Source organism: Oreochromis aureus, linkage group 3 (genome assembly GCF_013358895.1).
Source record: "Oreochromis aureus strain Israel breed Guangdong linkage group 3, ZZ_aureus, whole genome shotgun sequence".
NCBI lineage: Eukaryota > Metazoa > Chordata > Actinopteri > Cichliformes > Cichlidae > Oreochromis > Oreochromis aureus.
The window spans coordinates 46,700,149-46,772,237 of NC_052944.1; the positions used below are offsets into that span (position 1 = coordinate 46,700,149).

The 72,089-nt window shown below is 41.3% G+C and overlaps 1 protein-coding gene across 1 annotated transcript; it reads right to left on the minus strand.

Annotated features, from left to right (window-relative positions):
* Window positions 1-7,853: 7,853 nt before the first annotated feature.
* LOC120433835 (protein NLRC3-like) lies at window positions 7,854-51,763 on the minus strand (the record flags this gene model as incomplete). The annotated part of the gene is made up of 7 exons (XM_039600783.1): window positions 7,854-8,498; window positions 8,674-8,720; window positions 20,162-20,335; window positions 35,600-35,773; window positions 39,616-39,789; window positions 49,510-49,784; window positions 50,267-51,763. Coding segments are annotated over 7 exons (2,868 nt in total), but the record flags the coding sequence as incomplete, so codon positions are not given.
* Between the last annotated feature and the right edge of the window lie 20,326 nt (window positions 51,764-72,089).

Below are 72,089 nucleotides of genomic sequence, written 5' to 3' on the forward strand. Positions count from 1 at the left end.
ATTTTTCTAAGGTTTTATGGACTGATGAAATGAGAGTGAGTCTTGATGGGCCAGATGGATGGGCCCGTGGCTGGATTGGTAAGGGCAGAGAGCTCCAGTCCGACTCAGACGCCAGCAAGGTGGAGGTGGAGTACTGGTTTGGGCTGGTATCATCAAAGATGAGCTTGTGGGGCCTTTTTCGGGTTGAGGATGGAGTCAAGCTCAACTCCCAGTCCTACTGCCAGTTTCTGGAAGACACCTTCTTCAAGCAGTGGTACAGGAAGAAGTCTGCATCCTTCAAGAAAAACATGATTTTCATGCAGGACAATGCTCCATCACACGCTGCCCAAGTACTCCACAGCGTGGCTGGCAAGAAAGGGTATAAAAGAAGAAAAACTAATGACATGGCCTCCTTGTTCACCTGATCTGAACCCCATTGAGAACCTGTGGTCCATCATCAAATGTGAGATTTACAAGGAGGAAAACAGTACACCTCTCTGAACAGTGTCTGGGAGGCTGTGGTTGCTGCTGCACGCAATGTTGATGGTGAACAGATCAAAACACTGACAGAATCCATGGATGGCAGGCTTTTGAGTGTCCTTGCAAAGAAAGGTGGCTATATTGGTCGCTGATTTGTTTTTGTTTTGTTTTGAATGTCAGAAATGTATATTTGTGAATGTGGAGATGTTATATTGGTTTCACTGGTAAAATAAATAATTGAAATGGGTATATATTTGTTTTTGTTAAGTTGCCTAATAATTATGCACAGTAATAGTCACCTGCACACACAGATATCCCCCTAAAATAGCTAAAACTAAGAACAAACTAAAACTACTTCCAAAAACATTCAGCTTTGATATTAATGAGTTTTTTGGGTTCATTGAGAAGATGGTTGTTGTTCAATAATAAAATTAATCCTCAAAAATACAACTTGCCTAATAATTCTGCACTCCCTGTAAGTTACAATAACCACAGTTCTTTTGTTGACGACCCTTAACACACATTTTCACCGCCTCCACGTCGGGTGCTTCCTGTTAATCTTCTTCTTCTCGCTTATCTCTGGAACATCAGAAGCACATTCTGCAGAAAAAACTGTTGCTTATGCAGGCACAAAATGCAGTTACAAGCAAAATATGTCTTAACTTTAACCTAGAAATGAGTCTATATAATGTCTGTGTGTGCAAGCGAGCATGCCTTGGCCTCACCGCACTCTGTCTCACCTTTCACCTCGCCAGATAAAGCTTGTAACCTCTTAGCAGACAGAATGCCAACTCTTTTATGAGCACATTTTGCAATATGTGTAATAACCTGATTAAAACTGTATGTTTAATAAATTGAATAAATGTTTTAATCAAATGCCACTACTCAAAGCTTAATAAAAAAGATATAGAAGAATAAACATGATATAAAAATGATATAATTCCCACAGTTTGTTTCTACATGAGCTTTGATTTGATAAGTATCTGAGGCTGAGACCACGGGACTGTGAAATCATGATTATTGGGCTTCATTTCTGTACTGAACAGTCATTTTAAGATTAGCTAGTAAATAACAATTACCTAATGTTGTTCATGAGACTAAAGTCATCTCACTTTGGTAATGTAAATATAATATGGCCAATATTAAAGTTATTATTTCAATCAGTTTTAGTTATTACAGCAGTGAATGAACTCTGTTTCAAATACTGAGCTTCAGTAAAGATTCAAGCTGCATTTATTTATATTTCCTGTCCCCTTAAATCTTCACTCAAAGACAGGTTCCTTTGACACTGTATATAAAAATTTTTTCGGCAAAATTATCCACACCCACTGCCGCACTATGCATTCTGGGATATGTTGGGCCATGAAGTCTACGCCGCCACATCCTTAAAATACAGGGAAATGAAGGACATATTTGAGGGCCGCATTTCGAGCAGCCTTTGAATTGGGACAGCCTTCGTCGCATCGATGTGATGTAATTGGCCTTAAAATGCGGCCTTTAAGGCTGCAGACCCTGAAATGGTATACAGCCCCTGGCTCCAAAAATGCAAGATGGCAGCCTCCACAAGCGGGATATTTTGGCTTCATTTTTGCACAATGGGAAGAGGTGCTGTTGCATCGTCCATGTTTTCTACAGTCATTGGTGGGGACGCTGGTCTTTGGGTTGTGGCCTCAAAAACAAAGAGCTAGTGGGACACGCACACCTGAAGGGGAAAACAGAACTGTGGTCCTTTGCCTTCCAGCCATCCTTTGAATGTCTTTGAGTTGAACAGAACCAAAATGCCAGATAGTTGCTTTGCTATCGGATGCACTAATCAGCATTTATTTAGCACTGTCAGAAGGGCGTAGAGTATGACTGCCACACGCGAGCACACCTCTCCTAACCCTCCTGTTTCTGGCATGATGCTATCTCAGATTGATTGAAGTCGGTGTTATTAATGATTCTTGTTGCTCTTTGTTGGAATATATATATATTGGTTGGAAATGCCCATGCCCCACCTGTTCTCGGGGCATGGGCCGTGGTGACCCCCCGAGGGGCGTGTGTGTTATGATGATGATGATGATGGTGATGATAGCGCAGGGGGTCGTAGTGACCCCCCGGAGGCATATGTGTTATGCCGATGATAGGGTGGGGGTCGTAGTGACCCCCCCGAGGGGCATATGTGTTATGATGATAGGGTGGGGGTCGCTAGTGTTGTCACGGTTCCCGCTTCTCTTCCTCCTCTCATCCCCCAGTCACGCACGCACACAACACACACTACGTACCACTGAACGGCACCAGTCTCTCGTCGACGGTGACCTCCAGTCCCGGTCGGTACATGGTGGGCAACCTTGCGCACCACTCGTCCCACACGGCTCTGATGGGGGCAAGTTTGTCGTAGCCTCCGCCGTGGCCGCCCTCGCCTCGCCTGGCTCGTCTGGTCTCTCTGTCGTCGAACCGCAGCGCGCTCGAGTAGGCTCGAAAAGTCTTGAGCGGCATCACGGCTCTGAACACGGACCTGCCGCTCTCAGCGTCCCACAGGCTCTCGCAGGCCTCTCCCCGGAACCTGTACACGCCGGCGAGCACCAGCAGCCCCACGTAGGCCCGGAACTCGACGCAGCCCATGGGCTTCCATCCGTCGATGGTGGGCCTGCGCCTGTCCGCTTCCAGGTTGGTCATGGCGATCACCGAGTCCTCTGTCTCTGGCGGGAAGTACGCCATGAACGAGGAGGCCTTGTCTCGCGCCGCCGCCACGGCTTCTTCGGTGGGGCCTTGTCCTTGCAGTTCGAGGTCGTCGTTGTCGTCGTCGTCTTCTTCTTCTTCTTCGTAGTCTTTGTCTTCGTAGTCTTTGTCTTCATCTTCATCGCGCCCAAGATCATGAATGCCACCTGCAGCACGGCCGGCGTCCTCTCGCCAAAGCTTCTAAGTCCCCCGCCCCGGTTCAGCGCCTGCTTCTTCCTCTTCCTCTCGCTCGTTCGACTCGCCTTGTGAGCCGCCATCCTGGCAAAGTTGCAACGGCATTTTGTAGCCTTGATCCTCTGCGGCCACATACCCATGGTCCGCCACCTCGTCGTTTTCGTCCTCCTGATCCTCCGAGTAGCGCTCCTCGTCTGCGAGCGTTCGGGCTGTCGCGTCGTTATCCCCCTTGGCCTCTTGCTGCTCTTCCGGGGTCTCCTCCTCCTCCTCCGAGTTCTCCTGTTGTTGTTGTTGCTGCTGCTGCTGCTCTTGGTCTTGGTCTTGGACTTCCTCCACCCCTAGCCCTCCGTAGTGAAACGTGGCCGGTCGCAAGAATGGAGCGACCGGAGCCGACCCCGCGTACGCCAAACGCGCTGGCGATGGCGATGAGCAGGAGAAGGACGATGACGATGACACCGCCGGCGAAAGCGGTCCACCTGCACCGACCTTAGTGCTCTTTGGCTCCCACGGTCTAGTGCGTGACATTGTCTTTGTCTTCTTCTGTCTCGTTGGCACCTTGTCGTCGTAGTACGGCGCGCGCCCGGACACCGCCTCTGTAGTCAAACCCCGACATACTGCGCGGGGTTAGTACCCGCCAACCGCGCTCTTATCATCTCGTCGCACGACATACTGTGCTTTCGCCGGGGTGTTTCTCGACCCCCCCCTCCTGTCCCTCGGGGATTTCGCGACCCCCCCTCCTAACCCCCCCTCTTCCCTGCAATCTCTCCCCGCTCCCTCCCCTCGGGGGCCCCTCGCGACCCCAGCCGCCTTCCTCCCTCCGCGGGGGCCCCGCGTCCCCCGACCCTGCCGCTCCCCCTGGCGGGAGCATCAGGGTTAAAGACTGCACCTGTCACTGGTTTAATAGCATGTAATTCCTCGCTGTGACCACCTGAGGGCAGTAAGCTGTCATCTGTCAGTATCTCTCTGCTGACAGCGTCAGTGTTTCTATCAGTTTAATAATATCTGTGGTCAGATATAGAGTGTCATTATCACACTGATGAACATTAGTGCTGAAACGCTGCAGTGAATGTGTCCTAATGTTAGTATTATTTTATGTGGAAAGTTGTGTACTGACAGAAGCCTGTCCGTGAAGCAGGACTTGGAGCTCAGTGTGGTTACTTTCTGCTTCTAGGCAGGGGAGGCACCAGGATTCCCATATATAGAGACTTTAACATTCATATGGTTAACAGTGATTATCCTCTTACCTGTTGTCCATCTTGCCTTGAAAGCTTTGGTTTTAAACAACATATAAACTTTTCTACTCACACTAAGGGCCATAATCTGGACTTACTCCTTTCAGCTGCAAAGCTACTGAATTGCTAATTTCTGATCATTTGCTTCTCTCTTTCAACGTCAAAATGACCTTTTCTATAAGCATAAATCCTCATACTTTTCTTTTTGGAATATAAAGAAAATTAATTTTGATACCCTTTCTTTTGCTTCCTCCAGTTGTTTGCATTTTAATAACCTGTTCACCCAAGAGGACTTGGTTTCCTATTATAACTATAGTCTGAAAAGTATTTTAAACTCTGTTGCTCCATTAAAAAACAAATCTGTATCATTCTCTCAGTCAGCACCCTGGTTTACATCTGAACTCAGGCGTCTGACAGCAAAAGGTCAACAGCTTGAACGTCTTTATAAGAAAACTGGTCTTACTATCCACAAGGAAATGTTTAATAATCATGTTTTGCATTATAAGGAGTGTATTAATCAAACAAAATCTGCTTATTACTTCAACATTATTTGTTCAAATGAACTCTTCTTTCAGGTAACCAGATTCCCTACCTGTCCACCTTTACTCATCTTCCTTCTGCGATTCTCTAATGTTATTTTTCACTGAGAAAATTCACAAAATACACCAAGACCGGGCTCCAGATGTTCCATGTAGCTCTTCCTTTGTAATACCACTCCCATCACACTGTTTTTCTGCTTTCCATCTTCCCTCTGTCACTGATATTTCAGATCTCATTTGTAAGTCAAAACCTTCTACTTGTCAGCGAGACCCCATTCCTACAGTTTTGGTCAAGGCATGTCTACACTTTTTGCTTCCTCTCATATCAGCTATCATCTACTCTTCACTTACCACTGTAACTGTCCCTGCTTCTTTCAAAGTTGCTGCCATCACCCCAATATTGAAAAAAACTGGTCTAGATCCCAGTAATTTTGATAATTTCGTCCTATTTCCAATGTGCCATTCCTCTCAAAAATTCTTGAAAGGATAGTTGCTACACAAATCCACTCATACTTAACTAGTTCCAGTTCCAGTAGGTTTTCGCCTCTTCCATAGCACTGAAACCACACTTATAAAAATAACCAATGATCTTCTCATGGCAGCCGACTCCAGTTTACTTTCCATTCTTATTCTCCTCGATCTGAGCGTTGCTTTTGATACTATTTCTCACTCCATTCTCCTTAGTAGGTTAGTCTCCATCTGTCTCTCCCATACTCCACTAACCTGGTTTAAATCATACTTATCTGATCGCACTCAGTTTATTTCTACTTAAATCCTTTTCTTTTTAGCCTTTTCCTCTGGCCACTGGCGTGCCCCGGGGATCTGTCCTGGGGCCCCTTCTTTTCATTATCTACCTTCTTCCGCTTGGACACATTTTTTGTAAATACAATATTCCGTTTCACTGTTATGCTGATGACACCCAGCTTTATCTGTCCACTAAACCTGATTCTGCTCTCCCCCATCCTTCCTTACCCTCTGCTTAGCCAAACTGATTTTATGGTTCTCTTCCAATTTTCTCAAACTCAATAGTAACAAATCAGAGCTTCTCCTGGTAGCCACTAAACCAACACTATCCAGAACTAATAGCTTTTCTATTACTATCAATAACTCACCAGTCTCCGTTTCCCCATGTGTGAAAAGGTTGGGTGTCATCCTTGACAGTACTCTATATTTTAATTCACACATCAATAATGTCACTTGGTCTGCATATTTCCAATTGCGCCACTTTAATCGCCTCCATCCTTTTCTCACTCCACATGCCACTGCCATTCTTGTTCACAGCCTTGCTACTTCCTGGATTGATTATTGCAATTCACTTCTTTTTGGTCTTACTCAAAAATACATCCACAAGCTCCAACGTGTCCAGAACTCTGCTGCCCATATTATTACCAGGACCCCCTCTATATATCACATCACCCCTGTCCTGCAGAAGCTTCATTGGCTTCCGGTCAAATATCGCACCAATTTCAAAATACTTTTGTATACATTCAAGGCTATTCATCTTCTCTCCCCTCCATACCTCTCTGATTTGGTTCAGATAGGTATATCAGATCCTCTTCCTCTCTTTCTCTTTCCGTCCCTTCGCCCCGTCTAGCCATCATGGGGAACAGGGCTTTCTGCTGCTCTGTTCCTTGACTTTGGAATTCCCTACCTCCTAATATAACACATATCACTTCCTTCTCTCTTTTTAAGTCTAGACTCAAAACTCACCTGTTCAAAATAGCTTATTCCACATAACATTTTCCAGTCTGCTATTTTTAATCTGCTCTATGTTTTATGATTTTGTAAATGCCTGCTGCTATGATTGTTTTTTTTTTTATTATTCTGCTGTGTACACTGTCCTTGAGTGTTCTGAAAGGCGCTTTTTAAATCAAGTGTATTATTATTATTATTATGATTATTATTATTATTATTTTTTCATTATTTATCAACTAGAGTCATCTGGACTGGGCCTTGGAATCACTAAATGAAAGGACTTCTATTTATTCCAAGCACAAACATGTTTAAAAGAAAACAATACCACTTCATTATTATTGTATCTATGGACTGTGAAGACCAATCATTATTGAGCAGCTGAAATAGTTGACAGTTTTCTGACTGTTACCAACATACTAAACCAAATTCTTGTTCACAATGTGCCTGAAAAAAACCAAGAAGAGTTTCAAATGGTTAATGCAGCAGTTGTTATTTATTGTATATCAACACCCATTATGGTAACTCAATACAATCATTTTATGGTTATAAAGGCATTAGCAATATTGACCCAATACTTCAGCTTATATGGCTGAAACATTTTCAAAAATGAGTGAAACAGTAAGAGCATGTGGAGAGTTTCGAAAAATCACATTAAGAAAGAGAAATCAAACATTTGGATTAATTTTAATGAGCTCAGACTTGTTGAAAATGCAGAGGAGCTGGTTGTGAACTGAGCTTCAGAGAAACACAACATACTGATTTTTACTGTGAAGCTTTGAGTAGAAAAAGACAGAAAAACAACATGTGGATCCTGGAATAATGGGAGCTTCCATATTTAAAGGACTGAAGAGGAAGAAAAGTCTTGATGCATGCTCAATCATCCAGGTAAGTAAATCTCCAAAAGTTTATGCTGTTCATCTGGGCATAGCGTTTTGTGGGAGAAACGTTTCGTCACTCATCCAAGTGACTTCTTCAGTCTGAAGAGGAAGAAGTTTACAAGGAATCATTTAGAACAGTTTAAAACATCAACTGATTGAATCCATGAATCTGAAAACGTGTTTCTGAGTGAAAGAGACAGACATGTACAGATTGAACTATCTGTTCAACAGTCAGAGTGTTTCTCTAACAGGAGGACACTCTTTACACTCAACTCAGCACAGGGAGACTGAGGAACCTGGACTGAATCCAAACCCAGGATAAAGAGTTTCAGTGAATGTGGTGTTGAAGGTGTGGAGGTGGATCAGAGTGTCAGAGGAGACTCTGTAGAAGGACAGAGTGCCAGCAGGACAGTCCACATACACTGCTACTCTATTAGAGACAGAGGAGGAGGAGGAGATGGATGTTTGTGTCTTATTGTGCCAGACACAACGACGACCAACATCAGAGCAGTATAGACTCCAGGACTGATCATTCCATGCAAACAAACAGTCATAACTGTCTCCTTTCTTTCTGATTCTTCTGTAACTCACTGATATATAAATGTCTCCTCTCCACTCGATCTCCCAGTAACAGCGACCAGTCAGACCATTTCTACATAACAGTTGTTCCCAGTAATCAAATCTGTCTGGATGATCAGGATATGACTGAACCTCCTCCACATGTGTCACCTTCCTGTTGTTGTCAGACAGTTTGAGGTTTGTGTGTACTGTGTTTGTGTCGATTGTGAGTTGACAGGAATCTGGTGGAGAGAACAAACACAATCCAGCTGCAGTTATTGATCCATCATCTGTTCATTGATTGACACTTTGATGATGACCCCTGACATCAGAGATGTGAATGAGTGATGTAGCAGTTTGAAGATGGTTGAATGTGTGCTGCTTTGTTTTCATGAATCACATTAAAAACACACTTACACTTCCTCAGACCTGGTCTCAACCATCGAACTCCAGCAGGCTCCACCCTGAAAGGAGGAGGGGGGTCAGACCAGCACAGTCTCTTTCAGCATGCACACATGGACATGTGTGTCCACATGGACAGGCTCTCATACACATACTGTTAGACACTGATAAAAGAACAATCCAACAATTTCACAAATACACCTCAATCAACACGTGGATCAAACTGCTGATGATTTGGACTGATCCTGGATCTGTCAGTACACCACTGTATTGAATGAAATATGACTGATTCAAACTGTCGCCTTAATTATCTTTATAGTCCTCTTCTGTTTAGCTGGAAAGGACACCTCCCTGCCTTTGCTGCCAGCTGTTTTTCTCCTCTTGGTGTCAGTGTGGTTACTGTACAAAGTACAAATACATTGTTACTATGCTTGAGTAGAATTTTCAGGTATGTGTACTTTTACTCGCTACATATTTAAACAAATATCTGTACTTTCTACTCCTCACATGTTCAGAACAGGCTTGTTACTTTTGGTTTAACACATTTGTGGGGAGTTATTTCAAGCCTTCACACATCAAACCGATTTGAGGCGAGACATATTGTGAAACATGCTGAAAACAAACTAAACTAGACTAACTGCATTATTTAAAGGTTGTGTAATATTCTGCAACATGTTTAACATGTTGATCCTGAATGCAGCTCATTGCTATAAGTCAGTGTTGGAGTAGGATTGGTCCCTTCAGTTGGTGACATCATCCCAGTGCATTATGGGATATGTCTCACAGGAAGCTAGACGCTGCTGAAGTGCTTGCTGTCATGACTACCAAAGTTGTTAATAACAGTTAAACTTCAAACACGAAATAAAGTAAGTAAGTAAGTAAGTAAGTAAAATTTATTTATATAGCACATTTCACAGATAAAAATCACAAAGTGCTTCACAATAAAATCAGAAATACAAATAAAATTATATAAAACAGTGAGAAAAATTAATTAAAAGCTCGTTTGTATAAAAACGTCTTCGGCTGCTTTTTAAAGGAATCAATGGAGTCTAGACAGCGTAAAGACAATGGCAGGGAGTTCCACAGCCTTGGTGCCAGTACTTGAAAAGCCCGATCCCCACGTGTTTTAAACCTAGTATGTGGGACCACCAGTAACCTCTGAACTGACGACCTAAGTGCTCGGGATGAAGCATGAGGTTTAAACAGGTCAGACATATACTGGGGAGCTTCATCGTGCAGAGCTTTAAAAGTTACAACTAAAATTTTAAAGTGAACCGTAAAATTTGCTGGCAACCAATGAAGAGAATCCAAAACTGGAGTAATGTGTGACCTCTTGTATGTGCCAGTTAAAAGTCTTGCCGCTGCTTTTTGTACAGTCTGAAGGCGATCCACAGCTGATTTGTTGAGAAGACTAAAAAGACCATTACAATAATCCAAAAGAGAAGAGATAAAAGCATGAATAATCATCTCAAGTTCTGCCTGTGACACCAGTAGTCTGAGTTTAGAAATGTTTCTTAAATGATAAAAACAGTTCCGGACAAGTTGTTCAGAGTGTTTCTCAAGAGACATTGAACTGTCAAATATAACACCTAGGTTTCTGAGACTCGATTGAAATGAAGGGTCTAAAAAACTGATATGCTGCTTAATTTCTGAGAGCATGTGATCAGGTGCAATAATCAAGGTTTCTGTTTTATCTGCATTTAACTGGAGGAAATTGTCATTTAACCATTGTTTGATTTCTGACAGACAATTATTTAAACATGACAATTTATAAAACTCAGAAGTTTTGAAAGAACAGTATAACTGAATGTCATCAGCATAGAGATGATAAGAAATATTAGTGTAACGTCTGATAATTTGGCGTAGAGGGAGTATATACAGCAGAAAGAGAATCAGACCTAAAACAGATCCTTGAGGTACCCCAGAAGGCAGAACTGATGTTTCAGACAACACTTGATTCATACAGATAGATACGACATAAACCATTTTAAAACAACACCAGTAATCCTGAACAAGTCCTTCGGCCTATTTATCATAATGCTGTGATCAACAGTATCAAAAGTAGAGGTGAGATCCAACATAACAAGAATGGTGTACTCTCCTGACTCTGTTGCCATCAGAATGTCACTAGACACTTTAAGTAAAGCGGTTTCAGTGGAGTGCAATTTGCTGAAACCAGACTGGAAAATGTCCAGAACATTGTTCTTCTCCAAAAAGTTGTTAAGTTGTTCTGCAACTGTTTTTCCAAGATCTTTGACACCAATGGTTTTGATATTGGCCTGTAACTGCTTGGAAGAGATGGGTCCAAATTTAGTTTCTTTAATATTGGTTCAACAATAGCTTGTTTAAAATAGCTGGGAACTGAGCCAGTATATAGAGAAGTATTAATTATTTCCAGAATACAGGGGCCAATAGAGTCAAACACACTAATGAAAAATGATGGAGGAAGTACATCAAGGTGGCTTGAAGTCAGTTTCATATGACCAAGCAGAGCACTGATGTCCTGTAAGGTAACAGGAGTAAAAGAGGACCAGGAATAAGAGGTAAGCAAAGTGTCAGTGTGATACTGAGAGGATGATAGAGAAATATTTGACCTGACGGCAGCGACCTTATTAACAAAATAATTTATAAAGTCATTACTATCAGATTTAGTATAGACTGGTACATGAGGAATATCAGGAGAGACAATGTTCTTAATTGTATCAAACAATACTCTGGGATCGTTCTTTTTTGAAGCTATTAGATTAGCAAAATATTCAATTCTGGCATTTTTTATCATGTTGTTAAGTGAGAAAATTGATTCCTTGAGATGTACCCTATGAACCTCGAGCTTGGAAGCCTTCCATAAACGTTCTAATTTGCAACAATACCTCCTAAAATGTCTAATATTTTCATTTATCCAGGGACAGAAATTTGAAGAATGGAGAATATTTTGTTTCAGAGGTGCCACCATATGTAAAATAGATTTATATTGATTGTTAAAAGACAAAATAAGTGAATCCATGTCATTTTGAGCCATGCAAGGGCCAAACATGGCAGAGAACCTTCTAGCAGCATCCTGGTTTATAATCCGCCTTTGGATCATCAGTTTAGAAGGTGAAGGATCCAAGTAAAATGACAAATTAAAGAATATGCAACTATGGTCACTCACATGGACATTCTCCACACATACATCATGTATATTTAAACCCAGGGAGGTGTCCGAGGTCATCAGTCTGCATGGGAGTCTGTCCTGGTAAACAGCAGCAAGGCCTCCACTGCGTCCCAAAAGACGCGGCATTCCAATGACAGAGTAGCCAGCCGCGCAGATTTCATTCAAGTGGACATAATCCTTATTTTGCTGCCACATCTCAGTCAGACACATAAAATCTAGAGACTCTTTAATAAAAAGATCATTTAGAATAAATGATTTGTTCGTTATAGAGCGAACGTTAAGCAGGGCGAACCGAATTGATGACGGTTTATCTACAGCTGACTGCAGCACCACTTGAATTAAACACCTGTGCACACCTGTGGACCTGCCGGGCAAGGTGGCGACTCCAGAGCTGGGAAAAACCTTGATCGATGAGCAGACATAGCTGTCATCAGCAAAATGGAGAATGGATGACGGACACAGAGTGAGCAAAGTGCTTTCGAGCCATGGGGCTCGGGTCCCAGGCGGTGGCGTAACATCCCCAGCAAACGACAGGAGAGGAACTGGTAGCATGCACTCAGGTGAGGAACACACCAGAGGAGGAGGAAAAGTTTTTCTGTAGCTGTCCCAGCTGTCACAGTAGCTCTCCATTGAGTGTTTGATGTTTAACAGTGTATCCCGATCATAAATTAAAGCAGCAGAAGCAAAATCAGAATACAAAAGAGCAAAAATTATATTGCAAATGACAACACACTGTGGCCTCCAGCGAGCTGTAGCAGCAGCAAAGCCAAACACAGGAGCCATCTTGCCCACAGCACGTGAACACATGAACTTAACCCCTCAATTTCATGCAGCCTGTCTTATGAAAGACAGGCTGCATGAAAACCCTCTGCAGGTTAGTGCAGGATAAACAGGTTAGTTTGCTGCACTGTGATGGATTTAAAGTAAAGAACAGTGTGTGACTGGTGCACAGTGGCTGTGGTTTCATGGTCACAGTTAGCTTACGTCAAGTGTAGCAGAGATTCATATGAATTTTAGCTGTTGATGCTGAGATTCATTGACTGAATTCCACCTTCATACCAACTTTATACCATTTAGAAAACAGACAGTATAAACAGTGTACTGTCAGTGTAGAGGATGGAAATCAGCCAGGACAACTCATGAAACATCTGCTCACATCTGGTTGAATTCAGCTGTGTACATCCACAGAGAGCAGCAGGTCAGCTTATCACAGCCTGTACACTAAGAACATCTACTCTAGCTCTCAATAGAAATTATTGTGAGTTATGATTCTTTTCCCCACAATGAGACATTACAGCTGATTTTAGGGTTCCCTCACCTGCTGAATCCACTTTAACCTCTGACTGACTTTTCCTGTTTAGAGGCAAAGTCACCCTCTACAATGGAGGCAACAGGAAAGAGAGATATTTTTATTTTCCTTATTTTTCTTCGGGTTCAAGCTGAGTACAATTGTGTTAAATCAGGACATGCCCCCCCCCCCCCCAAAAAAACCCAAAATCATCCATGAGTGACTGAGACAGGACTCATTACCACATTCTCATATTATCTTGATCCTTCTGGCTTCACTACAGGCCCAGGATCCTCCAGCAGCCACCAGGCCCAGGATCCTCCAGCAGCCACCAGGCCCAGGATCCTCCAGCAGCCACTAGGCCCAGGACCCTCCAGCAGCCACCAGGCCCAGGATCCTCCAGCAGCCACCAGGCCCCAGGATCCTGCAGCAGCCACTAGGCCCAGGATCCTCCAACAGCCTCTAGGCCCAGGCTCCTCCAGCAAGGCACCAACAAGTAAACCGACACTGATTTCAACGGGCCATCACAAGGTAACACCAATCTCAACATTTTCAAAATGCTGCCTAAAAAGGCAAACACAGGAGTTGAAGAGGAGTTGGAGGAGATTAGGAAATCCCTTAATTTCATGTCTGATGAACTGAGCAAAGTGGCTAAACAACAAGGTATGCTACATGACCTAATGGATGAGATAAAACAACAACAAAACTTGATAAAGGAGAAGGACAAGAAAATAGACAACTTGGAACGGCGAATCGAGGACCTTGAACAATACACAAGAATGGATGACTTAGTGATAAGTGAACTGGAGACGCAACACCGAACCTATGCCAGAGTAACAGCTGGCGGAGGTAAAGACGGTGAAGATACCCCGGTAGAGGAGCTGCAAACGCTTGAACAGCAAGTGATAAAATTGCTTCAAACGAAGAATGTAAGTATTCAGAGCCATCATATCGCCGCATGCCACACGCTCCCCAGAAAAGACAGTAAAACAAAGCCAGCAATTATTCTTCGGTTTGTGAGTCGCAAAACAAAGATTGAGTTACTGAAACAGGGAAAGAAGCTAAAAGGGACCGGTGTGTATTTAAATGAACATTTAACGAAAAAGACTGCTGAAATTGCAAGACAGGCACGCAGCCTGAGAAAACAAAATAAGATACAAGCGACATGGACGAGGAACTGCAAAGTAGTGATAAGACTAAATGGCACTCCCAAAGAAGCGAAAGTTGTGATGATAAGAGAACTCAAAGACTTAGAGCAATATAAATAATCAGGAATCTGCTATGGAATCTATTGGAAAAGTGATGATTGGATAATGAACAATTGGTATGGAAAGTGTTTCTGGCCTTATGGCTAAAAAAAACAATGGAAAAAACAACAACAAAAACAACAACAACAAAAAACACATACATGACAAGTTTGAACACAGATTATAGGTTTCCATTCAAAGATATTGAAGAGGAAGACTTTGATTATGAAAAGGACTGTCAAGGTGGTTATTTTGCCACACACGCTGAGAAAATGAACTTCAAAATGTTTAACTATGCAGAGCATAACATACATGACCCTGAAAGTAACATTGACCCAGATAACCACTTCTACAATAACAACAATAATACTTGTGAGTACTATACAGATGACCAATTCAATATGAATATTAAAATGGCAAATGCATTGTCGGTCATACATTTCAATAGTAGAAGCCTGTATAAAAAATTTTTCAAAAATTACAGAATGTTTAAGGAAGTTAAAAAAGTTTAATATAATTGCAATATCAGAAACATGGCTCGATAATGAAAAAGCTAGTGAAATGGAAGTGGAAGGATACAAAGTATTTACAATGAACAGGGTGAATAAAAAAGGAGGCGGTGTTGGTTTATATGTAGATAAAGTTTTGAAATGTAGTCTGATTGAATGTATGTCAAGCACCATAGATGACGTATTGGAATGTGTTACTATTGAAATCCATGTTGAAAAAGCTAGCAATATAATTATAAGTTGCATCTATAGGACACCAGGATCATGCCTTGACACATTCAATGAAAAACTTGCTACTATGTTTAGCAACCTAAATGATAAAAAAGTGCAAATAATTTGTGGGGATTTTAATATAGATTTGCTAAACCCAAATGGACATCAGAAAACAACAGATTTCATCAATACAATGTATAGTAACTCCCTTTTCGCTGTAATTATAAAACCAAGTAGAATAACAATTGATACAGCTACATTGATAGATAATATATTCACAAATAAAATTGACCATGAAATAGTAGGTGGACTTCTTATAACTGATATAAGCGATCATCTTCCTGTTTTTGCAATTTTTCAAAATTATTTTGGGATCAAAACTAAACAAAAGAATCAAATATTTGACATGATACGACATAGAACAATAAGATCCACCGCTCCCCTCCAGGTGGACTTAAAGGAACAAAATTGGAATGAGGTTTTTGCAAATGAAGATTCAAATAGTACATATGATGCATTCCTATCAACTGTAATTTCACTATATGAAAAACATTGTCCTTTAATGAAAATCCCTAGAAAGCATCACATATCAAATAAGCCATGGATCACAAAAGGGATAGAAATGCATGTAAAAAGAAAAATAATCTATATAAGAGATTCATAAAACAGAGGACAAAAGATGCTGAAATAAAGTACAAGTTATATAAAAATAGATTAGTAAATATTATAAGAACAAGTAAGAAAGAATACTACCACATTATTGGAGCAAAGAAGTAACACACAAGAAACATGGAGGTTATTAAATAGTATAATCAAAAAGGGCTCAAAAAATAAGAATTATCCAGAGTATTTTAAAAAAAAAGATACAGATATTGTGCTTGATAAAACTGAAGACGTAAATGAATTTAATGATTTCTTTGTAAATGTTGGCTTTAATTTAGCAAAGGAAATTCCAGAGTAAAGAAATAACAACGACGTAAATAAATGTATTACTCAGAATGTGTCCTCCATGTTTATTGGTGCTGTAACTCATAGAGAAATAATTAACATTGAGAAAACATTTAAAAATAAAAAGTCCACTGACTGTTTGGGTATTGACATGATGTTAGTTAAAAGTATTATAGAATATATAGTGAAACCTTTTGCATACATTTGTAATCTGTCCTTTCGAACTCATATGTTTCCCTCAAAAATGAAAGTAGCAAAAGTTAATCCAATCCATAAAAATCCATAAAATGGTAACAATCCATAAAATGTCAATTTACCAATTACAGGCCAATATCACTACTCCCGCAGTTCTCAAAAATTTTAGAAAAGTTATTTGTTAATAGACTTGATAAATATATTGAGAAGCATAATCTCCTAAGTGATAACCAATATGGCTTTAGAGCGAAAAGGTCCACTTCGATGGCAGTGATGGAACTTGTAGAAGGGATATCTAATGCAATAGATAATAAGGAATATACTGTTGGTGTTTTTATAGACTTAAAAAAGGCGTTTGATACAATTGATCATTCTATATTAATGAATAAAATAGAGAGATATGGTGTAAGAGGGATAGCATACAAGTGGATGAAAAGTTACCTGGATGACAGATATCAATATGTCGAAATCAATAATTTAAAATCTAATCAGTTGAAGGTAACTTGTGGTGTTCCTCAGGGCTCTGTGCTGGGCCCTAAATTATTCATATTATATATAAATGACATATGTAGTGTTTCCAAACTGTTAAAATGTGTATTGTTCGCTGATGATACCACTCTGTATTGCTCAGGTAAAAATCTAGAACAGCTTCTGACTACAGTGGAAAAGGAGTTAAATGTATTAAAAAACTGGTTTGATATAAATAAGTTATCGTTAAACATAAACAAAACAAAATTGATTATTTTTGGGACTAGACAAATGAAGAATGTATCTAAAATCAAGGTTAATGGAATTGAAATTGAAAGAGTGTACGAAAATAAATTTCTTGGAGTGATAATTGATGATAAGCTGAGCTGGAAGTCTCATATAAACCATGTGAAAACAAAAATGTCAAAAACCATTGCTATTCTCTACAAAACAAAGCATGTCCTGAACAAGAAATCATTATCCACACTTTATTGTACTCTGTTGCTTCCATATATGACTTATTGTCTGGAGATATGGGGTAATGCATATAAAACAAATTCTCTTCCTATTTTCAAGTTACAAAAAAGAGCTATAAGAATTATAAATCAATCAAACTATATAGAACCAACTAACATTTTGTTTATTAATCTAAATACCCTGAAATTTTATGATTTAGTTGAATATAAAATGGCACAGATAATGTATAAAGCACAAAATAACTTGCTTTGCCGCAGTACTCAGAAGCTGTTTAAAGTCAGAGAGAGTCAATATGACTTAAGGGGAACAGATTTCTTTAAAAAAAACAAGATAAGGTCAAACATAAAGCAGAGATGTGTTTCTGTTAGAGGACTTAACTTGTGGAATAGTTATGAAAGTGATTTAAAAAGGTGTTGTTCATTTTCCTTGTTTAAAAACATGTTTAAAAATAGAGTATTAGAAAAATATAAATCAAGAATGAAAAGAGTAATATTAATAATACTGAAACTCTTGGTTGTTTTGCTTTGATGTAGTTACTTATCTAAGGTGGAAAGGTGGTTTTTTTTTTGGTTTTTGTTTGTTTGTTTGTTTTTGCTTTGCTTTGTTTTATTCTTTGCTTCGAGCCCTGTGTACAGGAGTTGCGTGCTAAAAGATCTTTTGTTAAAAGGGTTGGCGTAATAAGCATATGCTTCAGCCAATACCTGATTAGCCTTGTCTCGTGCTTTCTTGCTTTGTTGTAATCTTTATTCTGTATTCACTGAGATATTTGAATGCTAATCAATCAAATCAAATCAAATCAAATCAAATCAAATCAATCACTACAGCGCAAGACACTTCAACATCCTACCATAACCCACACAATGTACACTAGCTGCAAATTTCCAGATTGTTCTATTTTATCTTATTTATATAATGTATACAACTCACCCACTTGCACATAATGTCCTCTTTGTATATTCTCATTCACTGTATATAAAGCTATCTCTCTCTTTTTTGCACAGTCGAGGAGCATATCAGGTCACATTTCACTGTGTGTTGTATAACTACGCACGTGACAAATAAAGAATGTTGGATCTTGAATCTTGAATCTTGAAAAGAGTTTTTTAATTTACACTCAGGTCCATATGTATTGGACACTGACACAAGTTTTGTTTTTTTACTTGTTTACTGAAACCCAAAAAGTTGATTCTGTTCATCTGGAAGCAGCGTTTTCAGCTTTCATATGAGGGTATCCACATTCAAACTGGATGAAGGGTTTAGGAGTTTCAGCTCTTTAACATGTGCCACCCTCTTTTTAAAGAGACCGTAAGTACTTGTACACCTGAGTCATCATCCATTTAATGGGCAGGAGAGGACAATTCCTTCATTATGTCATTATCTCTTAAGCAGACAAAAGGCAGGGGGTGGATTTGGAGGTGTGGTGCTTGCATTTGGAACATTTTGCTGTAAACAGATAACAAGTAGCTCTCCATGCATGTGAAACAAGCCATCCTTAAGCTGCGACAAGAAAAAAAAAACCATCCAAGAAATTGCTGCAATATTAGGAGTGACAAAATCTATGTGATCTTAACTCAACTGACCATTTCACTTGTTGAAGACTAATCTTTGGACAGAAAGGCCCACAAACAAACAACAACTTAAAGCTGCTGCAGTAAAGGCCTGGCAGAGCATTAAAAAAGAAGAAACCAGCATCTGGTGATGTCCATGAGTTCAAGACTTCAGGCTGTCATTGGCCAGCAAAGGGTTTTCAACCAAGTATTAGAAATGAACATTTTATTTTCACTTATTTAACTCGTCCAATTGCTTTAGAGCCCCTAAAATGATGTGATTGTGTTAAGAAAATGCTTTAGTTCCTCACATTTTTATGCAATCTTGTTGTTCAACCCACTGAATTAAAGCTGAAAGTCTGAACTCCAACTGCATCTGAGTTTTTTCATTTAAAATTCAATGTGGTAACCAAAATTACAAAATGTTGTCTCTGTCCAAATATTTATGGACCTAACTGTAGGTCTACTTTTAATGAAACTTTCAACAGGACTTATCAGTTATCATTAATGTTCCTGCAAACAGACTCCTTGGAGACCTCCTACATAAATATCTATGTACTATCCAGCTAGACTAGTGTGTCTGTCCCTGAAAATATTCCTGCATGTGTGATTGTTCATGTCTCATCTGCAGGAAACAAACAGGAAGTGAGTGAAGGACACAGGAAATGTTTCCAGCTCTTCCTCCTCTATCAGACAATGGGCGTTTATCAATATGCGTACTTGTGCGTACTTGCGTTCTCGTGTACTCGTGATACGTCATCAGTCGGAGACCAAGTACTGTTCCAATTGGCACGCATCAAGCCGAGAACGCGAAAAAGTCCCAGATGTGTTCTCGATCCGCCCGTTTTATCGAGCATGCATCGGTGTGGACTTGGGACAGCTATATATCCCAGAATGCATTTCGTCCAAAACTCAACAGCGGACTCCCGGCACATCGTTTTCAACCCCCCCCCCCCTCGCGGTCTTCTCACTACTCAGGTTAAAGAAACCCCACCAGCTGTCTATAATATTGAGTGTCCACTAGAATAGAAATAAAAGCGTTCTAACATCTCACCTGCTTGTTTTTATTAAGGTATGTACATGTACACTATTTTTATTAATAGAGGTTTCACTACTGAGGTTAAAAATGATATATAAGTCACTTAGATCACTTCCAAATGTTAATGTTTGGTTTATTTCAGTGTTTTATTTGTTCCTGAGTAAACCGGTTTGGCTGTGATTACAGTTAAGCTTCATAACATGTTACTCACAGTTAAATTAAGAGGGGACGGCAGTAAAAACTCCGGACCTGTGACATCATCACGTACGCAGGTGTTCCAAATGTACATATCGCGAGTCCGTGCTCGCGTTCTCGGCGGGTACGTACTCCCGTGCGTTCTCGACGAGTACGTACTCACCGAGAACACGAGTACGTACTCGCGTACTTGGGCATTGATAAACGGCCATTCTCTCCATACCTGAGAGTGTCCAGTCTCCAGCCTGGATCCTTCAGTCCAGCCGACAGCAGCTTCATTCCTGAGTCTCCTGGATGATTGTAGCTCAGGTCCAGCTCTCCCAGATGGGAGGGGTTGGAGCTCAGAGCTGAGGCCAGAGAAGTACAGCCTTCCTCTGTGATCAGACAGCCTGACAAACTGCAGACACACAAAACAACAATCCATCAGTCAACAAGAATTTTCTGTTTGTCACATACAATTACATCTATCCATTTACATCCATTCAATTTAATTTAACTTTATTTATAAGTGACAATTCCCAACAGACAACAACAGCCATCTCAAGCTGTTTAACAGTGTAAGGTAACAGCCTACAATATTAGAGAGAAAGCCCCAACCATCAGACAATCCACTGTGAGCAGCACTTGGTGATGGTGGGAAGGAAGAACTCCCTTTGACACAAAGATCCTCCCAGTGAAAACAGGCTCCAGGAGGACCATCTACCACTGACTGGTTGCAGGGTGAGGGGAAAGAGAAGAGATGAGCTCAGAGAGACAAGAGCAAAACACAAACTAAGGAGAGAGAAGACAAAATTAAGGACATGCAGTAGTGACATATAAAAGCATCATGAGTGAATAGAGAGGGGTGGAGAAAAAAGCAGAGCATCATGAGAAGTCCACCAATAGCCTGAGCCTATAGCAGCATAACTAAGGGATGGTTCAGGGTCACCTGATCCAGCTCTAACTATAAGCTTTATCAAAAAGGAAAGTTTGAAGCTGATCTTGAAAGTAGAGAGGGTGTCTGTCTCCTGAACTCAAACTGGGAGCTGCTTCCACAGCAAGTTCAACATAGCAAGGCTTTCTTTGTATTAGCTGCTTTGACAAAACCTCAAATCCCAGTCAGAGATGATGAGTATCATCACAGTGATGATCATTTCTCTGTTAGCCCAGGCTTTCTGCTTCAGGATCTGTGCACGCTCACATAACAAGCAGCACTTTAAACATCATTTCACTCATTTCACTAAATGGATTGACTGAGCATTGCCTACAGATGAATTGGTGCTAGAGATCATAAAGAACATCAAATAAAACAGTCAAATTCAACGCTTTATATGGAAATATGAGATTAATGCTGCAGACAATCATTAACCTGCTGAATTCATGAACATCAGGAATGCAGTGAGTGGTAAAATAAAGATTTGAGCTCAGTGTTACTGTCTATTCCTAACATATTCCTAACATGATAGCTGCACTTTAGAGCTCTAAAACTGGAACTGACACATATTTAAACACTACATGTTACTCAGTACATTCAGTCCTGACACTCGCTTACAGTCCAACAAAGGAAACATGGAGATCACATCAGTTTGTCACCAGATCAAAATCTAATTATTAGGGTTGGGCAAGTTAACCTGTTATTATCACGTTAGCTCATTAATTGATTAATGCCAACAATTATTTTATTGCACATTAAAACAGTTTTTAAAATCATCATTATTGTGAAAGTGCGTGCTCACTGACTTTGAATAAAAAAAGCCATAGGTTACAGGAGGGATGGGATGTTGATCAGTGCTGGCTTGAAATGGGCATCATTATTCGTCTCAACCAATGAGAGCATTGATGGTGGGCCTAATACTACTCCAGCGCTCACATGAACCGGGACAGAAAGAAATGGGCAGGGACAGAAAAATGGAGACAGGTACAGATCTTTGGCATGGACATGTTCATTTTAAACTGTTCCAGAGGGCAGTGTTGATACAACTAAAGTTATTTGGAAGCACTGCCAAGTTTAGTTTTCTTATCATCGATGTACTTCAAGTCTGAAGTATCACTTAAATGCATTGCACGCTGTTGATGGCGGCAAACAAACCACCCAAACAAACAGTGGCGGGAGGCTTGGGCAGACTATGTTGGATCAGCTTGTGGGAGGAGTCTAGATAAATCAAAGAAAGACAAGCGAACAAATGCAATAGTGAAGTGGTTAGCTACAAACTGCAGGCCAATTAGTGTTGTTGAAGAAGTCAGTCTGAGGAAAGTTCTTAGGATCAACAAATGACTGCATGTATGAGCCTCCCTCAAGACGCACCATCACAAGAAGAATACATGAGCTGTAGAAAAAGGAGAGACTATGAAAGCCATGGCGTTACAACGTGCACCAGCTGTTGGTCTCTCTGGAGACCACTGGACGTGGCTCAGTAACCGTGGTTACCTGGGAGTTCCAGTACATGATATTAATAAAGAGTGGGAGCTGCGCTCAAATGCTCTGTCTGTAATGAAAAAAGAGACATTTGACTGAAACGTGCAGAACATTTGATTCGTGTTGCACAGCAGTGGGACATTTGAAATAAAGTCAGCACACTCAGTACAGACAGTGCAAGAAATATGGTGGCTGCTGTCAGATGTCTGCCTTTGAACACATCCCCTGCATCGCGCACGTTCTCGAGTGTTCTGTCACAGTATCTCTGCACAACAGTGAGTTTGACAATGTCCTGGCCAAATGCAGAAAGGTTGTGGGCCACTTTAAACACAGTCCAGCAAACGCTGCAGAATTAGAACAGCAACAAACTGAACATGGACAAAAGAAAAAGTCACTGATACAAGACAGTCTAACCAGATGGACTTCCACTCTGGACATGATTACAAAGGATCTGCAGAAACGAGCAGCCGCTCAGGGACGCCCTCACCACACACAACACCAAGTTTGCCATAGAAACTACAGGTGACATGGACAATGTGCAGAGGTTGGAAACACAGCTGGAACCCTGCAGGTATATTTAACATGATTTCTTTCTCACTGTCCTGTCTCTGTGTGAGAGAGAAACAGCCTCTGTACGTGTGTGTAAATGTAGCATGAATATGTAGAGGACATGCTTGTGTATATAAGTAAATGAATGCTCTACATTCTCATTTGAATCTTTGATTATTGTTTCTGTTACTGAACTTCTGGGAGGAGAAAAGTTGGTTTCATGGTCTGTGATTCTGCCCGTGTTTTGTCATCTCTCTCGCGTGATGGAGAGCTCAGATGATGACTGCTTACGTGGTCAAATTCAAGTCTACATTCAGAACAAACCTGGAGACATGCAAACAAAATGCCAACATTGTATATGTGAAAACTGCTACTGCACTGGAGCCAGATTCAAGGAGCTCAAGTGCTTACCCAGATCTGAGAGGGCTGAAGTTTGGGCCTCAGTCACCAACTTACTGAAGGAACAGAGGGTTGTTGGAGGGAAACCTGTGGAAGCAACAACATCCGAGCCACCAAAGAAAAAGTTGGCATTCTTGGCTGCTTCATCAGAGTGTGATTGTGAACAGGAGGAAGACTCAGCTGAGAACAGTGTGGTGGATACAGAGCCCACCACCAGAGGCCTGTCCATTAGAGTGTTGCTCCAAACATACAGCACGGCCTCAACTGCACACAAGTACTTGGTCACAGCTGCAACATCTGTGCCTGTGAAAGGTTGTTCTTTGCTGCTGCTCATATTGTACAGAAGAAAATAGTTTCTTTATCATCAGAAAATGTCAATGAGCTTGTGTGTCTTAGCAGCTGCCTCAGTGCAGAGGAGGAAGAAAATGTCAAGTCAGAGGAAGATAAATGCAGTTCATGTTGTCAACTCAACCTGGACTACTGAAAGTATTTTTCTTTGTCTTGTTTCTGACTGAGATTCTCTAAAGGAAATCCAGTACAAACACACACTTCACACACTCAAAGTCACTGCACAGTAAATGAGCCGATAAGCGTTTGTGCTGCTACCTGATAACAGAAAAATAGTTCTGCTGGTTCCTGTTCTGAAAACACACATTTATAAATGTTCACTTGCTGTTGATCAAAGGTGCCTGTTACAATATTATGATGGCGGCTCTGGACTCTGAGGGGAACTTTGTTTGGAACAAACTAGATCAAATGTTCACGTCCTGGCAGAGGCAAAGAACTTTGATTTGATATTTGATTTGATTAGATTCATGTTTCAGCTCAGATTGACAGAAATACCTGAACTGCTACTGTGTTAAAGGGAATACTGCTGTTAAAAAGCACCTGATTTGTTTGACATCTATTCAAATAAGTACACAATACACTACTTTTGAATTCATGATTGAATGTTGCTGTAACAATGCCATTAAAGGTGATTCAAAGTGTTCATGGTTGCCCAGCACTACAAATGATTGTACAAGTGTGACTGATCCACTTTCTAATGTGTGTGTAGCCCACACTGTGTCACTGTGTCACAGGTGAGTCTGTGTATCCAGGTTCTATGAGGAGAACAGGATATAGTGAATTAGTCCAGCAGCTTAAAGTCTGACTCCATCCTCCATTTAAATAACTCACACCAACAACTGAATACCTTTGCCTTTGTGTAGCTGACACTTCATTTTAATGTCCTTCTATTCTGGTTCAACTTGTTTCAGTTTCTATAAGCACACAGGTTTCATCAGTGACTCTATGACCCCAGTAATCTTTGCTGGGCCTTAATGCTCTGAACAAAGCTGCAGATCACAAGACTAAATAGAAATGAATCAGTCTTTCATTTCTCACTTCTGTTTGACTTCAGCTCTCAAGGTCCCACCATAACCCATGGAAAGAATTACTGTCCATCCAGGCTCCTGGACATGGAGCTGATGAAGGTGGAGTATTGTGAGGGCTGATGGAGATGATGATGAAGATGTGAATCCAGCAGTGGGTGGATGGCAGCATCACCATGAAGGATCAGTGTGAGAATACATCATCATCCACAAAGAAAACCTGTTGTTATAAAGACACAGTCGCAGCTTGTGGCTGCAGTTTGCTGGTTTGCTAGTTTGCTGGGAGCTAAGTCACTAGTACACAATGTTCCCTCTAATTTTTCATGTGTCTGAGCGAACACACAAACTCCCTGAGTGGTCCTTGGACCACTGTGAGCAACAGCAGACGTGTGCACTGTGGTCACGCCAGCATGGAATCCATCCAAGTTACATGGTTTATTAAAATAATCAAATTACAGCATTTACATTTATGGTAGACTATTTTTAATGAAGTGCTTTAGCCCACTTACAATGAATATTTAAAAAAATCTTGTTCATGATCTGTGTAGTATGTTAACACTATTGGAAGTAAAAATAACTTGAACTCCAATTTTGAAAACACAACTTTCTTTTTTTCTTTTTTTAAATAAAGCTCTGACTTGTATTATGAGTATGAGTCTGTGGTCTGGGAGAGGGTCCTGTAACTCTCTGTCTGCAAAATACAGTATATAATGACCAATGATGGGCAATTAATTATATAGTTCTTCTTCAAAAAAGTAACTGAGTTTTGCAAACAACAAAGTTTTTTGCAGCTATTTACCTAAAAATGCTGCCAAGGCAGTTTTTTAAATAAACATTTCAAACTTTTTACAGAACAATCAGGTGTTCTGCATCAAATTTGATGCCACACAAATTATTTGCGCCACTCCAAAAAATAATTTCTGTCCACGATGAGATAAAGGAGAACAACAGCCTGATACCTGCAGGCCTGACAACAGGAGATGTATCACTTCTATAACACCTGTAACATTCAGCAGTTGCCTCATTGTTCCGACACACACAAGAAAACTACTGACTACACTACACACTAACTACACAAGACAACACACTAACTTTAGACTCCAAACACGCTAAACGTCGCAAATCTCTCACATCTCAAAACACCCCCATCACTCCTAAAACTTCCCCCCTTCCTAAACAAGTAAACTCTTCTCTCACCCCAACCAGTCGCAGCAGATGGCCACCCCTCCCTGAGCCTGGTTCTGCCGGAGGTTTCTTCCTGTTAAAAGGGAGTTTTTCCTTCCCACTGTCGCCAAAGTGTTTGCTCATAGGGGGCCATATGATTGCTGGGTTTTTCTCTGTATCTACTGTACAATATAAAGCGCCTTGAGGCAACTGCTGTTGTGATTTGGCGCTATATAAATAAAATTGAATTGAAAATTTAATTGAAATTGAATTAAATGCCATGCTGCCATATCATTTTTTGATTGGTCGACATGGTACATTTTTCCACCAATAGGAAAGTGTGGGGTTTTTTTGGTTTTGTTTTTGTTCACAGGTGGAGAGTGCTTTCGAGCGCTTTCATCATAAAACACCGTATTTACCATTTCTTCCCGCAGTAAATATAAACAACAATAGTATTCAGGAAAAAAACAAACATTGCACATTTTTTTTTATCATAACTCTGGTTTTACGTGGCCTATCAACACAATTTAAAAACTGGTATAAAGTCCACACGTTTTCCGTCAATTGTTCTGTCTGTGCTTCTCACATCTCCAGTGGTTGTACACGTCATTAACGTGGCTTCACTCCTCATCAGCCATGCCGCTTTGCTAGCTAACACACCGGTGTCGGCACATAAGGACGCTGTCATAGCCTGTCAACAATGTTGATTAGCTGCATATGTACGAATGTCAATTGCATCATTGGCTGGAGCAGCCAGTCACCAGTCACTTACTGACTCACACTGCAAAACAGAATGAATTGTTAATGTATTTATTTTCATTTCAATTCAGGTTAGATTTTTTTTTTTGTGTGCAACGCAGATTTTCTGTGCACGGAGACCATGCCAGCAGTGCGCGATTGTGCACGCGTGCAGCTTAAAGGGAAGATTGCTAGTACATGTGATGCTAAACTCTGTAAACTGTGTGAACAGCTTTCATGGCTACTCTGTGTTACTGTTGTGGAAAATAATAGATTGCTCAATATGCATTAAACTTAAAGGGGATCTAATTTGTTATTGTTTGTTGGATCGACATGATCTCGTAGTCTGCTGTTTCATCACTGTGCTGATCTGTCAAGGTTGTGGGAGCACGGGACAAAGTGTTGGCGAGGTACATCTGCAAGCCTTTTTTGTATACCACCTGAAAGTTGTACTTTTGCAGTCTGAGCACCAGGCTCTGCTGGAGCTGAGTGTATGGGCTTGTTTAGGATTCTGACCAATGGCTGATGATCAGTTTTGATTTGGATCTGCTTTCCATAGATATAATCATTGAATTTGCAACATGCGAAGACAGCTGCAAGAAGTTCCTTTTCGATCTGCGCATAGCGCATCTCAGTCTGCGTCAGAGTACGAGAGGAGTAGGTGATCGGGGCGCCTTCCTTAAGGCATGCAGCTCTGAGTCCATACTGCGAGGCATCACACATAAGCGTGACAGGTTTCTGGAGGTCACAGTAGCTGAGAGTGGGTGGACTGGTTAGACTCTGTTTTAAAGCATCAAATTCGACAGTCACTTGGTGTTCGCTCTCTCTGCGGTAGAGTATCACTTCCTGTTCCTGTTCCAACACACAGTGGTGTTTTTGAGTAGCTTATCTGCATAGCAATTTAATTAAAAACTTTTAGATACCTTCTTTTTTCAAAGTATAATTTTCACATGCTTCATCCAAAGCACACTCTGTGTACTCACTACCTAATTTATAGCCAAAGTATTCACTCACTCTGTCTTTACTGTTTCGCTAGCTTAGCTTAGCTCGTAGCCAACTTGCTAGCAGCATGGCCTCTTCAGCTGTCCCTCCTGCACTTTCCTGCTCATTGTGTCAGATGTTTAGTTACTCCTCGGCCTCCTTTAGCAGTAATGATACTTGTAACAAATGTAGCATATTTGCAGCTCTGGATGCCAGGATTACTGAATTAGAGACTTGGCTTCGCACCCTTGATACACCCATAGCTTGCCAGGCCCCTGTAGCTGGTGCAGCCGAAGGTAGCGTAGGCCCCGCCAGCTGTTCCCCGGCAGACCCCAAGCAGCTGGGGAAAGAGGGCGGCTGGGTGATGGTGAGGAGAAAGCATAATCTTAAACAGAAGCCCCGGGTACACCACCAACCTGTTCATGTGTCTAACCGTTTTTCCCCACTCGGCGACACTCCCAGCCGGGGGTCAAACTCTGGTAATTGGTGATTCTGTTCTCAGACATGTGAAGCTAGAGACACCAGCAACCATAGTCAATTGTCTTCCAGGGGCCAGAGCAGGCGACATTGAGGGAAATTTAAAACTGCTGGCTAAGGGTAAACGTAAATTCAGTAAAATTATAATTCACGTTGGCAGTATTGACACCCGGTTACGTCAATCGGAGGTCACTAAAATCAATATTGAATCAGTGTGTAACTTTGCCAAAACTATGTCGGACTATATACTTTTCTCTGGTCCCCTCCCCAATCAGCCCAGGAGTGACATGTTTAGCTGCATGCTCTCCTTAAATTGCTGGCTGTCTAGTGGTGTCCAAAAAATTATGTGGGCTTCATAGATAATTGGCAAACTTTCTGGAGGAAACCAGGTCTTGTTAGGAGAGAAGGCATCCATCCCACTTTGGATGGAGCAGCTCTCATTTCTAGAAATATGGATCGATTTATTAACCGCCCCAAAATATAACTATCCAGAGTTGGGACCAGGAAGCAGAGTTGCAGTCTTACATGCCTCTCTGGAGCCTCTCTCCTCCCATTACCCTCCCAAAACCCCATCTCCATAGAGACTGTGTCAGCTCCCAAACAGACAAAAAACAAACTAAAAACCAGCAAAAAACAACTTAAACATAAAAAATCACAAAGGAAGAACAATACAGTATCCACATCTGAACCAAAGAGTAAAACAATGAAATGTGGATTAATAAACATTAGGTCTCTCTCTTCCAAGTCTCTGTTAGTACATGACTTAATAACTGATCCTCAAATTGATTTACTCTGCCTTACAGAAACCTGGTTACTGCAGGATGATTATGTTAGTTTAAGTGAATCAACACCCCAGAGTCATTCTAACTACCAGAAATCTCGAAGCACAGGCCGAGGGGGCGGCGTGGCAGCATTTTTTCACACCAGCCTATTAGTCAGTGAAAGACCAAGACAGACTTTTAATTCATTTGAAAGCCAGATGCTTAGCCTTGTCCACCCCAGCTGTAAAACTCAAAAACCAGTCTTATTTGTTATCATCTATCGTCCACCTGGGCCTTACACAGAGTTTCTGTCTGTTTTCTCAATCTTTTCTGTTATTAGACTCAATTGGCTTCTCCCAAAATGTAAAAGAACCCACCCACCACTTTAATCACACTAGATCTTGTTTTAACATATGGCATAGAAACTGAACATTTAACAGTGTTTCCTGAAAACCCTCTCCTGTCTGATCATTTCCTGATAACATTTACATTTACATTAATTGATTACACAGCAGTGGAGAGTAGACTTTTACACAGTAGTTGTCTTTCTGAAAGTGCTGTAACTAAGTTTAAGAATTTAATCCACCAACTGTTATCATCGTCAATGCCCTGTATCAACACAGAGCAGAGCAGCTACCTGAACGGTACTCCAACAGAGGTCGATTATCTTGTTAATAATTTTACCTCCTCACTACGTACGACTCTGGATACTGTAGCTCCTGTGAAAAATAAGGCCTGAAATCAGAAGTACCTGACTCCGTGGTATAATTCTCAAACACGTAGCCTAAAGCAGATAACTTGTAAGCTGGAGAAGAAATGGTGTGTCACAAATTTAGAAGATCATCATTTAGCCTGGAGAAATAGTTTGTTGCTTTATAAGAAAGCCCTCCACAAAGCCAGAACATCTTACTATTCATCACTGATTGAAGAAAGTAAGAACAACCCCAGTTTTCTTTTTAGCACTGTAGCCAGGCTGACATAAAGTCAGAGCATTGTTGAGCCAACTATTCCTTTAACGTTAACTAGTAATGACTTCATGAACTTCTTCACAAATAAAATTTTAACCATTAGAGAAAAAATGAACCATAATCATCTCACAGATGTAACATTATCTACAGCTACTTTTAGTTCCATTGATATTCATTTCGACTGTTTTTCTCCAATTGATCTTTCTGAGTTAACTTCAATAATTACTTCCTCTAAACCATCAGTGTGTCTTTTAGACCCCATTCCTACAAAACTGCTCAAAGAAGTCCTGCCATTAATTAATGCTTCAATCTTAAATGTGATCAACCTATCTCTAATAATCGGCTATGTACCACAGGCCATCAAGCTGGCAGTAGTTAAACCGTTACTTAAAAAGCTATCTCTCGACCCAGCTGTCTTAGCTAATTGTAGGCCTATCTCCAAACTTCCTTTCATTTCAAAAATCCTTGAAAGAGTAATAATAATAATAATAATAATAATGATACACTTTTTTTATAGGCGCCTTTCAGACCCTCAAGGTCACCTTACAAAAACACGTGAGCAATAGCAGGATATATTAAACATGGTAAAATCAAATTTAGACCTAGACAATCATAAAAGTATAAAAGCAAATATAAAAACTGAGCAAGTTAAAAATGGACTAAGACAGATCAGGTGTATGCAATTCTAAATAGATGAGCTTTGAGACGTGATTTAAAAGTGGTGAGACAGTGTGTTGTCCGGAGAACAAGTGGAAGTGCATTCCAAAGTCTCGGGGCAGAACAACTAAAGGATCTGAGTCCAATGGTAGTCAGGCGAGCAGGTGGAACAGACTTAAGGGAAGCTGAAGAAGAGCGGAGTGTACGAAGGGGTGAGTATGTATGGAGAAGATCGGATAGATATGGAGGAGCAAGGTTATGAAGCACTTTGAAAGTGAGAAGCAGGATCTTAAATTTGACATGGAGGTGAATTGGAAGCCAATGGAGCTGTTTAAGAACAGGTGTTATATGTTCAGTGGATCTAGTTCTGGAAATAATGCGAGCAGCTGTATTTTGAACTAACTGCAATTTATGGAGGGATTTATGAGGTAGACCATAGAGAAGAAAATTACAGTAATCTAAATGAGATGTGACAAGAGCATTGACAAGTATGGTGGTACTGTGTGGAGTGAGTGAGAGACGAAGGCGGTTAATATTACGGAGATGAAAGTAGGAAGACCGAGTGATATTATTTATATGTGCTGTGAAGGACAGAGTGCTATCGAGGATGACACCAAGACTCTTAACCTGAGGGGAGGGTGTGACATCAGAGTTGTCAATGGATAATGACAGACTGGTTGGAACTGTAGTCAGTTTTGATCTGGTGCCTATTAAAATGAATTCTGTTTTATTGACATTAAGTTTAAGAAAGTTGTGAGTAAACCAGACCTTGATTTCACTTAAACAGTCAGAAATGGATGTGGGTGGGAGAGCAGCTGTGGGATTGGAAGATAGGTAGAGCTGGGTGTCATCTGCGTAGCAGTGAAATTGGATGTTATGCTTCCTAAAAATATTACCTAGGGGTAGGAGATAGATGATAAAAAGTAAAGGACCCAGGACAGAGCCTTGGGGTACACCGGAATTAACTGGAGTAGATACTGATCTGTGAGGGAGTAACTGAACAAACTGTGAGCAGCCAGAGAGATAAGAGGCAAACCAGGCGAGTACTGTACCGTTGATCCCAATAGATGCTAATCTGTGAAAAAGTAGTGGTCAAACAGCTAACTGATCATGTGCAGAGGAATGGCTTATTTGAAGAGTTTCAGTCAGGTTTCAGAGCCCATCACAGCACAGAAACAGCTTTAGTGAAGGTTACAAATGATCTTCTTATGGCATCTGACAGTGGACTCCTGCCTGTGCTTGTCCTGCTAGACCTCAGTGCAGCGTTCCATACTGTTGACCATAATATTCTATTAGAGCGATTAGAGCATGCTGTAGGTATTACAGGTACTGCACTGCTTCTTAATTCAGATAAAACTGAGGTTATTGTACTCGACCCTGAAAATCTTAGAAATATGGTATCTAACCAGATTCTTACTCTGGATGGCATTACCTCAGTCTCCAGTAACACTGTGAGGAACCTTGGAGTCATTTCTGACCAGGATATGTCCTTCAATGCATATATTAAACAATTTTGTAAGACTGCTTTCTTCCATTTGCACAACATCTCTAAAATTAGAAATATCCTGTCTCAGAGTGACGCTGAAAAACTAGTTCATGCATTTATTACTTCTAGACTGGACTACTGTAATTCATTATTATCAGGAAGTCCTAAAAACTCCCTGAAAAGCCTTCAGTTAATCCAAAATGCTGCAGCAAGAGTACTGACAGGGACTAGAAAGCGAGAGCATATTTCTCCTTTATTGGCTTCCCTTTATTGGCTCGCTGTTAAATCCAGAATTGAATTCAAAATCCTGCTCCTCACATACAAGGTCTTAAATAATCAGGCCCCATCTTATCTTAATGACCTTGTAGTACCATATCACCCCATTAGAGCACTTCGCTCTCGCACTGCAGGCTTACTTGTTGTTCCTAGAGTATTTAAAAGTAGAATAGGAGGGCGAGCCTTCAGTTTTCAGGCCCCTCTTCTCTGGAACCAGCTTCCAGTTTGGATTTGGGAGACAGACACTATCTCTATTTTTAGGCTTAAAACTTTCCTTTTTGCTAAAGCATATAGTTAGGGCTGGACCAGGTGACCCTGAACCCTCCCTTAGTTATGCTGCAATAGACGTAGGCTGCTGGGGGATTCCCATGATGCATTGAGTTTTTCCTTTCCAGTCACCATTCTCAGTCATTATGTGTTAATAGACCTCTCTGCATTGAATCATATCTGTTATTAATCTCTGTCTCTCTTCCACAGCATGTCTTTACCCTGTTTTCCTTCTCTCACCCCAACCATTCATAGCAGATGGCCGCCCCTCCCTGAGCCTGGTTCTGCCAGAGGTTTCTTCCTGTTAAAAGGGAGTTTTTCCTTTCCACTGTCGCCAAAGTGTTTGCTCATAGGGGGTCATCTGACTGTTGGGTTTTTCTCTGTATGTATTATTGTAGGGTCTACCTTAGAATATAAAGCAGCTTGAGGCGACTGTTGTTGTGATTTGGCGCTATATAAATAAAATTGAATTGAATTGACTCTTGATGCTGCTTTAGCCAGCACCACTGAATGTCTTTGAATGTTAGTTCGCAAAGTGGGGCTGAGAGCTCGCTGAAATTAGCAATGAACTTTCCTAGATAATTAATCCCCCTTAAGAAACGTTGGAGAGCTGTGACATTTTCTGGTGTGAGCATATCCTTAATTGCTTTGATCTTTGCTGGATCAGGCTTTAAGCCCTTGCTTGTGAATACATGTCCAACATAACAGACTTCTTTGAGTCGAAATTTGCACTTTAGGGGTTACGTCTCAGTTTGACTTCCCTCGCACGGTGAGTACCTTTCTGAGATTCTGTTCATAATCTTTCATATCTCTTCCGCTAATGATTACGTTGTCGACGATGACATCCAGCAAAGATCTGCTCCATTGCATGCTGGAACACCTCGCTGGCTGAGTTTATTCCATATGGCATTCTAAGAAAGCAGAATCTGCCAAATGGACAGCTGAAAGTTGTGAGCATGGATGACTTGTGGTCAAGCGTTATCTTCCAAAACGAGCATTTCGCATCCAGGACAGAAAAGACTTTGGAGTTACGCATTTGTGTGGCTACCTCCTCTATAGTACGCATAGTGATGCGGGCGTTTCAGCGCTTTATTTAGGTCTCTTGGATCAATGTAGAGTCTGACTTCATCTGAATTTTTCTTGTGGATCGCCACCATGGAGGACACCCATTCTCTTGACTCAGTGACAGGAGTGATCACACCTAAATTGACCATCCAGGTTAATTCTGCTTTAACCTTGTCTTGCATTGGTACTGGTATTTTGTGTGCAGGCTTTACTATTGGCATGACTTCTTGGTCTATTTTCATGGAATAGGTAACCGGAAGCTTACCAAGTTTATCTTCAAAGATGTCTGAATACTCTGAGAAGATCTGTTCTGAAAAGTTCTTTTCCTCATCCATGGCTACATGGTAGACTTCTTTGTTTAATGTGATTAAGTCTAAGCGGCATGAGTCTGGTAGGCCAAATAGAGGTTGTATGTCTCGTTTCACTACAAAGAACTGCAGAGGGTATTCCTTGCCTGCAGAGTTGCATGAGAGTGTTGCTGTGCCAGCTGTTTGAATCTCCTCACCTCCATATGCCACCAGTTTGGTTTTCGGTGATGGCAGGAGTTTTTCATCTAGTTTCAGTTGTGCAATAAGGTCGGCTGGCATGACATTACATTTGGCACCGGTATCCACTTTGAGCTCTATTGGTTTTCCATTGATATGCACAGTTGTGAATTCTTGTACGGAAAACAGGGATTCACAGTGTCTATATTGATTCCATTCACAAAGAACATTTCCTCATCACTGCTGGGCGCTTGCATCTCAATGTGGTTTACAGATCTTTTTTTAAATCCCCTTGTTTGTGATGACTTGCAGTATTTCTGGAAGTGATTCCATTTTTTGCATTTATGACATTGCTAGTCATATGCTTGGCATTTATCTCTTTTTGCTTCTTGGCTGCCTCCACAGTTGTTGTAGTTAGTTATTGCGTGAGCGAGATTGTTCTGATTGTGTTAGTTGTAGGCTGCATGGGGATTCCCATGATGCATTGAGTATTTCTTCTTCATTCACCTTTCTCACTCACTATGTGTTATTAGACCTCTCTGCACTGAATCATACTTGTTATTAATCTCTGGCTGTCTTCCACAGCATGTCTTTTATCATGTCTTCCTTCCCTCACCCCAACCGGTCACTGCAGATGGCCGCCCCTCCCTGAGCCTGGTTCTGCCTGAGATTTCTTTCTGTTAAAAGGGAGTTTTTCTTTCCCACTGTCTCCAAAGTGCTTGCTCATAGGGGGTCATCCGATTCTTGGGTTTTTCTCTGTATGTATTATTGTAAGGTCTACTTTACAATAATAAGCACCTTGAGGTGACTGTTGTTGTGATTTGGCACTGTATAAATAAAATTTAATTGAACTGAATTATGATACTCAGATTTAACAGAACTGAGAGGGAGTGATTAAAATGAACACTGTCAGTCCAGTCAGTCCTTGTATTACTGTCTAGTTAATAAAGAGTGAATATGGTGCTTCTGATTCTAAATTCATTTGTTTTAATTACAAATGTGCACACGGTCATTCTGACCTGGAAATAGAAAACAATCCAGGAGCAATCTGTTTAGGTTCACATTTACACGATGGTTGTCTTACAGCTAGAATATATATGAATACATCCAGTCTTAGCCTCTTCAACACAATATGTTTAATCTAATCAATGAATGCCCAGCATATCGCAGTGAATATAATTTAAACAATCACTGCACCGACACTTCCTATAACACCTTTTCATGTTTAAGTGAGGCAAATGAGTCATATCACCATGAGAAATGCAATATGTGCAAACATATACTTCCCAAAACAGAAAATTGATCTCATCTTTTCCGTCAGAAATAATCAATTTGATCATATTTTTATTACTAAAATGTTCAGTTTCTGATTTATAAACAAACAGAGTGTGTAAAAACCTTGAGAATACAGTAAATAAAACTGAAAAGTTTGGTAGATGAAGCGCTGCTAAAACAAAGATTTTTGACTCAGAGGATCAGAGGACATTTCATTGCAAATGGAAAACAGAAAGTGAACAAGTACCACTAATAACCTTAGACCCTGATTGCTTACATTAAGATATCTTTATCAAGTTACTGTTTATGTTAAATGATTTTTAGTGGAAATTTTTAAAGCCTGACCTGAGAGTTTCCATTTTACAGTGTGGTCTCTTCAATCCAGCAGACAGAAGCTTCACCCCTGAATCCTGCAGGTCAGAGTTACTCAGGTCCAGCTCTCTCAGACTAAAGGACTGGGAACTGAGAGCTGAGAACAGAGCTTCATAGCCTCTCTCTGAGAACTTACAGTGACTCAGTCTGGAAAAAATGAAAGATAAACATTAAACAAACACTGTTCTTAAATCCTGTTAAATCCTGTTTCAGAAATCTTTCATTCCTTACTAAAGTACAACAGATCATCATCATCATCATCATCATTTATTTATATAGCACTTTAAAAACACACCTGGTAGACCAAAGTGCAATACAAATATGCATATAGTAATAAGATAGCAGAAACCAGACATAGCAATAAAATTAATAAAAAAAAATGTCAGTTACCTACAGAGTTAAAAGCCAGGGAATAAAAATAGGTTTTTAATAAAGACTTAAAAGCTGGCACTGATGTAGCCCGTCTAATATGGAGAGGAAGGTTATTCCAAAGGTTATCCAAAGGTTATTCCAAAGCATCGGCGCTGCAACAGAGGTCTCCTCTAAGTGACTTTGAGACCGAAACCAGCAACTGCTCAGCTGACCGAAGGGAACGAGTGGGGACATGGGGCTTCAACAAGTCAGACAAATAAACCGGTACCAGTCCATTTAGAGATTTAAAAACCAATAAAAGGACTTTAAAACGGTTCCTAAATTCAATTGGAAGCCAGTGTAGAGAGGCCAAAATCAGAGTGATGTGATCAAATTTCCTTCAGCCAGTTAAAAATCGTGCTGCAGCATTTTGCACTAGTTGCAAGCGTGACAAATTGCCCTGCCCAACCCCTATTAAAAGAGAATTGCAATAATCTAATCGTGAAGTAATAAAGACATGAATAACACTTTCCAAGTCACGCTTGGAAAGAAAGGGCTTAACCTTCGTTAAACGTCTGAGGTGATAGAATGCTGATTTTACCACCCCGTTTACATGGTCATCAAAGGTAAGTGCAGAATCAATTTTAACTCCGAGATTTGTGATCGAACTCTTTAGTTGGGAAGTTAAAGTTGCAAGATCAACATCTGGAGTCTTCCGATCATTAAAATTTAAAAAGTTTTTTGCCATCCATGCCATCAATAAGGCAATCAAGCAGAGGTCGACTTGGAAGACTATCAGAATGACTAAAAGGTAAATAAAGCTGGCAGTCATCTGCATATAGATGGAATGGCACTTTATGTTTTCGGAAAATCGCGCCAAGAGGCAAAAGGTACAGTGAAAACAATAATGACCCAAGAATAGATCTCTGTGGCACACCCCAAAGCAGAGGGGCCACAGAGCATGAAGCCGACCCCAACTTAACACTAAAGGTCCTATTTAAGAGATAGGACTTTAACCACAAAAGTACCGAACCAGAAATTCCCACACAGTACTGTAAGAGGGAGATCAGCAATTCGTGATCCACTGTGTCAAATGCAGCGGTCATGTCCAACAAGACCACCACTGCATATTTACCACGGTCTGTCGTTATCAGGATGTCATTCATAACTTTTACGAGGGCTGTTTCCGTACTGTGAAATGGCTTAAAGCCGGACTGAAAGATTTCTGACAATTTAGAGTCATTCAAGTAGTCCATCAACTGAGTATAAACAATCTTTTCCAGAATCTTACTAAGAAAGGGAAGCTTAGAGATGGGTCTAAAATTTGATATGACTGAACTGTCTAAGCCTGGTTTCTTAAGTAAAGGATGTATGACTGCATGCTTAAATTCCCTAGGTACTTGACCAGACAAAAGACTAGTATTAATAATGTTCAGAATGTGTGGTCCGATGGTAGGAAATACCTTTTTAAGAAAACGGGGAGGAACAATGTCATTTGGAGAGCCACACAGTTTAGCATTCAACACAAGTTTCTCTAAATCAGATAAAACAATTGGTAGAAAAGCAGGGGAACAAACTTGAGCAAGAACCATGCATGGCTGGGTCAGCAATAGGTAGAGTCGGAGGTCTCAAACTAGCAACCTTGTCCACAAAATATTTAAGAAACTTATTGCACATAACCGCAGAAGAGTGCAAAAGAATATAGCCTTCCATATTAAGTACAGAATTTATAGTGTTATATAGAACACAAGGGTTATGCGAGCTGGCAGCAATAAGTTGGGAAAAATAAAAGTGCTTGGCAGCCTTTAAATGGCCTGTATGGCCTGTATTTATATAGCGCTTTCTAGTCCCTAAGGACCCCAAAGCGCTTTACATATCCAGACATCCACCCATTCACACACACATTCACACACTGGTGATGGCAAGCTACATAGTAGCCACAGCCACCCTTTACTGCTCTCTGATAGACTTTCCAGCTAGTCTTAACCCTCGCGAGGCAGGCGTTGCCGATTTGCAGCAGTTAAAAACTAACAACATACATATTTTATGAGTTGTTTTTTTTTGATAATTTTCCCCAAATATCAGATTTTTCCTGTAACTAAAACTTAATTTGAACCTGAGAGGGTTAAGAGCTTGCAGAGAGACATACAGCCTATCTTTTTTCCACCGTCTTTCACATCTTCTACATTCTTTTCTAGCGGCTCTGGTAAAATCAGTTAGCCAAGGACTAGCCTTTGGCTTACACTGTCTGAATCTAAAAGGAGCGACAGCGTCGAGGACAGATTTACAAGCAGAATCCAAATAAGAAACTAATCCATCTGAGGTGGACAACTCAGGAGGATAAGAAATAAGTTGGTCAAACAATATGGAAAACCGCTCAGCAGTATCTGAGCCAAAAGCACGATAACATCGAGCAGGTACAACCGCTTAACAACAGGATTAAAAAGAACAATGTTACATAAAATAGGCATATGGTCAGAGAACACCGCATCCTCGATGAGTACGTTACGGACAGATAAACCATGTGACAAAACCAAGTCCAGTGTATGACCACGTTCTTGAGTGGCACCTTTAACGGACTGAACAAAATTAAAAGAGTTCACTAAGTCCAGAAAGTCCTTAGCCAGGGGCTTCCCCAGACAGCAGACGTGTATATTAAAATCACCAAGCAAAAGGATCTGGTCATACCGTGATGCACAGTCAGCAAAAAACTCTGAGAACTCGGATAAAAACTCCTTATTATATTTTGGAGGCCGATAAACAATCGCACACAACAGCGAAGATGAGTGGCCCTGTTCGCACAAACAGAGTTCAAAACTGGTGTGGTGTGTTGATGGGGATAGCTGCTTAAAGTCAAGATGATCCTTAAAAACAACAGCTAGCCCTCCTCCACGACCAGAAACTCTCGGAACACTAAAGAAGGCACAGCCAGCCAGCAATAATTCAGAAAAGGCACTTAACTCACCGGGTGGAATCCAAGTTTCAGTCAAGCAAAGAAAATGCAGCGCATGGGAAGAGAAAAATTCCTTCAAAATTAATGTCTTATTTGCCACCGATCTGGCATTAATTAAACCCAACCTGAGAGGAATTGGCTCGGGAGCTTCCGAGGCGGCAACAACCAGATCCACAGGTCAGAGGCTTGTTCGGTCCACTCCACACCAACGCAGATGTCGAAGAGGAGGGGATTTTCAGAACCCTTCTCAAGAGATCCCACAACAGGAACCAAGCAGGAGTCCACCGGGTCCAAAGCACGCAACGGCACCAAGAGTCGCGATAGATGGGTTACAATTAAATTTATTGGCTAAAATACACTGCTCAACAGAAGAAGAAAAAAACAACAACACCAAAACACCAAATGGTACTCAGCAAAATTATCAAATGCCAATCAGGCTCCATGTGCCGGGCAGTGAGGGCAGGGCAGTGCATTAACACCAAAACAGCTGACACTGTTCAGTGCTGATCAGTAATTCTCTCTGGTACTTAATCATAAATTATCAGTTTAACAGAACTTTAACTGACTTGATGCTATACTGTGATTAAAAGGTGTACCTTTATTTAAATTATTTTTTTTTCAAGTATATTATTTTTATTGGTTAATTCTGTCAATTGATGAAAAACACAATATCACTTGATTTCACCTCAGAGTATTCAGTTTACAGTGTGGACTCCTCAGTCCTGCAGAAAGAAGCTTCACTGGTGAATACTGCAGGTTGCTGTTACTCAGGTCCACCTCTCTCAGACTAGAGCACTGGGAGCTGAGAACTGAGGACAGGGCTTCATAGCTTCTCTCTGACAGGTTACAGAGACTCCATCTGGGGAAAAAGAACATTTTTAAAAAGTCCATGTCTTATGTTAAAGACTTTAGAAATGTGGCAGATTACCATAACTTCAGAATAAAAAGCTCTCTGTCACTGTCTCCCCCTCTCGTATGTATTTAGTAAAAAAGACAACAATAAAAGCTGACCTTGATTTGCTTAGAATTTTAATTGACTACATGTAGAATTACTAATTCATAAAGAATTCAGAATATTACTTCATATTACAGGGCTCTAGAGTGCGACCAATTGGGTCGCAAATGCGACCAAATTTTTCAATGGTGCGACCAAAAAAATTCCTATGCGAACAGCTATTCGAGTAAAAAAACAAAACAAAAACAGGTCTCCGCAACTCTGAAAGTCTCCGTGTGGTCAACAACAGACACACATTATGCCCCTATCGTGGTCTAAACCAATCAGAGATAGTCAGGGGCGGGACCTCTCTGATTGGCCGTGGTCCAGATATTCCTGTAGTCCTTCGCATGTACGTTTAAAAGTGCAGGCGGGCAGAGGGAGGTGAGTAGCTTGAATAAAGCGATATCGATTCATTAAATCCTGAATCGACTTTTAAATATAAATGTATTTTATCATAAACGCCAGAATCTCAGGTTAAAGCTCACAAAACTATTTCAACAACCACCAAAAAGCTAAAACAGTAAATGAGAGCAGGTAAACGGATTCAGCACAAAGACATAAACACAGAGCGGACCTGACGCATCACAATCAGCTTTCTCTTTCTCTGCGTTCTCACCCGACGGTACGTAGATGGACACACCGTTGGGGCCGAAAGCCAACAGCTTACTGATTCTGATGTGTCGGCGGGTGCGCACTTTGTGTTTACGTCTTTTTTGAGCTAGTTTCTGAGCTGCAGGTTTTGTCAATCTCTGACCAAAATTCACTGAACCAGCAGCAAAAGAAGATCCAAACTATGCTTCACATTTGATAAACATCGTCATGAATTCCCTCTGACTGACTTTTGTTTTTTTGCTTCCACAACGATAAAAATCACACTTCCTGCATAGCTCTCTCTCTCTATGTACTTCAAGAACAGTTTCCCATCTCAAATCTCTGTTTTCTGCATTATTCGTTTGCTTATTGCCCACTAGTCTACCGCTGTTTACAGTGCTGTCGATCACTATTTTTTTTTTTTTTTTTTACTTAAATGACCTCGGACAAGAAAGCCTAATTTCTGCTGTTCAATACTAAAGAAATTTAAACTATTTAAAACTATGCAATATTGCTGAATATTTTTAAGGTTATCTGCTATAAAAAGCCAGGCCAGGAAAATCTCCTTCATGTTTTTCTGTTTTATCCTCAGTTACTTTGACACAAAGGCATCTGCTGTGATGTTTACACCTCTGATGACATCTCGCAGTGTCAGTACTGATGAATGATCAGAATTATAATATTTCTAACTGTCTGAGGCAAAACTGAATTGAATTGAATGGATTATAGAAATCAGTTACGATACCCAGCCCTAGTGAGTAGCCTAGGCCTGACAGAAGTGGATTTAGCTGTGGGTAATGAGAAAAGATGAAAAGAACGATTGATAACTTGTTTGTTAAGTTAAGGCCTGATCCGTCTGAAATTCATAGACAGTGCTCTGACACGGAGCCATCGACCTCTGAATGCTGAAAAAACACAGTGTATCCAGAAAACATATTATATGCTGCGATAAATGCACTGCCCGAGTGTCCCCTCTCCCCACTGCCTTTCAGCGGCAGGCAGCAGCAAACAGGTCGTCAGAGGAGGCAGATGTGATGATTAAGTTTAACATTGTCTACAATGTTGCCAAAGAGTGCCAAAGCACTTTAAGCACAAGCACTTTTTCAGTAACTTATCTTTCTTGTGGAACTGTGCTCCAAATAAAGAACTTTGTGTTGACAAGATTGTTAGTTAATCATTTACAAATCGATATTGTCTGTATGGACAGTAATTTTCACATAAAAAAAGGTGAACATGTAAAACTGCAGTGTTCAGCGATGCGATTGAAAAAATTGAGGGCACCTAACTTTTGTGCTGTGGACTTAAGGTTGCACCAGCACAAAAAAACCATCACAAATTTCCATAATGAGACATCGAAATCTGGCACATGCTTTGATGAGGGGATAACGTCCGCTGCAGAACTGTGTGTGGATGATGATGTGTGCTGGTGCACCTAAGGAAAAAAAGTTAGGCACACCAGTGCAACCATGGCAAAAAGTTAGTCTAGAGCCCTGTATTACCTGAGCATTTCCAGGGTACAATCTGGACTCTCCACTGTAGCAGACAGAAGCTTCACTTCTGAATCCTGCAGGGTGTTGATACTCAAGTCCAGCTCTCTCAGACTAGAGGACTGGGAGCTGAGAACTGAGGACAGAGCTTCACATCCTCTCTCTGAGAGATCAGGGACACTCAGCCTAAAAAACCCCCAAACAAATCATCATTTGAAAAATTGCCATTTGATCACAAACTGTTTGTGATTAATTTAAAACACTGCATATGTTGACTCTTTAGAAGAAAGAAAATGTCAGTGTGCATTACTATTTATGGATAATTAAGAACTTCATATTTATGCGGGGAAAAAATATCAACGGCCTGGAACTTGATCATGAAATCCAATGTTAAACAAAACAAGTGATGACTCTTCATTCTGTGAACAGGTGATAAGCAAGTCTGTAAGTATTCAGCAATGAGACGGCTGGCTCAGATCCTGGTGAGTGAGGGCTAGTTAGACTCCAGGACTGCAAAAGTCCTTTGATGTTAATAAGGTTGAGATATGATCGAGAGATTCTGTGAGACTGAACCAGTAAAGTTTTCATAGAAGTTATTTCTGCTAAAGCAAAGTATCAAGTCTCATTCTGAACAGTGTAAATGTCAGTGTCCTCTGGGTCCTTACTGGACATTGTAGACTGTTTACAGTCAAACACAAAGTGCACAACATAGAGAGACTGACAAAAAAAAGCAAGCAAGCAGATCTGGTAACAGAAAATGAGAAGAAAGACAAGGAATAAAGTTTCAAGTTTCAAATTTCAAAGCATTTATTGTCATATGTACAAAGAAAAAAAGCACTTCTCTATGCAATGAAATTCTTTTTTTTTTGCTGTCCACACACAGATGCCGGTTTAAATATATAAATAAAACAATATAAAATACAAATAATATAAAAGAGTGAAAGAAGACAAAATTTAAGTGTGAGGCAGATGTATGTGCAAAGGAGCTATGAGCTTGATATGCAAGAAGACAATGTGCAAAAATTATTGTTAAAATAGCTCAGCTGTTCAAGAGTCTGATAGCAGTGGGGAAGAATCAATCAATCAATCAATCAATCAATCAATCAATCAATCAATCAATCAATCAATATTTATTTCTATAGCACATTTAAAAAGGACAGTGTCCAACAAAGTGCTTCACAGAAGGTAGCAAAGCAGATTACAGCAGAATGCAACAAAAACAGTTAATACAATTAAAGTTACAGTTACAGTGACAATTACGGTTACAGTAACATAGCACAAATGCAGACCGGGTGGAAGTCCGTGCTAATTTGCTTCAAAGGCTAGATGGAACAGGTGACTTTTTAAGCGGGATTTGAACGATTGAATGGATTCTGACACACGGACATCGATAGGAAGACTATTCCAGAGTTTAGGTGCGGCGATTGCAAAAGCTCAATCCCCTCTCATCTTTCGTCGGGGCCTTTGTTGCACTAAGAGCAGTTGGTTAGAGGATCTGAGTGCTCTCTTGGGGCTATACATGTCAAGGAGGTCTGTTAGGTAACTGGGCGCCAAGTTATTTACAATTTTAAAAGTATACAAAAGGATTTTAAAAACGATACGGTATTTAACAGGGAGCCAGGGTATATTGGCTAGAACAGGGGTGATGTGATCATGCCTTCTGGTGCCAGTTAAGAGTCATGCTGCAGCATTTTGAACTAATTGCAAACACTGGAGGAGAGAGAGTTGGAGTCCCATGTACAGAGAGTTGCAATAGTCCAGTCTAGAAGTAATGAAGGCATGGATAAGCTTTTCAAGGTCTTTATGTGGAATATAGGGCTTTGCCTTGGAGATTTGGCGTAGCTGGTAAAAACTCGTTTTCACAACTGAGGACACTTGCTTGTCTAATTTGAGAGAGCTGTCCAGAACCACTCCAAGATTAACATCCCGACTCAACAACTCCCTTAAAGAAGGAGTTGTTGAGTCAGGATGTTCTAGATTTCCAATCCAATCCAATTTTATTTACAAAGCACTTTAAAATACCCAGCACAGGACCAAAGTGCTGTACAGAAAATAAGTTAAAAACAATAGAATAACAGAAAACAGCAAAAATAAATAAATAAAACACATAATTCATAAAATTAAAACAGCCATATATTAAAAGAAAAACAAGATAAAACAGCATCGAATTAACTAAAAACAACTCAAATAAAAATAAAAATAAAAACCAACATCTCACGTGGTGTCAAAGGCCAGGGTAAAGAGGTAGGTTTTCAAGAGTGACTTAAAAACGGGTAAAGAAGTGGCCTGTCTAATCTCTAAAGGAAGCTCGTTCCACAGTTTTGGAGCTGCTACAGCAAAAGCACGATCTCCTCTAAGTTTACGCCCAGTCCTCGGTACATTCAGGAGCAGCTGATCAGCTGACCTGAGAGAAGGGGTGGGTGTATAAGGCTGTAGCAGCTCAGAGAGATAAGATGGGGCGAGGTCATGGAGGGCTTTAAAAGCAAATAAAATAATTTTAAAATGAATCCTAAAAGAAATGGGCAGCCAGTGAAGTGAAGCTAAAACAGGGAAAATGTGCTCAAACTTTCAAGTGCCAGTTAAAAGACAAGCTGCAGCATTTTGCACCCTCTGTAGATGAGTAATATATGATGCGCTGACCCCAATATAAAGTACATTACAGTAATCCAGCCGAGTGCTAACAAAGGCGTGGATCACTGTCTCAAAGTACTGCCGTGAAAGAATTGGCTTTATTTTTGCCAGCTGCCTGAGCTGAAAGAAGCTAGATTTTACCACTGCCTTAATTTGGTTATTAAACTTCAGATCACAGTCCACTTTGGCCCCCAGGTTTGTGACAGTTGGCTTAACATACTGGGCCAGGGAATCTAAATACACATTGGGGGTCTCAGTGGGGCTACCAAAAACCATCACCTCTGTCTTTTTATCATTGAATTTTAAAAAGTTAACAGACATCCAAGCCTTAATGCCATCGAGACACTGAAGTAATGGCTGTGTGAGGCATCTGCCTTTTTTCTTTAGAGGGACATAGGTCTGACAGTCATCAGCATAAAAGTGGAAAGCAATGCCGTGCTTTCTCAGTACAGAACCAAGAGGAAGCAGATATAAAGAGAAAAGGAGGGGGCCTAGAACTGAGCCAAGAGACGAGAGGAGTGGAGGATGACACATGGTCACCGAGACTGACACAGAAAGTTCGCCCCGCCAAGTAGGACCTGAACCACTCCAGTGCCATGCCCCTAAGGCCCACCCAGTGCTCCAAATGAGAGAATAAAATGGCATGATCCACGGTATCAAATGCAGCTGTCAAATCTAAAAGCACAAGAACAACACAGTCCCCAGCATCAGTAGCTAAAAATATGTCATTAAAAACTTTTAAAAGGGCTGATTCAGTGCTATGAAAGGGTTTAAAACCAGATTGGAAAACTTCAAAACACATTTTGCTTTTCCAGGAAGGCCATTATTTGGCTCTAAACTACCTTTTCAGGAATTTTGGAAAGAAAAGGTAGTTTGGAGATAGGCCTGTAATTTGCAAGAACCGTAGGATCAAGAGCAGGTTTTTTAATCAGGGGTTGGACTACAGCATGTTTAAAATCTTTAGGGACAACACCTGACATCAGACTATGGTTTACCAGCTCAAGAACCAAAGGTCCAACTGTAGGTAATACCTCTTTTAAAAGTCGAGGAGGGACAGCATGATTTGGAGACCCTGCAGGCTTAAAACGACCAATAGTCTCCTTTAAAAAGGACAGAGTCCCAGGCTCAAACCTGTCAAAGACAGCAGAGCAGGAAGCAAAGACTGAGAGGTCATGAGCACAAGGAGAGATTTGAGCCCTTGTGGAGGAGACCTTATCAATAAAAAAAGTGTAAATAATTTTCACGGGCCTCAGATGAGTGCTCGATACAGTCAGTATATGGTGCACTAAGAACAGAGTTAATAGTTTTAAATAAAACACGCAGGTTGTGACAGTTTGACAGAATAATTTCAGATAAGTGTTTTCTTTTGGCATCTTTTACAGTTCTTTGATAATGACGCCAACAGTCCTTCAACATCTGGAATGACACTTGTAGTTTGTCCTTTTTCCACTTGCACTCAGCTCGACGGCAGTCAAGCTGACAAGTGACAGCTCGGGTCATGTCGGGTCAGCTCGGGTCATGTCATTCAGCCAGGGCTCAGATTTAGTTTTAGGCAGTCTGGTTTTTAATGGAGCAACAGTGTCCAAAGCAGACCGACAGGTGGAATAAAACCATGAGCTCAGTTCCTCAGTCTGGCTGCATAAAAAATCCGGGATCTTACAGAGTGTGAGTGTGTTGCTGGGTCTGAAATGCACTGGGATGTCGTGCTTGGAGAAAACTCTCCTGAGTTTCTCTGATAAACCGACTACATAGGGGATGGCAGTGTTGTTGCGTCTGTCTTTCTTATCCTCCCTCGCTGGTGTCTGATCTTCTTTTCTGTGCATCTTTGGTGACTTTATAAACGCCCAATTAGGATACCCGCATGTTTTAATTGCTTCCTTTACATGTGTGTGTTCCTTCTTTTTCCCTTCAGGCTTAGAGGGAACATGTTCTGCCTGGTGGTGTAGGGTCCTAATTACTCCAAGTTTGTGTTCCAGAGGGTGATGGGAGTCAAAGAGGAGGTACTGGTCCGTGTGTGTGGGCTTCCGGTAAACTTCAATGTTGAGGTTGCCATTCTCTTCAATGTGCACAGCGCAGTCCAGGAAACGCAAACACCTATCCTTTGTGTCTTCGCTGGTGAACTTGATGTTCTTATCCACAGAGTTAATGTGTGCAGTGAAGGATTCCACTTCTTGTGTCTTGATTTTGACCCAGGTGTCGTCTACATATCTGTACCAGTGGCTGGGTACTCTTCCTTTAAAAAAGCCAAGAGCCTTTCTTTCCACTTCTTCCATGTATAGGTTGGCTACAATAGGTGACACAGGGGAGCCCATGGCGCAGCCATGTTTTTGTCTGTAGAAGCCTTCGTTGTATTTGAAATATGTAGTGGTAAGGCAGAGGTCTAACAGTGTGCAAATCTGATCGAGTGTGAAGTTGGTCCTGTCTTCCAAGGAGCTGTCTTCTTGTAGTCGTTTTCTGAAAGTCTCCACTGCCTCCATGGTGGGTATGCAAGTGAAGAGAGAGACTACATCAAAGAACACCATGGTTTCATCTGGATCCAGGGTAAATTTCTGGACCTTGTCAGTGAAGTCAGTGGAGTTCTTGATGTGATGTGGGGTGTTCCCCACAAGTGGTGCTAAGATGGTAGTCCTTTTCAAGGTCTTGAAGGCAAGCGATAACTTTCTTTTTGTAGCTGCTTGTGGGGTCTCGCTTTAAGGCTTCGTAGGTATTGTTGTCACTGAGGAGAGTAGTGATCTTTGTGTGGTAATCTGTAGTGTTTAGGACCACGGTGCACCTTCCCTTATCAGCTGGTAATATAGTGATGTTGCGGTCTTTGCTCAGGGAAGCGACAGCCTTCTTTTCTTGTATTGTGAGGTTAGATAGAGGGACTTTGGCACTGGAGAGGGTGGCTGAGACTTTCATCATTATTTGCTCTGCTTCTGTTTGTGATAATTTATTAATCCATATGGCGGTTTCTGTGGCTGTGATGAGGTCCACTATGGGCAACTGTTGTGGAGAAATGGCAAAATTGAGTCCTTTGGCTAATACTTTCTTTTCAGGTTCAGTGAGATTCCGGTCTGAAAAGTTCTTCACCCATTTTTCCTGACTGTCCTCAGTTGTGTGTTCTCCTCTGAGTTGTGTAGGTTCATTACTAAATTTGGCTCAATGCTTACATACATGTGTAAAAAGGAAAATGTACGAGCTGTGAAAACTGTTTCTGATAGAATGAAGAGTAGACTGATATATTAAATATTCCTTTATTGGGTGAGAAAATCAGAGCATGTCATAACTGCTTTAAGTCATACAAAATGGATATCAGAGCCTTAAACAGGCTGACTTCTGCTAAATGGGTCAAACTGGGCAGAAAGTATACAAACACATAACATCCTTATAGAATATGATGTAACACTATAGATCAACTTACCTCAGAATATATAAAGCATATAAACAATTACAGCAATATGATTCAACAAACACAGCAGTGCTACTAATCCAAAATACTCAAAGCTTCATAGAACTGAAACAAACATTTATTTTTAGCTCCATTCTGCTGCTGATACATACTTTAGGTTTCTGAATATTAAACTTGTTGCTGCCTTTCATAGTGTGTAACTTGAAGGCCCTGAGTACTTTCTCCCACACTGAAAACACTGGAATGATAACATTATTTGAACATTACCTAATAAGACTGATTCAGGACAGACAATAAGTTATTTTAAACTTTTCTAGCAGTCCTTCACAAACAGGGAACAGTCTGTCTATTCTCTCCATCTGTCACCTGCTGCTGGCTCTTCCTCCTCCTCCTCTTCCTCACACACTGCTGAGTTTGTCCTGGTGGATCATCAGGGGTGCAAAGCCTCACAGATGATGTGCAGCAGTGGGTCCCTCAGTCTGTCCTCACTCTGGACACTTGCAGTCGTCACACATGGAAATCAAATGTGTGATAAGCTGCAGGATTCAAACACAAGTGTAACTTATAAATACATGTTCATACTTTTATTCCACAATCAGAGAGAAAGAAACAGAGAGAGAGTGCAGGACAGACAGACAGGTGACAGTCTCAGGTGTATACACTGCTACAAAACAGCACAAGAGAAGGAGGATTTAGTGTTTGTGTTATTACGAGTGCTAAACAAGAAGAGTTCCCAGATGGTCCAGTGGACACATGTGTGACTCCTGTGATTAAAGCATCTTTCTTTCAGCTTAACGAGTGAACCGTCAGCTCGTTCAAACACACGTTAAAGTCCGTTTGGCTCGACACCACCGAACAGAGGCAGCAATATAACATAGCTAACATTAACAGTGCAGTGAATCCTGCTTGTGCCATGATATTCAGGACTGCAAACCGAGCAGCATCACTGACTTTCAGCTTGTTGTGTTTGTGGATATATGACTGACTTTAATTATCCATTAAATCATCACATCTCTGTAAGATTAAGGTCGACTATATATATATTTAAAAGTAGAGGCTTTCAAACCAAGTTAACGCTGAAAGTACAAACATCACTAATGTCACATAACTTTGCCGACATGTGGCCAACGGTAATGTTTTAATGTTCTTCGTTCTTAAACATTCGCACATAAATAAGTGACATGATATTCAGTACTTACTTTTGACAGTTCACTCTTCGGCCGCTCCCTTCTGCCGTATTTTGCGGCAAAATTATCCACACCCACCGCCGCGCTATGAATTGTGGGATATATGGGACCACGAAGCGTGCACTGGACCACGCTTGATATTTGGGGAAATCGACGGCGCATTTGGAGTATGCATTTGAAGTACACTTCGAATTGGGACAGCCGTCGTCGCGTGGCGGTGACGTAATCGCACTTAAAATGCGTACTTCAAGCGTGCAGACCCTGAATTGGGACACAGCCACAGTCATGGGTGTACAGGGTGTAGAGGATGGGTCTGAGGACACAAAACTGTGGGACCCCAGTGTTTGTGATAATGCTGACTGAAGTCCTGTTGCCAATCCTGGGTTGAAGGTTGAAGATGGAAGCGAGAACATCAGCCAGCTTGCTGGCACATGCTTTAAGGGCCCATCCCAGAATGTTGTCTGGTCCTGCTGCCTTGCGGGGGTTGATCTTCCTCAGGGTTTTGTGTACTTGGTCTACTGAGACCGCTGGCGGAGGGGAAGATTGGTTGATCTGGGGTTTCTGGAAGGTCTGGGGGGAATATAATTGAATCTGCCAGGAGCTGCAGGTCCTGGGAAACTCTACTGGTGAGGCTGATTGTAACATATAGAAGTGAGCTCATCTTCAGCTAAGCAGTGCACCGATGCAGCGCAATAAGACCAGAGGAAAAATGAGGTAGAACTAATGATAACTTATGATTTTATGTTATGTGTTTTTTATTGCCTGTTTCTATTGTAAAGCACTTTGTGGTTTTTAACCTGTGAAAGGTGCTGTACAAAAAAAGTTTACTTACAGGATGATTCTGGATATGACTTTGATAAAAGTTGTCACCCAGAAATGTTTTACACACTGACATTTTCTGTTGCTATCAAACATTAAATAAAATGTCCTTTAGAGATGATGATCATTTAATTAAATATATTTAAGATTTTAAGAGGCCATCACACATTACACTGTTTCTGTTATGAAAAGAAGCCTGATCACATATTTACTTACAGAGCTTTGTTGGAGGCTTTGACCACTGGCAGAAGCCTCAGAAGAGCCTCCTCTGAAGCAGAGTATTTCTTCAACTCAAACACATCCAGAACTTTTTCTGACGACAGTAAAATGAAGACCAGAGCTGACCACTGAGCGGGAGACAGTTTTAAACTGGAGATGTATCCTGATCTCATGTACAGTTGAATCTCCTCCACTAGAGAACGATCATTCAGTTCGTTCAGACAGTGAAACAGATTGATGCTTTTCTCTGCAGACAGATTCTCACTGAGTTTCTCCTTGATGTACTCAAGTGTTTCCCGATTGGTCTGTGAGCTACTTCCTGTCTGTGTCAGCAGACCTCGTAGGAGAGTCTGATTGGTCTGCAATGAAAGACCCAGGAGGAACCGGAGGAATAAGTCCAGGTGTCCATTTGGACTCTGTAAGGCTTTGTCCACAGTACTCTGGTAGAAGTGTTTCTCTGCAGATTCTCTTGTGTCAGAGTTCTGCAAGGTTGTTTGTTGTTCTTCCAGCAGATTGAGTCCAGAGTTGATGAAGGTCAAGAGGAAATGAAGAGCAGCCAGAAACTCCTGAACACTCAGATGGATGAAGCAGAACACCTTGTCCTGGTACAGTCCTCTCTCCTCTTTAAAGATCTGTGTGAACACTCCTGAGTACACTGAGGCTGCTCTGATATCTATGCCACACTCTGTCAGGTCTGATTCATAGAAGATCAGGTTTCCTTTCTGCAGCTGATCAAAAGCCAGTTTTCCCAGAGCCTCCATCATCTTCCTGCTCTCTGGACTCCAGTGTGGATCTGTCTCAGCTCCTCCATCATATTTGACCTTCTTCACTTTGGCCTGAACCACGAGGAAGTGGATGTACATCTCAGTCAGGGTCTTGGGCAGCTGTCCTCCCTCTCTGGTTTCCAGCACATCCTCCAGAACTGTAGCAGTGATCCAGCAGAAGACTGGGATGTGGCACATGATGTGGAGACTTCGTGATGTCTTGATGTGGGAGATGATCTTGCTGGCCTGCTCCTCATCTCTGAATCTCTTTTTGAAGTACTCTTCCTTCTGTGGGTTAGTGAACCCTCTGATCTCTGTCACCATGCCAGCACAGTCAGGAGGGATCTGATTGGCTGCTGCAGGTCGTGTGGTTATCCAGAGGTGAGCAGAGGGAAGCAGTTTCCCCCTCATGAGGTTTATCAGCAACACATCCACTGAGGTGGACTTTCTAGGGTCAGTTTGGATTGTAGTTTTGTGGAAGTCCAGAGGAAGTCGACACTCATCCAGTCCATCAAAGATGAACACAACCTGGAAGTCTTCAAAGCTGCAGATTCCTGCTTCTTTGGTTTCAGTAAAGAAGTGATGAACAAGTTCCACCAAGCTGAACTTTTCCTCTTTCAGCACATTCAGCTCTCTGAAAGTGAATGGAAATATGAACTGGATGTCCTGGTTGGCTTTGTCTTCAGCCCAGTCCAGACTGTATTTCTGTGTTAAGACTGTTTTCCCAATGCCAGCCACTCCCTTTGTCAGCACTGTTCTGATTGGTTCATCTCTTCCAGGTGAGGCTTTAAAGATGTCTTCTTGTCTGATTGTTGTTTCTGGTCTGTCTGGTTTCCTGGATGCTGTTTCAATCTGTCTGACCTCATGTTCATCATTGACCTTTGCAGTCCCTCCCTCTGTGATGTAGAGCTCTGTGTAGATCTGATTCAGGAGGGTTGGGCTTCCTGCTTTAGCGATCCCCTCAAACACACACTGGAACTTCTTCTTCAGTGCAGATTTAAGGTTATGCTGACATTTTTGAAAAGCCTCTGAATTTGAAACATGAGATAAAGTGATTGGTCTTATTCACTCATTTGCCTCTTGATAACGTTTGCTTAAATCTCATTAGATACTTGGATCATTTTCGTCTTAATTCAAATTTGGCTTCTTGACCAATTTACAGTTTTATTAATCGATTCTAATTACAACGTTCTTTACAAAGTTTGGACACATCTAAAATTTTAGATATGTCAAATACTTTCATTTTTTTTAAATGGCTTCCAAAATTGACTTCCTGCACAGCTTTTCCCCAAAATGAAATGAGGCATTGTTTGAACAATAATACCTCAAAAACTATTAAAGATAAAAGTTCTTTCTTAACATAAAAAAGACTGAGGATCTGTGAGTACTGGCTAGTCAAAATAAATAAATAAATTAATTAATTAATAATAATAATAACAATAATAATAATACATTTTAAAAAATGAAAGAATAAATACAATGAAAAAAGCAGCGTATGTATGTATGTAAATGTATTCATGTTTGAATACATTTTTGAAAAATCCTAAAAATTAAACTAAATTTTTAATCTGTTTTATTTCTATAGTGCCAAATCACAACAACAGTCACCTCAAGCTGCTTTTTATTGTAAGGTTAAAGCTGTACACGAATACAAAGAAAACACAAAAAGGACTTCCTATGAGCAAAGGACTTGTTGACAGTATTGTGATCCTTTTAGTTTGTAAAATGAAGGCAAATCATATCACTCTTGATCATCTACTGATAACACCACAGTTTCCCCTTCACCTCAGGTTAAGAGCTTTGTTGTGATGTTACAAAGTTCACTATTCTACAAATCTCACATCAGTGATCTCACACATTCTTCCTATTTCCATCTACATCCATCTTTCCGCAACATAAACAGATTAAGTCCTTCTCTTTCCACCCAGTCTACGTCTATGTGTCGTTACCTCCTGCATTGACTATTGTAATTCTCTCTTGCATGGTCTCCCCCAAAAATCCCTCCATAAGCTTCAACTGGTTCAAAACTCTGCTGCTCGCATTATCACCAGAACCTACCAGTACATCACCCCTGTTTTTCAGGAACTTCACTGGCTCCCTGTGAAATGCTGAATAGTGTACAAGCTTCTTTTGTTCATCTTCAAGGTCCTTCATAACCTTGCTCCTCCTTACCTTTCTGACCTGTTAAGCACTACCTCTTCTGCCCGCTCACTTCAATCTTCTTCTTCTGTCCAGCTTGCTGTGCCTTTATCTGCCTCAGTGCCGTGGGAAGCAGAGCTTTCAGTCGCTTTGCTCCCAGGCTCTACCCCCCAGATAGAGAGTTACCCCTCAATTTAAATCTCAACTCAAAACCTGTCTGTTCAACTCTGCATATTCACTGTGAACCTATTGTGTATTTTATCTTGTTTTTTCTTTTGTTTTTTGTTTTTTTTGGGGGTGGGGGGGTGGGGGTGGGGGTATTGTTCTTCGTTTTGTCATTGTTCTACTGTGTATTATTTTTTATTGTTAAATGTCATTGGGTGTCTTGAAAGACTCGTTTAAATAGAATTATTTACTATTAAATTTATTATACTCAGTACCTCATAATGACAATCTGAAAACAGAATTTTAACTCAGACTTTTCTGAAACTGGGTCTTTATTTATCTATTCCCTAAAAAAAACAAGAATTCATTTATTGACTTTAGTCATACTGCAGAGCTGAGACTACAGATATACCACATGGAAACAACCGGAGCTCTGACTGGTCAGCTCAGTCTTCACATGTTTCTGCCTTATCGACATCTCTACAAACAAACAAATGGATTTTTACCTTCTGATGAAAGTGATGAAGCTTCCTGGACTGAGGAATTTCCTGTTGGAGGACAGTGCACCTTGAATTGTGAACTGGTCTTTTTAAAAATGAAAACCTGCATGGCTGCAGGATTATTTAAATATAGAATTTGTACTCAAAGATTATTTGACAAGAAAAGACAAATTAAAAAGTCAAACTTAAACACATTTTGTAAAATAAACTGTCTCAATGTTGTGTCTGCATACTGTACTAACTGTACGGTATTCTAAGGAGCTTGGACAGAAAAGCATGTGGACGTTTCACTTCTCATCCGAGAACCTTCTTCAGTTCTAGGGTCAAATGGTGGAGAGTGGAAAGTCCCAGATTTAAGCCCTGTGGGAGTATCCCCCCCAAGAGGGACAATGGACCCCCTAATGATCCTCTACCTAATCACACAAGCCAAGGTGTGAAAACAGGTGCAGGTCATAATCAGCCAAGGTTTCGGGTGAGCTCATTGTGAAACCTAACCCCACCCTATCATGTGATTTCCTGAGGTCAGATGGCCCAGGATGTGAGTGTGCGTTAAGGCGTCTGGGAAGGGATCTCAAAACTTGATTATAGATGGCAGAAAGCTGGTGCTGTAAACCACCGCCTCTGTTCAAAGATGGTCGTTCACAATGGACATAAATGGCTTCTTTCACTCCTCTTTCAAACCATCTGTCTTCTCTGTCCAAAATGTGAACATTGGCATCCTCGAAAGAGTGACCTTTGTCCTTTAGATGCAGATGAACAGCTGAGTCTTGTCCCCTCGAGGTGGCTCTTCTATGTTGTGCCATGCATTTATGAAGTGGCTGTTTGGTTTCTCCAATGAAGAGGTCTGGGCGTTCCTTGCTACACTGTACAGCATACACTACATTGTTAAGTTTGTGTTTAGGAGTTTTGTCTTTGGGATGAACCAGTTTTTGTCTGAGTATGTTGCTAGGTCTGAAGTAAACTGGGATGTTGTGCCTTTCCCAGACACCTTAACGGCCACTCACATCCTGGGCCATTTGACCTCAGGAAATCACATGACAGGGTGGGGCTAGTTTTCACAATGAGCTCACCTGAAACCTTGGCTGATTATGACCTGCACCCGTTTTCACACCTTGGCTCGTGTGATTAGGTAGAGGATCATTAGGGGGTCCATTGTCCCTCTTGTGGGGGACACTACCACAGGGCTTAAATCTGGGACTCTCCACCATTTGACCTTAGAACTGAAGAAGCTTCTTGGATGAGAGGTGAAATGTCTTCAAGCAACCTAAAGAGGTCCAGATGCTTTCCTTTCCAAGCTCCTTAGACTATGATGACCTGGATGACTGAGAACCTTCACAGACAACTGTATGGTATGCATTTCTTTTTCCCTCTGACTGACCTTCATTCATCTTCTCTAAAATTGACCTCGCCACCTCCATCACATTGTCTGAATATGTCTGCACCATCACTTCTACTGTTTTTAGTCTGTCTGCGTTCTCCAGCTGGCACTTATAGATTTTGGGGAAATCGCCTCCAGGTTCATAGTGCAGGTAAAAGTGGAAAAGCTTCAGCTCCTCCTCTGCCAAATTCTTCAACATTTCCAGTAGCTGCACCGGTAAGGCCTTCTCCATCTCTGATCTGTAAGACATGAGAACATGTGAACATCACAGTCTCATCACATCTACTTTTTATTTTTTAGGATATTTCACAGCACATTACATGTTTTATCTGGATTATTTAGGATTTACTTAGGACTGACTTTCCTGGATGGATTCTTCTGTGATGGGAAGAAGAATAATTCCATAAACCAATGGACAAGAACAGTGTATTTGGAATCAAACCCACATTCTAACTACTGCTGTGGGAATGCAGCAGCCGCTAACCTTTGTTTGTTTTTATACCTCAAGGGATATTTAGGACCAGTGGTGCAGTTAGCACTGTTGCCTCATAGTAAGCAGGTACTCAGTTCAATTCCACCACCTGGCTGGGGGTGTGGAGTTCACCCCGTGTTTGCATGGGTTCTCTGGGTACTCTGGTTTCCTCCTACAGCCCAAAGACCTGCAGTTAGTGGGGTTAGGTCAACTCGTAATTCTAAATTGCCTATAGGTATGAATGGTTGTCTTAAATGTCACCCCCAGTAAATTTTGTAGTGGTTTATTTCTAATGATAGACATTAAATATTCCAATATGTTATTTTGGGCAGAAAAAGATGAATAAGTTATTTCACTTTATAAATAAATTATACTAGTGCATTGTTTTTTGTTTTAAGTAGGATAGTCTGTATCTGTGAAATTGTTGCTCAATAAACTGCCAATTACATCATGTTTGCTTTAACATTGTTTTTCTTTGAAAACTTGTAACATTCACTTGGTCAATGTGAATGTTTTCTGATTTATGTTCCTCACAGAAAATGAGCCAAGGCCATTGAATCTCAGTTTGAAAAAAATAATTATTTTTATAATTTTTCTTAAGCTAAAAACTGAAAACAAGGGTTAAGTTTAGCTTTTAACTCAATAAATGAGGTCACTGAGAATTTCATCCAGAGAGCAAAAGTTGTTTCAGTAATTCAGAAAAAAACTGGTGACTCCTGCTGCTACATCTAAAAAACAAAGGTCACTCTTTTGAGGATGCCAATGTTCACATTTTGGACAGAGAAGACAGATGATTTACAAGAGCGTTTATTTATTCAGCATTATATTTAATCCTTATTATCTGCTCCTCTCACCTCTGTTTACCTCTGAAAAAAAGAACATTTAGCCAACAGTTTTTTAATTTTGGTGAAATTATGAACAGGCATCAGTGCGGTCACCTATACTGTCCAGGAACACCAGTTAATTTGAAATCTCTTTTTCTCTCTAAAACAAAGTGATGGCAGACTGAGTCAAAGAAAGAAACCATATTTAAACACCAAATATTCACCGGCTTTACTTCCTGATCCAGGATTCAAAGAGGATCAGCAGAGTTAGAGTGTTGGATAAATAACATCTCACTTCGTCTTGATGCATGCTCAATCATCCAGGTAAGTAAATCTCCAAAAGTTGATTCTGTTCATCTGGATGTAGTCTTTTCAGTGGAGAAATGTTTCATCACTCATCCAAGTGACTTCTTCAGTCTCAGCTGACTGCAGGTTTCCCCAACCTTATAAACAGTTCATTTGCATAATTACTGAAACCAGCAAAACTGAAGGAACAATTGGTTGGAAGGTCAGTTCCTTCATCATAATTATGCAAATTCTCATGACCATTGATCAACAATGCCAGGAGGATTGCCAGGATTTATACATTGGGGAAACCTGCAGTCAGCTGACACTGAAGAAGTCAGTTGGATGAATGGCGAAACATTTCTCCCACTGAAAACGCTATGTCCAAATGAACAGAATCAACTTTTGGAGAGCATCTCAGTTCATTCAAACAGCTGCAGTCAGAGAAACAGATGCACAGACAGAAGAACGTCATGTGACTGAAGAAGAGTTCAGGTTTGTTCTTCAAACTCTGTACTGACACAGAAGACAGCAGCATCGAGTGATGCTTTCAATGACCATATTCCTGTTAAACACAGCTACAGTTTTAATAGGATGATTTACTAAAATTAATTTGAAGACCTTCTTAGTCATTGCTACTGTTACCTGCTTGCTACTTTGTGTTTTTTTGTTTGCGCTAACTTGGAGAACCAAAACAGGCTGTGTTAGTCTAACTTTACCATCAGTTCATACAGGAGAATGTAAAATGAATCCTTAGTTTTTCAGCCCTGGAACAACATCAAATACCAGGACAGGTAACTTCATCACCACACCTGCCACACTGAAATAAATCCTAGAGGGACTTTTTTAAGCTTTAACCTCTTAGAGCTTCAGTCCATAAAACTAATATTTTGGTATCTAAGGTCCTATAAGCTAATTCAGATGTCCACAGTCTCAAATTGATGAATAAAAACAAAACTCGTCTTATTTCAGACCAGTGTGATTTACCTGCACAGGAAACTCTATGGATAAAACATATTTGATACAATAGTTAACAGTACTTACAGTTTAGAGACGTGTTGCATCCACTTCAGTTCTTTCTGTGTGAGATTAGCCAGTATTTTTTTTTTTTTTAAAGGACTGGTTGTCTGTTCGATAATGTGTGTCTGTGTCAGATGACAAGAAATGAGAAACAGTGATGACCTGACTTGAGAGTGGATCAATCCCATAGACTTCCTATGTGGGTATAAACAGTTAGAGAAATGTTCCTCTTCAGAGTTTGAGGAAGCTTTCTTTCTTCCTCTGTGTTGTAGGAAGTAACAGCTGAACCTCTTTTATTTGGGCCCTAAACATGTTGGACAGGAAACCAGACAAAGCAGATCACCTTCCTGTTTTTTCCTCTCGTTTTTCTTTTTTAAACAAAGTTTAATTATAATTTAGATTAATATGAATGCGTGATGGGATTACAACTGTATTCAACAACTAGAACAATGAACAACAAGGCTGGTGAAAATTTAAAAAAGACAATAAACAAAATAAATGGACAGATCTGGACTGTAAATTAGCTAGAATGTCAATATTTATTTTTAGGTTTTGCTCATTTTTTTTCCCAACAGACTTATATCGAGCAAATGAAAGTATATCTGCCTCTGTTAGAAGAGGAAGCAGCTTAATCAAATTTGTGAACTTCCTCTATTCACAGTCATATGACTGTTAGTGGTTTAGTCTTTGCTTCATTCTTTACATCTGGTCCCAGGTTTGGAGTTACTTTGTTAGAAGGAGGGTAAGGAGCTTGGAAAGAAAAGCGTCTGGACTTCTTTGAGTTGCTTGAAGACGTTTCACCTCTCATCCGAGAAGCTTCTTCAGTTCTAATGGTCAATTGGTGGGGAGTTCTGGGACTCCCTGGAGAACTTTTCCTGAAGATCCTTAAAGAGCTGACAGAAAGCTGCCTCAGAGAGTTCACCCTGTGCTGCAGAATAAAGCTTTGTGTCTTATATTCTGTATTCACATGTATGTCTGCACTCATTTCACACTTTCATACCAAATGGAAAGAACTGAGGGGGACTCGAGACTTTTGTGAGAGAGATGATGATCCAGACTGGAGTGAAGGAGGAAGCTTAGCTTCTTTATTTGTGTCCACTGCAAACACAACGTGCCAGCATCCTCATTGTAGGACAGCTTTAATCTGCAGAGAGCCCATCATTTCCTGTCTGTTCTCCTCCATGATAGTCCACACTGTGCTAATGACTAAATAGAGTGCACCTGTGTGTAATCTAATGTCAGTACAAATACAGCTGCTCTGTGACGGCCTCAGAGGTTGTCTAAGAGAATATTGGGAGCAGCAACACCATGAAGTCCAAAGAACAAACCAGACAGGTCAGGGATAAAGTTATTGAGAAATTTAAAGCAGGCTTAGACTACAAAAAGATTTCCCAAGCCTTGAACAACCCATGGAGCACTGTTCAAGCGATCATTCAGAAATGGAAGGAGTATGGCATAACTGTAAACCTACCAAGACAAGGCCGTCCACCTAAACTCACAGGCCGAACAAGGAGAGCACTGATCAGAAATGCAGCCAAGAGGCCCATGGTGACTCTGGACAAGCTGCAGAGATCTACAGCTCGGGTCGGGGAATCTCTTTATTGTGTGAATGCCTCACAGGCATTCACACTATTGAGTTCCTGTTTCTCTTTATTGTGTGAGGCATTCACACAATAAAGAGAAACAGGATCACTATAGTGACACACTATAGTGATCCTGTTTCTCTTTATTGTGTTTCTCTTTAGTGTGTGAATGCCTCACACAATAAAGAGAAACACCAACACAAGAGTGTGAATGCTTTACAGCATCCACACAATAAAGAGAAACAGGAACATGCCTACAGCATCCACACAACTAGAAAATTTTACATTTCCTGCGAAAATGCTGTGTGGATGCTATAAAGTTCAAGCTGTCTGCTGAAACTAGTTGAAAAAGCTGAAAAGTTGCAGAAATTGTAAAAACTTTGAAGAAGCATAAGAACTTTGCAAAAATGTAATTACTTAGCAGAACTGCAATATCTTAGAGGAAACATAATACTTGGAAGAAATACAATAACATAGCAGAACTTCTCAGAAATTTAGTAACTTTGCAAAAACATCATAACTTCTCAGAAATACAAGAATTTAAGAGAAATAGTATAAGATAACAGAAATAACATATTTAGCCAAAAATACTTAAACATTACAGAAATAATATGATTTAGAAAAATACTACAACATAGCAGAAATACTGTGATTTAGCAGAAACACTGTGATGTACGACGAATGGTTAAGTTCCCTCAAAACTAATTGTTGTTCACCTGTGAAAAGAAAATAACACAGTACAAATAAATAAATAAAAATCAAGAAAGAACAGCCAACAGATACAATTACAAATATGGAAACATATGGAAACACAAATCCACAGAGAGACACACACAGGATCTATGCCAGTCAACCAGTCTGAATATATTCAATTTGAATCCTACAATGAGATGCTGCCAAAACAGGGGCTCTCTCACTCTCACTCTCACTCACACTCACACACAGCATTAGTAAGTGAACAGGGGCTGTTAACAGCATGTTTCTAGGTCAGTCAAACAACCTGGAGCTGCTCAATTTGAATCCACCAATCAGAGAGGCTATGTATTTCCCGCCTAAACAGCTGCACCTGGTGCAATCATACATACAGCACAAATCTAGTTAAAAGCTAGTCTAAATATTAGACTGTCACTCTATCTGTATTTTCCGTGCTGCTTACAAACTGAAGAATCATTAACTTACAGTTTTACAACAATTTACAACAATCTGTTTTTAGTGCAGTGAACAAGATGACATTTCTTCAACATGATATCTACATAAACTAATATTTTAAGACTATATCAAAGTAATGCACTTACCAAATGGGGTTTGTGTAACGTGTAGTATTTGAATTCGCAGCATGTACAAAGGAGGTATAACTGTAAAATAGAAAGTTTAAAATAATGACATTTCTCTCTCTTTCTCAGCCCAACAGGTGGCTTTCTCAGCCTCTCTGGTGGAGCAAGGTGGTGGACCTTATACTGGACCATTTAACACAGAGACTACTCTGATCTTCAAACGCCTTGTCACAAACATTGGAAATGCCTACAACCCACACACAGGTAATAACACTGAATGTCACTTCTCAGCTTTACTGATGACAGGCTGATGTTCCAGATGTTCTAACAGCTGATTTGTCATGTAATATGACAAAAACAAATGTCCCACAGGTATTTTCACTGCACCAGTGAGAGGAGTCTAAAACTTTGAGTTGACCCTGCATGGACACGGAGACAATTCATATCCTACATCTGCTAGGTTGTTCAAGAATAAAGAGCTCATTTTTACGGGAACATCAGGCAACACATTCTCAAAGTACCTCTAATGGTGGCTCACTGCTTCTAGAAGCTCAAGATCAGGTGTATGTGCGCCTCTGGCCTGGTGCAAGGATATTTGATGATCTGAGGCTTTCACGCTGTGCACATCTCCCTTCCGGAAGGTGTTACTGAAGAAGATTGTATTGAATAAAATGATTTCATATGTGTTGAATACATTGATTTTGCGTCTTCTCTGACAAGCCCGAGAACAAAGGAATTGGGGTCGATAGAACCTTTTTAATATCCCAATACTGTGGTTTTGCAAAAACAGCAAAGGGTTACTGCTAAACCAATATGCACATCTGTAAAGTGCAATCATTCTGTCCACAATAGAGCAATAAAGCTTTAAATAGAGAAATACTTCTTTATAAACATATAAAACAGTCTTACAAAACATCTTAGGGCCTTATGTCAGTTATGAGTAGTTCAGGAGGAACGTTCCTTAAGTGACATTCAAGATCCTCACCTAGAAGCCAGAAATGTAGTGAGATTGTCCTTCATTTTCTGTATGGATTTACAGTTATCTGACTAAAAAACACAATCAAAATCAACTAAAACACAAGTGTTAATGTGGAAAAATCACCTTCCCCATTTATTTTGGATGTTTGGCTTTTAGATAATCAAGTAGGACATAGTCTGCAAATACCAACGTTTTCTCTATTCTATTCTCTCTCTCTTTTTTTTTGAACTTATCCAGACTTGGAAAAATGATAAACTGAATTACTTGCCTTAACAGGCACTTGAAGGCTGCAGGAACCCTGGACATTATTCTGCTGCCAAAACATCTTTTTTGAGACTCAGAACTTTGGGCTTCAACTTCCCATCCTCCAGACCCATTAAAAGTTTCTGAATAAAATCAAATGTGTTGGCCAAACATTTTGGGTAGTTTAGATGCAGGGTGTCAGTCAGTCCAAATATTACTAGAAATGCATCAACCAGGTTGGGGAAATCAATGATTATGCTACCCTTGACCAAAACTCCAATCTTCTCATTACAGAAGAATGTTGCATCGCTGGAATTGGCTCTGATCCGGAGGAGTCCAAGTGTCACTTCACTAATATCTGGTTCATCAGAATGCATCATCTACAGAAAACAAAATTACTGCATCTTAGTGCATTCCTATTACTCTTAGTCTGATTTATACAAGTCACATTTTTGGATTATACCTATCTTAGAAATCAGTATTTCCTATATCACCATCTGGATGGGGCCAAAGCCCATGCTCTGCTCCTATTTATTGACTTTTCTTCAGATTTTAATACTATCCAGCCACATTTCTTAGCTGATAAAGTTTGTAACCAGCTTAAACTTCATTTTAATCTTGTTGGTTGGATTTTAGACTTTTTAACTGACAGATCTCAGTGTGTGAGAGTCAATGGCTGTTTTTCAAATCAGCTGAATTCCTCTACTGATTCACCACGCGGATGTTGTTTCTCTCCTCTACTGTATATTTTGTACACTAATAACTTTGCATTTCATTAAATATGCAGATGACACAGTCATTGTAAGCCTCCTTCATGGTGAAGAGTATTCCCATGGGAAAACTCATTCCCTGTTGTGGATGAGTTTGCTTCTTGGTGTGATCAGTCATTTTTTTTTTTTTGGGCCTGTCCCGTTTGGCTCTTTTGCCATCAGAATTATTGTCTAAAGGCGAAGAAAGATGCCCAACGGATTTACTTTACCAAATGGACCATCCCAGCCTTGCCGTAATGGTCTATTTGATTCACCTTTTATTGTTTATTTTATTTTATTTTCACTTGTTAAATATGGGACAGACTTGACTGGGGAAAAGAAAGGGGAGAAAGAAAGAGAAAGAAAAACAGCGGAAGAGGGACGGGGATAAAGGGCAAAAAACAAAAACCAACAAAATAAGGAGACAAAAAAATACATATATCAATCACCTGGATCAGCTGTTGAGAAAGAAAAAAGAGAAAACAAGCAGAAGAAAAAAAAGAGCAACATAATAAACAACATCACGATGATCTATGGGAATATAACAGTAAATACTACATATTAAACATTATTGTGCAGCACGTAAGATCGACAGCGCACAGTGTGCTTTGAGGTAGGAGCCAAAAAGGGTGTAGTTTGTGTGTGTGGGCACCCATGTGTACACCTGTGAGCGTGAGCGCGCTTGTATTTAAAAGGTTCTTTCATGTAATGATCTGCTAGAGGGTGTGGGGAGCCACAGCCCCGTCCTCCAGGGCATGAAGCAGGTATGGAGGAGATCAAAACTCCAGACATCCAGAGGCCCTCAGAACACAAGAGACCAAGGAAGACCAACAGAGGGGCAGCCGCGCCACTATCCCAGAAAGAGCTGAGGAGAGCCCCAGATGAGGGGTCACTCAGCAGCTGCGGAGCAGAAGCCAGGGGGGGTTGCAGTGACGTGCCCGTGAGCTCCGCTGGCAGCCAGCTGTGCCAGAGTGACCGAGCCCCAGGCCGAGAGGCCGAGGGCACACCACCCCCGAAGTGGCCCGAGTGAGCCCCAGGTTCCATGCCCCGACAAGCAGCCACCAAGGAGTGAGCCGGTGGGTACCCGGACGTCCATCCCCAAACACAAAGAACCACCAACGCACTGATGTCTGAGGGAGTCTGCCACTGGTAGGGGAAGTGGTGGGGGGAGATAGGCCTCCATAAGTTGGAGGGCCTGAGATGTCCCTAGAGAGGTGGCGTCTGATACCCAACCTGACATATAGACACAGACAAACAGGCACACACAGATACAAACATCCATTCCCACCCTCATGCTCTCATATGCAATTACTCAACACTCACCCAACGTGGAGACAGACATAAAGAGACACTGTACACACAATCACTCTCCCCAAGCGTACTCTAAGCCCCAGGTCTAGGTACCCTTGCTCCCGGAGGGGGAAACTGCACCCAGACCCAGGTGGTGTTACCCTTTTCCCTGGGGTGGAGAGAAGCAGACTGCCCCGGCTCGGCAGCAGCAGGGAGGCACCCCATTCCAGACCCCAGTTGGAGGGCCAACTCCTCCTCCCTGCTCCAACAGGCCGCAGAGAACGGGGGGGTGTGAAGACTCCAAACCTCCCTCCGCCTGCTCATATGTAGTGTTGATGTATGTGTGTTCTAAGATGCATTTAAAACCCAGGAGGGCATGGAGCTACCTGCCAGAGAGCAGCAGGTAAGCGCATAGCCCCTCCTGATAGCCCTCGATGTCTACATGTATTTAAAATTGAGAGGTGGGCAACGATGCCAGGGGTGAGGTGTACACCCTGATGGTCTTTTGGATTCCGTGTTGCGTGCCCACCCCCAAGATCCTATATGTATGTGTTATGAGAGTGTGAGTAATGTGAATGTCTAAGTTCTGGGATAAAATTGAGGCAGAGGCAGCCAGAAGGGGACAGAGGGGGGGATGCCTCCCCTGCACCCTGGTGACACACCTTTATCCCAAGGCACTGCATGTGTAGGTGATTGTGGTGGAGCGGGAAGAGGGAGGCAGCTAGAGATGGGGAGGGAAGGAAGGGAGGGGCAAGTGACCCCTCCCTGGGGCCAGCTCCCCCGCTGACCCCAGTAGGCACCTCCATACTCTGCATCCCGCCAGGGAAAGGGGGATCCAGGCCCATCCGGACTGGGGCCCAGTTCAGCAGCGCCGCCCGGCCCCACAGAGCCCAGGACAGCCCACCTGACCCCACCGCAGAGAAAACTGCACCCACCCCGTCATCCACTCATCTTCCAGACTACACAAGACAATAGACGCCCAGGCTGAGAACTTCCTCCACCTCTCCTATATCTCCCTCTCCTGCAGAGTTAGTTCCTGAAGAGAGGAGACCTCCTGCAAGATGTAACAGCCTCCCCCACCAGTTGAAGAGCCCCCCAGGTGGCTCGATGCACTGGTGGCACCCTGCGCCAGGGCTGGGTCCCCAGACACCCACCCGCCCACAACCCAGGCAACACACCAACTAGGACCCAAGCCCCCAAGGCCCAGCCAGGGCCCCACCTCAGAGACGGAGCACCCCCAGAACCCCACGCCCGTCCCGGACCCACCCAGGGGCAGCCAGGCTACCAGGTCAGTAACCCACGTCCGTCAGCACAGACCCTCCCCTAGCCCCGCTGCACGCAGCCACGAGGAAACCATCACCTAAGAGCCAACAGAGCCCTTAATAGGCCATGACCGCTACCCCGGGTTGAGCCCTCCAAGGAAGATGCTCCTGGGGAATCCCCCGACGCCCCAAGCCTGTCCCTACACCAATCACAACAGTGAAGGTGGGACCAAACTATGACCCCCCACCCCCACTAGGTGATGGAGCTGATCAAAGGAGCCCAGAGCAATTGATCTGATGTGGTGGCAGAGGCTGTATCAAGACTAATGTAATCTAATAGATAATTTCTATATTGGTTAGAATTAAGATTATTTTTATTTTTCCAGTTCATGAGGACTGTTTTCTTGGCTATGCATAGGGCTGTGAAAACCATATGGGCTATATTCTTTTCTGTAGTGACATTATCTAAGCTGCCCAACAAACACACTAAAGGGGAAGTTGGAATGTTACATTTCAGACACTTTGATAAGTCTTCACATATCTTGCACCAAAACTTCTGAACTGGTGGACAGAACCAAAGAGAGTGGATATAATTGTCCGGTGAATTGGTTTGGCAGTGTGAGCAGTTGTTGGTAGACGTAAAGCCCATCTTGAACATTCGATGACCTGTATAGTGTACTCTATGTAGTGTTTTGTGTTGAATTAATTGAAGACTGGGATTTCTAATTAAATGAAAGGTTTTTAAGCATATCTGAGACCAGAAGTTTTGGTCAAAGTTAACTGATAAATCCGCTTCCCATTTTGCAATAGGAAGTGATATTGATTCATCTGTTTTAGAAAGCATTCTGTATATTTTGGAAAATAATTTGGGGGTTTTAAGAGTAAGAAATTGTACCACACTTGATGGTGTTTGTAGTTCAACTTGACCCGATATAAATTTCTTTTTTATTATGGATTTAATTTGTTGATATTCTAAAAATCTTTTCTTGGTAATCCCATATTGTGTAACTAGTCTGTCAAATGGAATAAATTCTCTACCTTCTAATATATGTTCTAAATATTTGATTCCTTTACCACTCCAATCTGGAAAGTTTATCATATTATTGTTTTGTAATATGTCAGGGTTGTTCCAGATAGGTGTACGTTTGCATGGGATTAATGAAGACTCCGTCAATTTTAGAAACTCCCACCATGCTGTCAGAGAAGAGCTGATGCTGACGCTTTTGAAGCATTCATGTCGTTGGATGTTTGAGCTGATAAATGGTAGATCTGAAATCTCTAGATTATTGCAAAGTGCTTGTTCTACATCTAGCCAAGGTTCATCTAAGAGGGTATGTTTTAGCCATCCTGAGATAAATTGAAGCCTGTTGGCTAAGAAGTAGTGCTGAAAGTTAGGTAGTTCTAATCCTCCTTTATCCTTGGTCTTTTGTAGTGTTTTTAAGCTGGAGTTATTTTTCCAAAGGAATTTGGACATATATGAATCTAGAGATCTGAACCAATCTTGTGGCGGTTTAGTTGGGATCATTGAGAATAAATAATTTATTTTTGGTAAGACCATAATTTTTATAGCAGTAACCCTTCCCATGAGTGATATGGGAAAACATTTCCATCTAGCCAGATCAGTCATTTTTAACGATCAACCAACATCTTGAAAATTGACTTCAGGAAGTCATCCCCCCATCCTACACTAACAGTAGTAAAGAGTGCAGCCATTGAATTGTTGGATAGTTATAAGTATTTGGGGGTTGTTGTTAATAAGGCTCTGTCATTTGAGTCACATTTTGATGCTACAGTGACAAAGGTCCAACAATGACATTACTTTTTAAGGGGATTGAGAGGTTTTAACATTTCATCTGAAATGACTCTTTTTTTTTAATAAAAGTTTTATTGAATCTGTTTTAATGTTTTGTATCATTGCTTGGTATGGTAATCTGTCTTTGACCAATAAGGCCAGACTTGGTAACCTGGTAAAGTGGCTGGTCAGATTTCAGGGAGGTCTCAGGTCCAGCTTGTGGACTTTTATAACAGGCAGGTGCTGAGGAAGGCAACCTCTGCCATGTAATGCTCAGACCATCCTCTCTTTAATGATTTTCAGCTGCCTCCCTCAGGTTGTCAGTATAAAGTGCCTGCAGTGAAGACCAAGAGACATAGAGTGTCTGCTGTTATTATAATGCTTAATAACACTAAACCACAAGCGCTGTTGCCATCATTACTGCACATTGCACTTTGTCAATGCTGCTGATAAAATTTATGCTGTTCTCTCTGGGCTGTTTGTCTCTCCTTTTGTTTGTTTTTTTTTTTTTTTTGTGTTGTTTGATGTCAATTTCCCATTGATTTGCAGTATGTCTTGATCACCTCTCCTTAAAATAGTTTGTACTGTAAGACACTGAAAACTGTCATTGAAACAGTACATTGCACATTAAACACAGTAACCCCGGTAGTGCTTAATCATGGTCCCTGTAAGGAGGACATTCTCCCTTAAAAAAACAGTAATGTTCTTTAACAGTACAGAATTTATGAAATTACTGTTGAATAATGGGTGTGTTTTGTGTGTCTCGCTGAGTTCAGATGGAAAGGAATTGTGTAATCGCGTGTGTATGTAAGATCTCTGCGTAGTAGCGCTCTGTTTTCCTTTTCTCTCTGCTAAGGGAGAGTGTGTGTATGTGTATGTGTATGTGTATGCGTGGGTGGGCCTGAACGAGAGTGTTTGCAGCTGTTGTTTGTTTTTTTGCTGGATCATTGGCTAACGGGGGAGCCAGAAACGGTGGGAAAAGCCATGTCTGGGTTCTGTTCGAGAGCTGCTAAAAGTTTGATTGGTTATTCTGGCAGAAAGCAGAAAGAATGGGTGAATGTAGACTGTTCACAGAGCGGAAGTGTGACTGAGCTGAAATAAGAAGTGTGGGAGAGTTTGAGTGAGTGTCACAATAAATGAATGTATGTTTCCATCTAGAGGGGTGGCACTGCAGGCCACTGTTCTCAGAGTCTGATAGAATCCATTTTAAATCGGAGTGAGTTTGATATCTTGTATAAATGGCTGAATTAACCAAGCAATTTGGCATTTTGTTGCATATTCTTTTCTATTTTTCATTCGGATTTTTAAAGGATAGCTGTGTGCATTTCATTACTGGGGAAAAATTAATATTGGGTTCTAAATACATTATATAAAACTCTCTGAATAAAAAAGAATTTCTGTTTGGTTTTTGGAAAAACATTATGCAAAAAGTTTAAATAAACACATGATAACCACATAAATAAGTAAAAGCATATAATTTAAGTTTTGTACAGAAGCTAGAGAGTGAAAAAACAGTTTCTTGAGTCAATGTTTCTAAAGTTAAATTTTTAAATTGGACTTTGTTTTTATTTCATAAATGCTTACATCTTTCTGAAGTTAAATTCTAAATTGAACTTTGTTTTGGTTTAATAAACAATTTAATCTTTTTGAAACATTAAATACTAAATTGACCTTTGTCTTTATCTGATATAGTTAAATGATTCTGGAAGCTAAATACTGAATTGAACTTTGCTGTCTGATAAACAATTTGGTGTTCCTGCATGTAAATATTAAATTGACTCTTATTTTTGTCTTCTGGTAATTAGTTAATAGTAATAGAATTAATTGGTATTGTTTATATTTGTTTCTGCATTTTGATCATTTTAAGCTACATTGTGGGGCGATCGTGGCTCAAGAGTTGGGAGTTCGCCTTGTAATCGGAAGGTTACCAGTTCGAGCCCCGGCTCGGACAGTCTCGGTCGTTGTGTCCTTGGGCAAGACACTTCACCCGCTGCCTACTGGTGGTGGTCAGAGGGCCCGGTGGCGCCAGTGTCCGGCAGCCTCGCCTCTGTCAGTGCGCCCCAGGGTGGCTGTGGCTACAACGTAGCTTGCCATCACCAGTGTGTGAATGGGTGAATGACTGGATATGTAAAGCGCTTTGGGGTCCTTAGGGACTAGTAAAGCGCTATATAAATACAGGCCATTTACCATTTACATTGACTTGTTGTGGATGTTGTCTAATCCCATGTTTGAGGACTCTAATTAACAGATTGATAACAACGGCACTGATGGGAGAACATGCAGCACCATCCTATCAGATGCCTTTGCTGGTTGGGGTCAGTGATGAATCAGGTGAGGAGGGTTCATGGCTGAGTTGAGACATAAGTTGGAGCCACTAGGTGTGGAGAGGTAAGAAGGGCTAGATGTATATTGCTCATTTTTCATGCTGAGGCTTCTAATGATTAAAAGAAACACTGAATAATGTTTAGAAGGTAAAATGCCTGTGTTCATTTGGTGCATTCTCGTGAGGGGACAGGCTGATTTAGCACTGACTTGAGCACAGGACTCCACACCAGTTAAGAGGGAAAAGCTCAAAGGCTGAGTATCACACTGGAAGGGAAGCTATGGGATAGCAGGCTGAATGAAACACAATTTTTTGATTTACACATAAAATACATGTGAAAGGAGGGATTGCTAGGGTTTACCACGTCGTTCAGTGGTATGACTGGTCTGAAATATTGAGAATTGACGGGGCAGCAGAGGGTTTTCCTACATGCTTGCACATCACACTAGATAATGGTTAGAAGGATATTTTCTGGGCCAAAGAGAGTCCAAACAGAATGTCCTGAACTAGATATATAGAATCAGCAGTAGGATAATATTAAAATGATCAAGTCTAGGCGGGGGGGGGGTTCTTTTCTGTCTTTGTCATTCCAGGAAAAAGGAACAGATAAAGAGGTTGGGAAGCGAAGATGTAGTCAGATGGAGACCATCGGAATGGTTCCAGGAAGAAGACAGTCATAATAATATTGTGTTATTGTTGGGTTATAAAATCTGTACGGCTCGATCCAGGGCCATCCTTTCTGTGAAGGCAGATGGCTGTGTTCACAAGGTCCAGCGCTGCAACTTGCCAAAGCAAATTACATTTTTTTAACAACAGATATTTCTCCTGTACTTTCTTCTGAAGAAATTGAACACAGCACTTCTTAGCCGTCACATAAATGTGTGTATCTTTTATTGGTTAGTCACAGAAAATTAACCAAGGGCATGGAATCTAAGGTTTCTAAGGAATCTAAGGTTTACCTCCACGGAGATCCAGACCACCATGTGCCTCCTGCTGCCCAGTGAACTGACCAAGCACACCATGTCCGAGGGCACCAAGGCCCTCACCAAGTACACCAGCTCCAAGTAAACAGCAGCGTTGTATTTCCCCCACCCAAGTCCAGAGAAGTCTGGGCTTCTGGGCAGAGAAGCCCAGACCTCCCTCTCCCCAGCCACCTCCCTCCAGCTTGTCCGGGGGAACACCGAGGCGTTCCCAGGCTAGCTGAGAGATATAATCTCTCCAGTGTGTCCTGGGCCTACCCCAGGGACTCCCCATGGTGGGATATGTGGGAACACCTCACCCAGGAGGTGCCCAGGAGTCATCCTTGTCAGATGCCTGAACCACCTCAACCGGCTCCTTTCGATGTGAGGGAGCAGAGGCTGTAGTCTGAGCTCCTCTCGGAAGGCCAAACTTCTCACCCTATCCTATCTCTAAGGGACAGTCCAGCCACCCTTCGGAGGAAGCCCATTTCCGCCACTTGTATCTGTCATCTCGTTCTTTCGGTCACTACCCACAGCTCGTGGCCATAGGTGAGGGTAGGGACGTAGATCGACCGGTAAATTGACAGCTTCGCTTTTACACTCAGCTCTCTCTTCACCACAACAGACCAGTACAGCGTCCACATCACTGCAGCCACAGCACCAATCCGTCTGTCGATCTCCTACTCCGTTCTCCCGTTACTCGTGAACAAAACCATGAGATACTTAAAATCTTCCACTTGGGGTAAGAACTCGTCCCTGACCCGGAGGGGGAACTCCACTGGCTGAGGACCATGGCCCTAGATTTGGAGGTGCTGATTCCCATTCCCACTGCTTCAAAGTCGGCTGCGAACTGTTCGAAAGCAAGCTGGAGGCCATCACCCGATGAAGCTAACAGAACCACATCATCCAAAAAAAGCAGAGATGAGATTCTGAGACCACCCAAGTGAAAGCCTTCAGCCACTTGGCTACCCCTAAAAATTCTGTCCATAAAAATTACGAAAAGAATCTGTGACAAAGGGCAGCCCTGGCGAGCCCATCACCCACCAGGAATGAGTCCGACTCATTGCCGGCAATGTGGACCAAGCTCTTGCAACGGTTGTTTAAGGATTGCATGGCCTGTAGCATTGGGCCAGACACCCCATACTCCCAGAGCACTCCCCACAGGACACCCAGAGGGACATGGTCGAATGCATTTTCCAAGTCCACAAAACACATGTAGACTGGTTGGGCAAACTCCCATGCAAACCACCATCCCGGTCTGCCAATCCAGGGGTACTGCCCCTGATCTCCACGCAACATTGTAGAAGGCTGTCAACCAGAACAGCCCTACAATATCCAGAGCCTTCAGGAACTCAGGGTGAACCTCATCCACCCCAGTGGCTCTGCCACCAAGGAGATGTTTAACTGCATCACTGACCTCGCCCCCGGAGATTAGCGGGTCATCCCCTTCGTCCCCACAGTCTGTTTCCGCCATGGAAGACATGCCATTGGGATTAAGGAGGTCCTTGAAGTATTCCTTCCACTGCCTGACAATTTTCTCAGTTGAAGTAAGCAGTGCTCCACCCACACTATACATAGTGCAGGTAGAACACTGCTTTTCCCTCCTGAGTCACATGACGGTTTGCCAGAATCTCTTCGAGGCAGTCCGAAAGTCGTTTTAGAGGTCTCTCCGAACTCCTCCCACACCTGAGTTTTTGCCTCAGCAACTGCCCGCAACGCATTCTGCTTGGCTTGTCGGTACCTGTCAGCTGCCTCCGGAGTCCCACAGGCTAACCAAGCCCGGTAGGACTACTTCTTCAGCTTGGTGGCTCCACTCACCTTTGGTGTCCACCATTT